General features: G+C 42.9%; 1 protein-coding gene, 1 long non-coding RNA gene and 2 pseudogenes across 3 annotated transcripts; 1 reads left to right on the top strand and 3 right to left on the bottom strand.

Moving 5' to 3' along the window:
- Nucleotides 1–12,879: 12,879 nt before the first annotated feature.
- LOC135968633 (uncharacterized) lies at nt 12,880–15,442 on the top strand. Its single transcript, XR_010583543.2, has 2 exons — nt 12,880–13,172; nt 14,457–15,442. It is a non-coding gene; the product is annotated as an uncharacterized lncRNA (long non-coding RNA).
- Nucleotides 15,443–23,301: 7,859 nt separating this feature from the next.
- LOC102127474 (uncharacterized) lies at nt 23,302–68,230 on the bottom strand. 2 transcript variants are annotated; one of them, XM_074026600.1, is made up of 4 exons: nt 68,083–68,230; nt 49,097–49,223; nt 48,509–48,598; nt 23,302–32,872 (listed from the first exon to the last, which is right to left on the bottom strand). In XM_074026600.1, exons 1-4 carry the CDS (start codon nt 68,083–68,085, stop codon nt 31,596–31,598), a joined length of 1,497 nt encoding a protein of 498 aa, XP_073882701.1. In that variant the 5' UTR covers nt 68,086–68,230; the 3' UTR covers nt 23,302–31,595. The 2 variants fall into 2 exon arrangements, with proteins under 2 accessions (XP_073882701.1, XP_065392286.2); XM_065536214.2 differs by lacking the exons at nt 48,509–48,598; nt 49,097–49,223.
- On the bottom strand, nt 39,717–41,644 carry LOC102127084 (transcriptional repressor p66-alpha pseudogene; annotated as a pseudogene).
- LOC141409227 (transcriptional repressor p66-alpha pseudogene) lies at nt 41,192–41,644 on the bottom strand (annotated as a pseudogene).
- Nucleotides 68,231–72,089: the final 3,859 nt, after the last annotated feature.

The following is a 72,089-nucleotide window of genomic DNA, read 5'->3' as shown; positions in this document are numbered from 1 at the left end:
TATCTCTCTGTGCCAACATAATAGATTTCATAAAGTGGGAAGACAATAGGCAAGAGTCAAGCTATGCTAGGGGCTGTCTAAGATTCCTTTACCTGTGTCTCTACTTCACACACATATCAACTAATACAGCTTCATGTCTAAGTGGTAGGAAAATGGAAGGAGGAGCCCTAGTTTACAGAAGAAGGAGAAAATGTAATCAATGCTGCCTAGCTTCCAGCTTCAGCTTACCCATGTAGGACTGAGTCTCCTCTGAAAAAAACAATGGTTCTCCATAGTACTAGTCTGTTCTCATGCTACTAATAAAGAGATACCCAAGACTGGGTAATTTACAAAGAAAGGAAGTTTAATTGACTCACAGTTCCACATGGCTGGAGTTCCGCAGTCGGTTCAACATCATGGAGGAAGGCAAGGAGAGGCAAAGTCACATCTTACATTGTGGCAGGCAAGAGAGCATGTGCAGGAGAACTGCCCTCTGTAAAACCATCAGATCTCGTGACACATATTCACTATCACGAGAACAGCTTGGGAAAGATGCACCCCCCTGTGCTACGATTACCTCCCACCAGGTCCCTCTCACAACACATGGGAGTTATGGGAGCTACAATTCAAGATGAGATGTGGGTGGGGACACAGCCAAACCATATCATCCATCACCTGAAGGAACTGTGGTCTCAGACAGCTGGGCATTGAGAGTGCACGCTGCCCCCTAGAATTCCACACCTACATCACAGAGAGATAGAACAGTCTCAAAGGATTCTTAAGGGTAATGTGGGGAGTCAAAAGGAGGAGATGAATTCACAGCCTCTGCCTTACCTTCTGGTCTAACAAATACTACTCTTGTCCTGGCCCAAGAGGATTCCATACTCTTTTCTGGGTTGCATGAGGAGTAATTCAGAAAGACAAAAAGTAATTAATGCCCCTCCATTCCCCACAGCTTCTGAGGTTTAAGTTGTGCATTCCTTGGGTTTCAGGTTGTTGTTCTCTCTACCTCCACAGAATCAGTGTGTCCCATTCCAATACCTGTAATTTCACCTGTATTCTTGTCACCTCCTACTTTCTCCTAGACATTTTATGTAGTAGAGCCAGGTGAAACACAGACAAGCATATTTACATAAAACTTAACCAGAACTAAGTTGGAGTTCCATAAGTCCCATCGGGCTAGGATGGCACTCAGGCTGGCCTAAGATTGTGGTTATGGAAAAGAATGTCACATTTTTCCCAGGAATGATCAGTGTGGAATCCCAAATTTGGGAAATGGATCCTTAGAGTCCCCAACTATTTCATCCTTCTCTTGGAGGCAATCAGGAAGAGATAATCCCCTTTTGGAGAAAACCATGTCTAATTAACAGATGGCCTAACCAGCATGTGTGGAAAACGAGGTAAAATCAGACAGTTGCCCCATTTTAGTAGATTTTGTAATAAATGCCACAAAGTCAGAGTTCAAATGGTCTCAAAAGCCTAAAAGGTAACATAGATTAGTTTCAAGGAACACATGGTGTCACTGAGTGTTCCAACTTCCCAGAGGTTGAGAACCATGGCAACTCTGAGCAGGCTGGGAAACGATCCCGGACCCTTGAAGTTCTGTGAGAAATCAAACTTCCGGCATTTTGGAAGTCAGGAAGCCAGCACGCTGGGGGATGCGGTATCACAATTACTTGGTGAGACAGGCTGCCTTGGCTACGTTCACTCCCATCAGGTAGGAGAGGTTAAAGAACAGCCAGGCTCCTCCTCCTCATGGCGGAAGTGCTCTGAAGGTATGGAGGAGCGAGGCCGGGAGCTGAAATTTCTTAATCAATGCCGGCCTGTGATCGCAGGGCTGCAGGACTACAATCCCAGCGTGCACAGGGATCAGGGACTGCGCGCCTCACTGGAGGAAGGGACAGAGCGGGGCGCGCCTCGCTGAGCTTTCTGGGAGATGTAGTCTCATAGCAACTCCCAGCCCTCTGGCTACAAGGCTACAGGACTACAATCCCAGACTGTACCAGGCTCGGGAGCGGTTCGCAGCCCACAGAAAGCGGCAGGGCGGTACGCGCAGGCCTCCTATGCTGGGAGTTGTAGTGTCTTCACCGTTCTTAGCCAGTGGGTAGGTTGCTTCAGAACTACAATCCCAGTATGCATCGGGCCGGTGCGTAGTCCTGGAGGTAGGGGCAGAGCGCCGTGGACTTACTGGTGTCCAAAGTATTGCTGGCAACCAATTCCATGCTGCCCCCTTGCCAGGGAGAGTGACTGCAGCTAGGGTCGTGAAGAGTAGGTCTGGCTGGGCATTGAGGAGGGCATTAGGCTAGGAAGTATACTTTACCTTTGTCCAAATCGGGCGGTTCGGCCTCCCCTCATTGGCCCGGTGCAGCTGGGTTTCCTCTCTCACCTGCACCCAAGTCTCTTTCCAGAGCATTGCATCGTCTCCAGCCCAGGGAGCTGCCTTCTTTCCTAAACTGCTATGGAAACTGTCCTGATGTCTGAGACAATGTCCGTTGTGCCTCAGCCCTCTGCCTTCTCTAGCCAGAGCCCAAGCTCAGCTGCTTTTGAGAGAAATCTGCCAGATGGCCCACCTGCGCAGAAATTCAGAACTTTGTAGGGGGTCACAAGGGCTGCGTCTTCCGGGAAATGCCACGGGCACTGGCGCCTTTTTCGCAAATGTGAAAGTTGAGAAATCAAGAAGGTTAATTACTGGGTTGCCCAGGATCTGCTAAGAGCAAAGGAGGAAACCGCATTTCCCAGGCATGTGTCTTGTGAGCCATTTTTTATCAACCCTCTTAAGTGGACAAGCTGCAAAACACAACCTGAAGCTGATGATGATTTAGGCCATTTACGCTTGAACTAATTGGCCTCATCTCAAGTCAGTGTCTCAGAGACACAGGTGGGACCTGATCCCTTAGGAACAGACAGCATTCCAGATTTGTGGGAGCAACTTTTGTGATGTGGGGCGCCGGGGGGTCATTTGAAACTGGTCAGGTTGCTGGGCGTGGTGGCTCACGCCTGTAATCCCAGCACTCTGGGAGGCCGAGGCAGGCGGATCACGAGGTCAGGAGATCGAGACAATCCTGGCTAACACGGTGAAAACCCATCTCTACCAAAAATACAAGAAATTAGCCGGGCATGGTGGTGGGCGCCTCCCAGGTACTCGCGAGGCTGAGGCAGGAGAATGGCTGAACCAGGTAGGCAGAGCTTGCAGTGAGGCGAGATCGCACCACCGCACTCCAGCCTGGGTGACAGAGCCTCTATCTCAAAAAAAAAAAAAAAAACCTATCAGGTTTCACATCTGTGCTTTGGATGGAAAGCCCATCACTCACAGCAGTCGGGGATGTTCCTTAACTCACTGGGGCTCAGCTTGAATTTTTCTATCTAGATAATGTAAACATCTAGGAGCACTTCTGCTTCCATGTAACCTCTTAATAATTGATGTCCCTAAAATTCTATGTTCTTAGGGACAGTTTCTTTTGCTTCCGTAGGACACCAGCTTTCATGCTGTTATATGTAATATGTAAAAACCTGGATGTTAATCTCCAAGACATTGTTCACATCACACATTCCAGTATGTTTCATTTGTGACTTCTGAATGTAGGACAATATCAAAGAGCTGAAAACTTGTTGATAAAAATTGGACCCTATGACTGTAGTTAGTGAATAATTTACCCCTTAGGGTTAATTACACCTGAGTTCATCAGCACCTGTGTAAAGAAAAGAAAAAAAAAAAAATGTGACCTTGGCTGGTCACTGTGACTCAACGCCTGTAATCCCAGCACTTTGGGAGGCCGAGGTGGGTGGATCACCTGAGGTCAGGAGTTTGAGTGTAGCCTGGCCAACATGGTGAAACCCCATCTCTACTAAAAATTCAAAAATTAGCTGGGGGTGGTGGCGGGAGCTATAATCCCAGCTACTTGGAAGGCTGAGGCAGGAGAATCGCTTGAACCTGAGGGATGGAGGTTGCAGTGAGCCAAGATCATGCCACTTCACTCCACCCTGGGCAACATGCCTTGTACTGTAACGGACAGCCTCTCCCTTCCTGCATAATTAGCCCTATTCAATTTTAAGTAGACAATCAGGTCAGTTAGATTGTGCAGTAGGACTCCAGCTAATGGGGAGAGGACACAGCCACAGGATCTGCTGTGTTAGGGATAAAAACTCCTGCCCTACCTTGCTTGGTGTGCTCTTGCGACCGCACCAGGTGCAAGTGGCACCCTTCTGCAGAAGTAAATTGCCTTGCTGAGAAAGCTTTCTGCCAGAGTGCTTATTCTTCTTTGTGGCACCAAGCATTTATTTCCAACGATCTTGGGGGCTCATCTGGGATTCACTTTCTCCTCTGGGGAGAGGTCCCCAATCATCTCTGATGAGATGTGTCCCACTGCTTTGTTGCCGTGGCCTCAGAGGCAGGGGTACTGGGACTTCCCCTGGAGTGATAAATAAACATGGACTGTCAGCAATGTGGGCAGAAGGATCGTTACACACCACGGTGACCAGGTAACTGTGCACAGACCAAGGTAAGAAACTTCACAGGCGTTATAAAGTATTTCCTTGGTGGTCAGGATATCTTGGAGGTTGAAAGTGCATGAATGAGATTCAAGGACATTGAATGTGGAGTGAGGGAGTCCAATCTGCAGTTCCATGGTCACCTCATATGGCTTATGGCGGCCCTCCTGTAAGGGAGTCCAGGTCGGGAGCTTATACTGAAGCCACCAATGCTGAGATGTACCTAAATTCCCTCTGGGGAAGTGGCCAGAGAGAAGGAAGCAAAATGAGAAGAGTGGAAGAGACCTCCAATAGGTGGGGTTAAGCCTTTCAGGAGAGGGAAGGCAAGAAATCTCTAATATAATGAGTTCAGCCTCACCCCAGACTTCCAAGGTAAGAAAGGCAAGAAATCTCTAGTACAACAGATTGAGCCTGACCAGTACCCAAAATGGGAAATACCCCAAGTAGGATAGGTAGTAAAAAGGATAAAACTAACAGCAATGATATTCCCCTTGATAGTCCCCTAAAGTTTCATGTTAAAGTATTGGAAAGATAATTAAAGGACATAGGGAAGGCCGGGCGCGGTGGCTCAAGCCTGTAATCCCAGCACTTTGGGAGGCCGAGACGGGTGGATCACGAGGTCAGGAGATCGAGACCATCCTGGCTAACACGGTGAAACCCCGTCTCTACTAAAAAAATACAAAAAACTAGCCAGGCGAGGTGGCGGGCGCCTGTAGTCCCAGCTACTCGGGAGGCTGAGGCAGGAGAATGGCGTGAACCCGGGAGGCGGAGCTTGCAGTGAGCTGAGATCCGGCCACTGCACTCCAGCCTGGGCGACAGAGCGAGACTCCGTCTCAAAAAAAAAAAAAAAAAAAAAAAAGGACATAGGGAAAAGAAACAAATGATAAAATGTGGCTGTTTTATTTGGACCCAAGAACCCATCCTCAAACCTTAGTCTTCTGGCCAAAGTTTGGGTCAAATGAGGATGTGATGTGTTGGCTTTTAATTCAATATGTGAATGATAAAAGTCCGGTCACTCAAGAAGAGCTGGACTATACTCTTTATTGGAGACAAGGACCTGTCCTCCTTTGTCCTTTAAAGACAACCAGGGGAAACCCTGATCTAGCACCTCTGAAAGCTAGTTCCAATGCCTAAAGACTCCAATGCATGGGATCCCCTAGACCGTCTTCCTCTGCTCAGTACCCCCCAATCCCTCTCCTCAGGGATCTCCTGGGACTCCCTTTACCCCTGAAACAGAAAGTTCTTCCAAGGAGCAGGTGATATCAGATGGAGGGAAACAAACAGAGGAGTGGGCTGCTTCTGAATCCTCTAAATTTACCAAGAGCTCTTGATGGGATTTGAGAGAAAAAAGACAAAGCCCCTGACCCCCCTATTCTTCCTCAAAGCTGCCCCAGACCCGGCTCCAAATCCCCTCCTCCTTACAAGCCTGATTCTTGGGAATTGTCATCCCATGAGCCTGCTCCTTACCAGTCTAAGTACCATTCCCTAAAAGGACTCCAATGTGAGGTAGAACAATGTAAAAAGGATATTCAGAATTTCCCTTTTCCTCTTGCCTCTAAGGAGTCAGCCCCAACTCTCTTCCCCTTAAGGGAGGTATCCCAAGGAAGGGGGCCATTGGCTTCATGAATGCTCCCTCAACTAGCTCAGAAGTTCAAAATTTAAAACAAGAACTCAAGCCACTGTTAGATGACACTTAAGGAGTGGCAGATCAAATTGGCAAATTGTTAGGACCTCAGTTGTACACTTGGGCTGAGTTAATGTCCATCCTGGACATCCTCTTTTCAGGGGAAGAAAGGAGCATGATCCATAGGGCTGCTATGATAGTCTGGGAACATGAACATCCTCTTGGTCAAAACGTTCCAGCTGTGGACCAAAAATTCCCCACCCAAGACCCCCAGTGGGATAATAACAATGCAGCTCACTGGGAAAATATGCAAGACCTCAGGGAAATGATAATAAATTCGGGAGTCAGTACCCCCCCAAAAAATGCAATCTTTCCCGAGCATTCAACATGCAACAAGGGAAGGATGAAGGGCCTATGGAATTCGTAGATAGACTGAACGAGTAATGAGAACATATGCAGACTTAGATTTAGAAGACCCACTAGGGCGCAAAATGCTAAAGCTTCATTTTGTCACCAATGGTTGGCCAGATATCTCAAAAATATTACAAAAGATAGAGAATTGGAAAGACCATCCTATGAGTGATCTTCTCAGAGAAGCTCAGAGAGTATATGTGAGGAGGGATGAAGAGAAGCAAAACCAGAAGGCAAAAATGATGTTATCCACCTTCCAGCAGGGGGCTCCAAACCCACACACTTCTAAACAAAGCTTCCAGGGGGCCAAAACCTGTGAAAGATCCAAGCCTTCATCTGTCACACCCTATAAAGGGCATAGGGAAGCAAAACCAAAGAATCCTAGAGTAGGAAAAGAGGAAGGACAGGATGAGTGTTTTAAATGTGGTAGAGAAGGTCACTTCAAAAGGGAATGTTCCGACTGGGAGAAGGAAAGAAGTTATTCCACTCATGACTTTTGAGGAAGAATGGGGGGTCATGGGCTATGACTTTTTTTCTCTCGAATCCCACCAAAAGCTCTTGGTAAATTTAGAGGTAGGGCAAAAATATGAGCTCATAACCTTTTTAGTAGATTCAGAAGCAGCCCGCTCCTCTGTTTGTTTCCCTCCATCTGATATCACCTGCTCCTTGGAAGAACTTTTTGTTTCAGGGGTAAAGGGAGAAGGATTTAAAGCCAAAATCCCAGAGGAAGCAGAAGTCAGATATGAAAACCGAACAACTCATATTTTTATTAATCCCTTACCTGAGTCAGGAATTAATCAATTAGGAAGGGACTTAATGCTAAACTAGTTATAGGCTTACATGTTGGCACAGAGGGATTCCTCACCTCATTAAACCTACTTATCACCGTGGATGAAAAATACATTCATCCTGATGTCTGGTCAAGAGAAAGAAATTGGGGAAGACTTCAAGTCCCTTCGATACACATAAAGTTTAAAACCCCTAGGAAAATAGTAAGAAGAAAGCACTATCCCATTCCCCTAGCAGGCAGAATAGGCTTGAAGCCCATAATTGAAGGTCTCATTCAGGACGGGCTCTTTGAGCCCTGTTTGTCCCCTTATAACACCCCAATACTGCCTGTAAAGAAATCAGATGGGTCATATCAACTAGTACCTGACCTCAGAGCTATCAGCCAAATAGTCCAAACTACTCATCCCATTGTCCTAATCGTTGCACCATCCTCAGCAAAATCCCATGTGACCATCAATGGTTTACAGTAATAGACTTAAAAGATACCTTCTGGGCATGCCCCTTGGCTGAAAACAGCCAGGACATAACTGCTTTCGAATGGGAAGATCCTCGTTCTGGATGGAAGCAATAGTACCCATGGACAGTTTTGTCCCAAGAGTTCACAGATTCCCCTAACCTCTTTGGCCAAATTTTAGAACAGGTTCTAGAATGGATTTCTACCCCCAAACACATATGTTTGCTCTATTATGTAAATGATCTTCTTATGACTGGAGAGGCTGTAGAACAAGTGACTGATTTTTCCATCCATGTCCTTAACTGTTTGCAAGGAGGAGGGTTATGAGTTTCAAAGGGAAAGCTTCAATTTGTAGATCCAGAAGTGAAGTACTTGGGATACTTAATAAGTAAAGGCAAATGAAGGATAGGGCCTGAACAAGTTGAAGGAATCGTGTCATTGCCTTTGCCTAAGAAAATTTCTAGGATTAGTTGGGTATTGTTGCTTATGAATTGACTTATACACCCTAAGGATAAAGCCTTTCTACCTAAAGCTTACCCAAGAAAAGCCTAACCTTCTGCAGAATTCTGAAGAAATACACCAGGTTGAAGAACTTAAACATCAACTTGTAACTTGCCCTGTTCTAGCCTTACTTTCCCTAGAGAAAGCATTTCACTTTGTCGTTAATGTGAACGAGGGGGTAGCTCTAGGAGCACTTACCCAGGAACACTGGGGGCATCGGCAACCTGTAGCCTTCCTATCAAAAGTTTTACATCCACTAACCTTTGGATGGCCCGAATGTGTTCAATACATTGCAGCTACCACCATGTTAACTGAAGAAAGTAGGAAGTAACCTTTGGAGGAAACTTAATTGTGAGCACACCCCATCAAGTTACAACTATCTAGAACCAAAAAGCAGGGAGATGGCTCACCGACTCAAGAATTTTTAAGTATCTAGCTATCTTATTAAAAAGAGATGACTTAACATTAACCACTGACAATTCACTTAACCCAGCAGGTTTCCCAACAGGGAACCCAAATCAAAAAGGGCCAGAACATAAGTGTTTAGATCTAATTAATTCTCACACACAAGTCAGGCCTGATTTAAGGCCCCTTTCAAAACGGGACAAGACCTAATCCTAGATGGCTCTTCTCGAGTGATTGAAGGAAAAAGGCATAACGGACATTCAGTAATTGATGGCGAAGCTCTCGCAGAGATAGAGTCGGGAAGATTGCCTAATAATTGGTCCGCTCAAACATGTGAATTGTTTGCACTAAATCAAGCTGTAAAGCACTTGCAAAATCCAGAAGGGACAATTTATGCTGATTCCAAATATGCCTTTGGAGTAGCTCATACCTTTAGGAAAATTTCAGACTGAACAAGGTCTTATTAATAGTAAAGGCCAGGCCGGGCGCGGTGGCTCAAGCCTGTAATCCCAGCACTTTGGGAGGCCGAGACGGGCGGATCACGAGGTCAGGAGATCAAGACCATCCTGGCTAACACGGTGAAACCTCGTCTCTATTAAGAAATACAAAAAACTAGCCGGGCGAGGTGGCGGGCGCCTGTAGTCCCAGCTACTCGGGAGGCTGAGGCAGGAGAATGGCGTGAACCTGGGAGGCAGAGCTTGCAGTGAGCTGAGATCTGGCCACTGCACTCCAGCCTGGGTGACAGAGCGAGACTCCGTCTCAAAAAAAAAAAAGAAAAAAAAAAAAAAATAGTAAAGGCCAAGACCTGGTCCACAAAGGTATAATCATCAAAGTATTAGATAATCTCCAGCTGCCAGAAGAAATCGCTATTGTCCATGTTCCAGGACACCAAAAAAAGACCTCCTTTGAAAGCTCAGGGAATAACCTTGCAGATCAAATAGCCAAACAGGCTGCTGTTTCTTCTCAAATGCCTGTTTTTCTCTTAACCCCTTGCCTTCCTCCCCCAACTGCAGTTCCTATCTTTTCTTCTGCTGAAAAGGAGAAATTAATAAAAATAGGGGCCAAAGAAAATTTATGCATGGTGATGCATGCCTGTAATCCCAGCTACTGGGGAGGCTGAGGTGGGAGAATTGCTTGAGCCTTGGAGGTGGAGGTTGCAGTGAGCCAAGATCATGCCATTGCACTCCAGCCTGGGCAACAGAGCAAGACTCCATCTCAAAAAAAAAAAAAAAAAAGGCCCCTTCTTTAGCCACAAAGACAAAAACAAGGACCCTTGTCCTGATGGAAGTTCTAATGAAGAAGAATAAGCATTGTCAAATGTAGGTGTGTGCCTTTGGACTTGGGCTGCTTTATCTCTGACCATATATACAACATAGAGTAGGGGTCAACCTTGACATGACAGTTCATGACTCCCATGGCCTTAGTGCATTGACATCTTACAGAAATCAACAACAAAGTCCAGTGCTTTCTTCTTTTATGTTAAATGCAGCAGAGTGGATGTCAGAGCATACCTCTATTTGTGTACTATTCTGGATATAGTTTATAAGGCAATTAAGTTTATACATGTATGAAAGTTTCTTTCTATATTACTGTTAGTACCAGTATTTATCAATACTTCCATATTCATTCTACATCTTTATTCTCTATAAATATAAATAAAAATATTGATATATTGGTGTATATATACACACATAGGTAAATATAATTTTTTTTTTTTTTTTTTTTTTTTTTTTGAGATGGAGTTTCAGTCTTGTTGCCCAGGCTGGAGTGCAATGGTGCAGTTTGGGTCAGTGTAACCTCCGCCTCCTGGGTTCAAGCACTTCTCCTGCCTCAGCCTCCCAAGTAACTGGGATCACAGGTCTGTGCAACCATACCTGACTAATTTTCATATTTTCAGTAGAGACAGGGTTTCTCCATATTGGTCAGGCTGGTCTTGAACTCCCCGCCTCAGGTGATCCACCCACCTTGGCCTCCCAAATTGCTGGGATTACAGGCATGAGCCACTGCACCTGGCCAGGTAAATAGATTTTTTTTAAACTTACATACAGGATGAGTATGTCTATGTAAATATGTATACAAGAAATATTCCCCAAAAGACCATTTTCAATCACTTGGCATATACACATTATGCAGGTATGTAATTACTTCCAATCTCTTTTACTCAAGAATGAAACATATTTGTACAATATTGTTTGTATAAACAAAATAACCTTCACCTTCAGTAGCATAGGCCTCAGAAATGAGCTGACAGCAAAGCCACATTATACATGCTGTTCAGGTGTGCATTTCAGCATCCTGCATTCCTTTTCGATGTATGTATGTGCTCTTCACATCCACTAGTTTGGGCCTGCTTTGTTAAATCTGTAGTCACTACTTAGATAATTGGCTGATTGAATGTACCTAGGCTAAGAAAATTGGCTGATTGGAATCACCTTGGGCTAATCTAGTTGGGTAATTCGATTCACCTATGGTGATATAATTGCCTAATTGGTATCACTTGGGCTAATTTAATTGGCTGATTGGAATCACTTGGGCTGAGCTAACTGGCTGACTAGAATCACATGGGCTGAGTTCATTGAATTTCTGTGTCTTGAGGCGAATGAGTAAGGTAATGACCTCTTACATACTTTTCTTTGGGGCCTTTTTTTCAATACATACTCACAAATGGACATTAATTAGACATGTGTATAAGCCTTTGTGTTTGTATATGTTTCTGTATATACATGTCTTATATGTTTCTAAATCTACAGAGTAAAGTGCCTGGCCAGGTGTGGTGGCTCACGCCTGTAATTCCCAACACTTTGGAAGGCAGAGGTGGGTGGATCACGTGAGGTCAGCAGTTCGAGACCAACATATTTGTGCTACACATGCTCACAGGCACGTAGTACACCCTATATCCTTGTACTTTAATCAGGATATCTGTGCTGCACGTGCTTACAGTCATGTCCCAGCTCACAGGCTATGCCCCTTCCTTATTTGGGAATATTAAAGAAATTTATTACTTTTCATAAGGAACTTCCTCTTTTCCTTTGTTCTCCATTGCTTTTACCTATTTAGAAAAGTTTTAAGTTGTTAGCCAATCAGGTTCAGTTTAAATTGTGAGGTCTGGCTCCAGGCAATGGAGACAAGTAGCAGGGACAAGCTGCTTAAGGGATAAAAATTACTTTCCTCCTTTATTCAGCTGTGCTCTTGCCACTATCCCATCTGCAAGGAGCAGCCTTGTGCAGAATGTAAATTTGCCTTGCTTAGAAAGCTTTTGTCTGAATCCTGATTTTTCCTTGTGGTACTGAGGAACAAGCATTCTATTTCTGAATAAACATTTTACTTTTTTTTTTTTTTTTTTTGAGACGGAGTCTCGCTGTGTCGTCCAGGCTGGAGTGCAGTGGCCGGATCTCAGCTCACTGCAAGCTCTGCCTCCCGGGTTTTTACGCCATTCTCCTGCCTCAGCCTCCCGAGTAGCCGGGACTACAGGCGCCCGCCACCTCACCCGGCTAGTTTTTTGTATTTTTTAGTAGAGACGGGCTTTCACCGTGTTAGCCAGGATGGTCTCGATCTCCTGACCTCGTGATCCGCCCGTCTCGGCCTCCCAAAGTGCTGGGATTACAGGCTTGAGCCACCGCGCCCGGCCTTAAACATTTTACTTATAACAAAATGGTGGCCCATATGGAGAGCCATTCTCCTCCGGGGGGTCTCCAGTCCTCTCTCATGAGGAGGCACCCCACTGCCTCCTTGCAGGAGCCTCGGGGGTAAGGAATCAAGATCTACTCAGTGTGACAAATAAACCCGACTCTCAGCAATGCAGGAAGAAACCAGCCAGTGACCTGGAGTAAAGACCTTCATATACCACATGGACCAGGCAACCTCATGCATGAACCAAGGAAGGAAATGCCAGAGGAGCCGGTAAAGTATTTCCTTGGTGGTCAGGACTAAGAAAAGAAAAGCAGCGGGGCGGTGAAGCATTCCTTGGTTAGGACATACCAAGGAAAGAGGAGCCACAGGGGCAGTAAGGCATTCCTTAGTTGGGAGTAAGGGAAGAAAAGCCACTGGGAGTGATGAAGTATTCCTTAGTCGGGATGTCTTAGAGGTTACAAAAAGGTGAAAAATTCCCATTAGGGGGAGACTGAACCTCACACACTCCTCTGGCAGTAGGAAAAATAGTCAGAACTTCCCTTTCCCCTCTTCTCAGCGGAAGAAAGAAGCTAAGCTCCACTCCTACTGGCCGCTCCCTAGGGGCAGGAGAAGGAGAGGGGAGAACAGCAGTGTAGGTGGCTGGCAGAGGCAGGGAAAGACCAGCAGAGAGGAAAGAGAAACTGAGAAAAGTCAGAGAGAAAGAGAGAGCAGCAAGCACAGCTCCACATTGTTGCAGATCGCTGGCACCCAGCAGAGTGGCGGCTGGAACGCTCTCCTCGAACGTGGCCATGCAGCCAGAGCCACTCAGGCCACCGGCCGCCAAGCTCCAAACCTTCCATGCCACTCGGGCGTGTCTTGCCACCCTCGGAGGACGGCAGGCCATGGACACCTGTAAGTTGGAGCTGAGCAGAAGAGTGTGAGGGCGTCAGGGCCAGGAGCCTGTGCCACCCAGCCAGGCAGCCAGTTGCCCGGGAGGGGGGGGTGGGGGGGCGTGTGGATTGCTCTCCCCAGCCTGGCTCTGCATAGAAGAAGAGCGCAGGGACTGGCGCTGGGAAGAGAGCAGAGGAGGAGAAGTTCCATGACTCGTGCAACTTGCTGCGGGCATCTGCTGAGTCTCTTGGCCGGCGGCGCCCCAGGGCCTGGACTGCAGCCACCTGGATCCCACCCAGCCCAAGAGACTACGTGGGGAGAGAAGCAAGAGGGGATGACAGAGAGAGAAAGACAAAGTGCAAATGAGAGAGAGAAACGGAGAGGGAGAAAGAGTGAGAGAGAGACTGGAAGAGACAGAGATCAGAGAAAGACACAGAGGGTGAGACCAGGGAGAGAAATACTGTAAAAGGAAGTCAGAAAGTTGAGGCATGTCAAAGATTGTCTGTGAAAGTCATAAAAAAATTATTTAACAAGAATGTATACAGGAAATATTGTATAATTTAAAAGTAATTAGCCCTCCTGAATATAAAACTATTAAAGGAACAGTTTATATGCAAGGTATGTAAGGAAATTAAAATATACTTTTAGGAAAAGGATAAGAAAGGTGGTAAAGAAAATTCAGAAGGAAAAATGAATAATACTAAAACAATGAGAAATGTTATCCAAATCCCTTATAAAAGAAATCTTGTTCCAACTGCATCAAGGAACCCAGGCCAGCCCAAAGTTAATGCCAACAAATTTCCACCTCCAGCGGCTCCTAGAGAGGCCGCGGCATGAGGCGGCAGGGGGACCTAGCTGTGGACAGACACTTCCTGTGCTGGGGAGGGCGCTGGGCAACCACTGGACAGCGCAAACTAGCCAGAGGCCAGGGGCCAGATGGTGGGGGCTCAGGCAGGAGCAACCTCCAGGGACAACTGGGCCAGTTCCAGAGCCCCTCATTCCCAAGGCGGGGATGCACAGGAATGGTGAGGGCCACAGTGAGTCTGAAACCCTGAGAGGGTGCAAGGACGCCATGTCTCCCGGGTGGCGCTAAGCGAGTGTGGACGGCAAGCCACCCAGGTGCGGAGGCAAGAGACGGAAGGCACAAGCTGTTCCAGTATAATAAAGAAAATACTTAAAATAAGAATAGTTATGTTAGACATAGAATATAGATATGATTATACATGAATATTACTAATCATTAGTTTATAGCATTACTCTTTATTCCAATATTATAATAATCTTTGTTCTACTATTGTAACCTAGGAAGAAGAGTGTGAGCGCTCTGTCATGCCCGGACAGGGCCACTAGAGGGCTCCTTGGTCTAGCGGTAACGCCGGTGCCTGGGAAGGCACCCATTACTTAGCCTACGGGGAGAGGGAGTCTCCCTTCCCCCCGCCCCAGGGAGTTAGAGAAGAGTCTGCGCCACTGCCTCTTGTGGAAAGCCTGACATCAGTCAGGCCCGCCCGCAACCATCCGGAGACCTAACCATCTCCCTGTGATGCTGTGCTTCAGCGGTCATGCTCCTGGTCTGCTTTCATGTTCCGCCCTGCACACCTGGCTCCGCCTTCTAGATAGCAGTAGCAGAATTAGTGAAAGCACTAAAGTCTTTGAAATGCAGGGAAGAAATAATGACGTAAGCTGTTCTCTCTCTCCACCTCGGCTACCATACAGGGAAGGGCCCCCTGTCCGGTGTACACATGACTCGCGTGACCTTACCTATCACTGGAGATGGCTCACACTCCTTACCCTGTCCCCTTGCCTTGTATCCAATAAATAACAGGGCAGTCAGGCATTCGGGGCCACTACTCGTCTCCGCGACTTGGTGGTCGTGGTCCCCCGGGGTCCAGCTGTCTTTTCTTCTATCTTTGTCTTGTGTCTTTATTTACAAGATCTCTTGTCTCCGCACATGAAAAGAAAAACCCACAGGCCCTGTAGGACCCTATAGCAGGATCTTCCACGTTCCCTTTACTCAGAACTAAAAGTCTTTTAGCACAGGCACCACCCCTAGAGTGTCCAGCACACCAACATCAGCCTGGAGACCACGTCCTCATCAAATGATAGAAAAAAGGAAAACTTGAGACAGCCTAGGAAGGCCCCTACCTCATGCTGCTACCCACCGAGACTGCCGTTTGCACAGCAGAAAAAGGATGGACACATCACACCCAAGTCAAAAAAGCATCATCATGTTCAAAATCATGGGCCATTGTTCCAGGTGAAGCCCTACCATATTAAAGCTAAGAAAAACTTAATCTATCTACCTTATCTTCCTTTAATTACCCCCCATCTTTTTTTTTTTCAACTTTTTTTTTATTATTATGCTTTAAGTTCTGGGGTACATGTGCAGAATATGCAGTTCTGTTACAGTTATACACGTGCCATAGTGGTTTGCTGCACCCATCAACCTGTCATCTACATTAGGTATTTCTCCTAATGCTATCCCTTTCCTAGTCCCCCACCCCTCGACAGGCCCCAGTGTGTGATGTTCCCCACCCTGTGTCCGTGTGTTCTCATTGTACAACTCCCATTTATGAGTGAGAACATGTGGTGTTTGGTTTTCTGTTCTTGTGTTGGTTTGCTGAGAATGATGGTTTCCAGCTTCATCCATGTCTCTGCAAAGGACATGAACTCATCCTTTTTTATGGCTGCATGGTATTCCACAGTGTATGTATGCCACATTTTCTTTATCCAGTCTATCATTGATGGACATTTGGGTTGGTTCTAAGTCTTTGATATTGTGAATAGTGCTGCAATAAAAATATGTGTGCATGGGCCGGGTGCGGTGGCTCATGCCTGTAATCCCAGCACTTTGGGAGGCCAAGGCAGGTGGATCACAAAGTCAGGAGATCAAGACCATCTTGGCTAACATGGTTAAACTCCATCTCTACTAAAAATACAAAAATTAGCTGGGCATGGTGGTGGGCACCTGTAGTGCCAGCTACTGGGAGGCTGAGGAAGGAGAATGGCGTGAACCTGGGATGTGGAGTTTGCAGTGAGCTGAGACCATGCCACTGCACTCCAGCCTGGGCATCAGAGCGAGACTCCATATCAAAAAAAAAAAAAAAAAAAAGTGTGCATGTGTCTTTATAGTCAAATGATTTATAATCCTTTGGGTATATATCCAGTAATGGGATTACTGGGTCAAATGGTATTTCTAGTTCTAGATCCTTGAGGAATTGTCACACTGTCTTTCACAATGGTTGAACTAATTTATGCACCCACCAACAGTGTAAAAGCATTCCTATTTCTCCACATCCTCTCCAGCATCTGTTTCCTGATTTTTAATGACTGCCATTCTCACTGGTGTGAGATGGTAACTCATTGTGGTTTTGATTTGCATTTTCTCTAATGACCAGTGATGATGAGCATTTTTTCATGTGTTTGTTGGCCACATAAATGTCTTCTTTTGAGAAGTGTCTGTTCGTATTCTTTGCCCACTTTTTGATGGGGTTGTTCGTTTTTTCCTTGTAAATTTGTTTAGGTTCTTTGTAGATTCTGGATATTAACCCTTTGTCAGAAGAATAAATGCAAAAATTTTCTCCTATTCTGTAGGTTTCCTGTTCACTCTGATGATACTTTCTTTTGCTCTGCAGAAGCTCTTTAGTTTAATTAGATCCCATTTGTCAATTTTGGCTTTTGTTGTGTTGCTTTTGGTGTTTTAGACATGAAGTCTTTGCACATGCCTATGTCCTGAATGGTATTGCCTAGGTTTTCTTCTAGGGTTTTTATGGTCTTAGGTCTTACATTTAAGTCTTTAATCCATCTTGAGTTAATTTTTTTTTTTTTTTTTTTTGAGGTGGAGTCTCGCTCTGTCGCCCAGGCTGGAGTGCAGTGGCCGGATCTCGGCTCACTGCAAGCTCCGCCTCCCGGATTTACGCCATTCTCCTGCCTCAGCCTCCCAAGTAGCTGGGACTACAGGTGCCCGCCACCTCGCCCGGCTAGTTTTTTGTATTTTTTAATAGAGACGGGGTTTCACTGTGTTAGCCAGGATGGTCTCGATCTCCTGACCTCGTGATCCGCCCGTCTTGGCCTCCCAAAGTGCTGGGATTACAGGCTTGAGCCACCGCACCCGGCCGAGTTAATTTTTGTATAAAGTGTAAGGAAGGGGTCCAGTTTCAGTTTTCTGTATATGGCTAGCCAGTTTTCCCAACGCCATTTATTAAATAGGGAGTCCTTTCCACATTGGTTGTTTGTGTCAGGTTTGTCAAAGATCAGATGGTTGTAGTTGTGTGGTGTTATTTCTGAGGCCTCTGTTCTGTTCCATTGGTCTATATATCTGTTTTGGTACCAGTACCATGCTGTTTTGATTACTGTAGACTTTTAGTATAGTTTGAAGTCAGGTAGCATGATGCCTCCAGCTTTGTTCTTTTTGATTAGGATTGTCTTGGCTATGCGGGCTCTGTCCTGGTTCCATAGGAAGTTTAAAGTAGTTTTTCCAGTTCTGTGAAGAAAGTCATTGGTAACTTGATGGTGATAGCATTAAATCTATAAATTACTTTGGGTGGTATGGCCATTTTCATGATATTGATTCTTCCTGTCCATGAGCATGGAATGTTTTTCAATTGTTTGTGTCCTGTCTTATTTTCTTGAGCAGTGGTTTGTAGTTCTTCTTGAAGAGGTCCTTCACATCCCTTGTAAGGTGTATTCCTAGGTATTTTATTCCCTTGGTAGCAGTTGTGAATGGGAGTTCACTCATGATTTGGCTGTCTTTGTTGTTATTGGTATATAGGAATGCTTGTGATTTTTGCACATTGATTTTGTATCTTGAGACTTCGCTGAAGTTGCTTATCAGCTTAAGGAGATTTTGGGCTGAGACGATGGGGTTTTCTAAATATACAGTCATGAAATAGAGACAATTTGACTTCCTCTTTTCCTAATTGAATACCCTTTATTTCTTTCTCTTGCCTGATTGTCCTGGTCAGAACTTCCAATACTATGTTGAATAGGAGTGGTGAGAGAGGGCATCCTTGTCTTGTGCCGGTTTTCAAAGGGAATGCTTCCAGTTTTTGCTTATTCAGTATGATATTGGCTGTGCATTTGTCATAAATAGCTATTATTATTTTGAGATACATTCCATCGATACATAATTTATTGAGAGCTTTTAGCAGGAAAGGGTGTTGAATTTTGTCAAAGGCCTTTTCTGCATCTGTTGAGAATATCATGTGGTTTTTGTCATTGGTTCTGCTTATGTGATGAATTACATTTATTGATTTGTATATGTTGAACCAGCCTTGCATCTGAGGGATCAAGCCGACTTGATCTTGCTGGATAAACTTTTTGATGTGCTGCTGGATTCGCTTTGCCAGTATTTTATTTTATTTTATTTTATTTTTTTTTTTTTGAGACGGAGTCTCGCGCTGTGTCACCCAGGCTGGAGTGCAGTGGCGCGATCTCGGCTCACTGCAAGCTCCGCCTCCCAGGTTCACGCCATTCTCCTGCCTCAGCCTCCGAGTAGCTGGGACTACAGGCGCCCGCCACCACGCCCGGCTAGTTTTTTGTATTTTTAGTAGAGACGGGGTTTCACCATGTTAGCCAGGATGGTCTCGATCTCCTGACCTCGTGATCCACCCGCCTCGGCCTCCCAAAGTGCTGGGATTACAGGCTTGAGCCACCGCGCCCGGCCGCCAGTATTTTATTGAGGATTTTTGCATCGATGTTCATCAGGGATATTGGCCTGAAATTTTGTGGGTTTTTTTGTTGTGTCTCTGCCAGGTTTTGGTATCAGGATGATGCCGGCCTCATAAAATGAGTTAGGGAGGATTCCCTCTTTTTCTATTGTTTGGAATATTTTAATGAGAAATGGTACCAACTCCTCTTTTTACCTCTGGTAAAATTCGACTGTGAATCCGTCTGGTCCTGGACTTTTTTTGGTTGGTAGGCTATTAATTACTGCCTCAATTTCTGAACTTGTTATTGGTCTATTCAGGGATTTGACTTCTTCTTGGTTTAGTCTTGGGAGAGTGTATGTGTCCAGGAATTTATCCATTTCTTCTAGATTTTCTAGTTTATTTGCATAGAGGTGTTTATAGTATTCTCTGATGGTGGTTTGTATTTCTGTGGAATCAGTGGTGATATCCCCTTTATCATTTTTTATTGTGTCTATTTCATTCTTCTCTCTTTTCTTCTGTATTAATCTGGCTAGCAGTCTATCTATTTCATTTATCTTTTCAAAAAAACCAGCTCCTGGATTCACTGATTTTTTGAAGAGTTTTCGTGTCTCTATCTCCTTCAGTTCTGCTCTGATCTTAGTTATTTCTTGTCTTCTGCTAGCTTTTGAATTTGTTTCCTCTTGCTTCTCTAGTTCTTTTAATTTTGATGTTGGGTTGTGATTTTAGATCTTTCCTGCTTTCTCTTGTGGATATTTAGTGCTGTAAATTTTCCTCTACACACTGCTTTAAATGTGCCCCAGAGCTTCTGGTACGTTGCGTCTTTGTTCTCATTGGTTTCAAAGAACATCTTTATTTCTGCCTTCATTTCATTATGTACCCAGTAGTCGTCCAGGGGCAGGTTGTTCAGTTTCCATGTAGTTGTGCGGTTTTGAATGAGCTTCTTAATCTTGAGCTCTAATTTGATTGCACTGTGACCTGAGAGACTGTTATGATTTCCATTCTTTCCCATTTGCTGAGCAGTGTTTTACTTCCAATTATGTGGTCAATTTTAGAATAAGTGTGATGTGGTGGTGAGAAGAATGTATATTCTGTTGATTTAGGGTGGAGAGTTCTGTAGATGTCTTTTAGATCCACTTGATCCAGAGCTGAGTTCAAATCCTGAATATCCTTGTTAATTTTGTGTTTCATTGTTCTGTGTAATATTGACAGTGGGGTGTTAAAGTCTCCCACTGTTATTGTGTAGGAGTCTAAGTCTCTTTGTAGGTCTCTAAGAACTTGCTTTATGAATCTGGGTGCTCCTGTATTGGGTCCATATATATTTAGGATTATTAGCTCTTCTTGATGCCTCAATCCTGTTACCATTATGTAATGCCCTTCTTTGTCTCTTTTAATCTTTGTTGGTTTAAAGTCTGTTTTAACTGGCCGGGCGCGGTGGCTCAAGCCTGTAATCCCAGCACTTTGGGAGGCCGAGATGGGCGGATCACAAGGTCAGGAGATCGAAACCATCCTGGCTAACATGGTGAAACCCCGTCTCTACTAAAAATACAAAAAACTAGCCGGGCGAGGTGGCGGGCGCCTGTAGTCCCAGCTACTCGGGAGGCTGAGGCAGGAGAATGGCGTAAACCCGGGAAGCGGAGCTTGCAGTGAGCTGAGATCCAGCCACTGCACTCCAGCCTGGGTGACAGAGCGAGACTCCGTCTCAAAAAAAAAAAAAAAAAAAAAAAAAAAAAAAAAAAAAAAAAAAAAAAAATAAAGTCTGTTTTATCAGAGATTAGGGTGCACTCCTGCTTTTTTTTTTTTTTTTTTTTTTCACTTTCCATTTGCTTGGTAAGTATTCCTCCATCCCTTTATTTTGAGCCTATGTGTGTTTTTGCATGTGAAAAGAATCTCCTTAATACAGCACACTGATGGGTTTTGACTATCTAATTTGTCAGTCTGTGTCTTTTAATTGGGGTATTTAGCCCATTTACCTTTAAGGTTAATATTGTTATGTGTAAATTTGATCCTGTCATTATGATGCTAGCTGGTTATTTTGCCCATTAGTTGACGCAGTTTCTTCATAGTGTTGATATTCTTTACAATTTGGTATGTTTTTGCAGTGGCTGGTACCAGTTGTTCCTTTCCATGTTTAGTGCTTCCTTCAGGATCTCTTTTAAGGCAGGCCTGGTGGTGACAAAATCTCTCAGAATTTGCTTGTCTGTAAAGTATTTTATTTCTCCTTCTCTTATGAAACTTAGTTTTACTGGATACAAAATTCTGGGTTGAAAATTCTTTAAGAATCTTGAATATTGGACCCCATTCTCTTCTAGCTTGTAAGGTTTCTACAGAGAGATCCACTGTTAGTCTGTTGGGCTTCCCTCTTTCTCTCTGGCTGCCCTTAACAATGTTTCCTTCATTTCAACCTTGGCGAATCTGATGATTATGTGTCTTGGGGTTGCTCTTCTTGAGGAGTATCTTTGTGGTGTTCTCTGTATTTCCTGAATTTCAATGTTGGCCTGTCTTGCTAGGTTTGGGAAGTTCTCCTGGATAGTCTCCTGAAGAGTGTTTTCCAACTTACCTCCATTGTCTCCATTACTTTCAGGTACCAGTCAAACATAGATATGGCCTTTTGACATAGTCCCATATTTCTTGGAGGCCTTATTCATTCCTTTCTATTCTTTTTTCTCTAATCTTTTCTTGCTTTATTTCATTAAGTTTATCTTCAATCCCTGATATCCTTTCTTCTGCTTGATCAATTTGGCTATTGATACTTGTATATACTTCACAAAGTTCTTGTGCTGTGTTTTTCAGCTCCATTAGGTCATTTATGTTCTTCTCTAAATTTGTTATTCTAGTAAGGAATTTGTCTAGCTTTTTTTCAAGGTTCTTAGCTTCCTTGCATTGGGTTAGAATATGCTTCTTCAGGTCAGAGGAGTTTGTTATTACCCACCTTATGAAGCCTACTTCTGTCAATTCATCAAACTCATTCTCCATCCAGTTTTGTTCCCTTGCTGAAAAGGAATTGTGATCCTTTGGAGGAGAAAAGATGCTGTGGTTTTTGGAATTTTTAGCCTTTTTCCGCTGGTTTCTCCCCATCTTTGTGGATTTATCTACCTTTGGTCTTTGATGTTGGTGACCTTCGGATGGGGTCTCTGAGTGGAAGTGCTATTCTTTTCTGTTTGTTAGTTTTCCTTCTAACAGGCCGGTCTGCTGCAGGTCTGCTAGAATTCGCTGGAGGTCAACTCCAGACCTTGTTTGCCCGGGTATCACCAGCGGAGCCTGCAGAAGAGCAAATTTTGCAGCCTGTTCTTTCCTCTGGAAGCTTAGTCCCAGAGGGGCACCTGCAGATGCCAGCCAGAGCTCTCCTGTATGAGGTGTCTGTCGGCCCCTATTGGGAGGTTTCTCCCAGTAAGGATACATGTGGGTCAGAGACCCACTTGAGGAGGCAGTCGGACTCATAGCAGAGCTCGAACTCTGAGCTGGGAGGTCTGCTGTACTCTTCAGATCTGTCAGGCAGGGACGTTGAAGTCGGCTGAAGGTGCTCCATTCCAGGGAGATGGGGTTTTATCTATATAAAGTCCCTTACTGGGGCTGCTCCCTTTTTCTTCAGCGATGCCAGGCCCAGAGAGGAGAAATCTGGCAGTCTGGCCACAGCGGCCTTGCTGAACTGTGGTGGAAGCCGCCCAGTTGGAAGTTTCCAACGGCTTTGTTTACACTGGAGGAAAAAATCGCCTACTCAAGCCTCAGCAATGGTGGACCCCCACTACTACTAGTTTTTTTTTTTTTCTTTTCTTTTCTTTTTTGAGATGGAGTCTCGCTCTGTCACCCAGGCTAGAGTGCAGTGGCGCAATCTGGGCTCACTGCAAGCTGCGCCTCCCGGGTCTCCACCATTCTTTTGCCTCAGCCTCCCAGTCACTGGGACTACAGGCGCCTGCCACCATGCGTGGCTAATTTTTGTGTATTTTTAGTGGAGATGGGGTTTCACCATGTTAGCCAGGATGGTCTTGATCTCCTGACCTTGTGATCCACCCACCTCGGCCTCCCAAAGTGCTGGGATTACAGGCCTGAGCCACCACTCCCAGCCATATTTTATTAATATTTTTGTATAATTTTTATTTCGACCATAATAAAGTGCTGGGATTACAGATGTGAGCCACTGAGCCTGGCCACATAATCCTGTTTCTATGTAAAGTGTAAAAAAAAATTAAACTCATAGAAGCAGAGAGTACAATCATGGAAAAAAAAAATCCCCTCTGGGTTTTTTGTCTGGTTAAGAGACATTCTTCATAATCATTCAGGATTTCTATTTTCTTTCATCTTCTGCATCCTCCTGTTCTTCAGCCAATGGATGAAAAAAGATACAGAGGAGACACATTTGCCTTTTATCCACTTCACTTCTCCTCACTATTAGTCAATGTAAGTACGGCTAAGAATAGCAGTTTTCTGGCAGGACAGCCACTTCACAGCGATAAATAACACACTGAAAAAAAAAACAAGTATAAGCATATGCATCAATAATGCTTGTGGTAAAATAAAGATTTATTTTGTTGATTTGTATTGAGCTCCTATAATATTTGATCAAAAGCTAGCAAATATACAGCAGAAAAGAAGTATTATTTTAAGTAATATTGTGAATGGGTATTTTGTCAATATAAGTAAAAATATGACCTCACACTAATAGTCTCACCTATAGTTGTACAACATCAAATGCTATTTTTTATTTAAAATTGCATTTCCTATAAGTATTCAATTTATATTATCCTCCTTTGCCATTTCAATGCCTTCTCCACTTTGTATCAGTGGAAAACAGGCCAGCAGGTCCCAGGAAAGCACGTGGTGCTATTACTACTTTAAGAGTGATCATGAAGAGCACTTGTTTGGGTGTTTCTCACGTGTCAAACACTCTTATTTGGCTTGAAGTAGTGGTTCTCTGTGTTTTTCTAAGTTTACTGTAATATAAAATTCTTAGCTAAGCATGCTTTATCTTATTCAAATATGTTTTATGAGATTTCATTGACATTTAAGTGTCTGAATTATCTGGAATACTGAAATTTTCCATGAACCCAAATTGAGTACTCTAGATAATCTTTTTCTAAAAGCTTTTCCAAGGCAGAGTAAGATTTATGACATTATCATATGGAAGAAGTGTATTAATGTTTTCAGTAATCACTCTGAACACAGCATTTTCTGTCCCCACTATGCACCCTGAGTCCACTCAGGGGAAATTGGTATGTCTGTGAAGAGGCAGAAGAAAATGCTGAGTGGAGGTGCACCACACTGCACAGCAATGCTTTCCACATGCACCTGTTAGGGTCTTCAATTAATTGGGCTGTTATTTGCATGGCTAGGAACTTTATAAATTTAGTCGTACTATATTTTAGCAACTAATGGCATCTGTTACCCATTAATTTTATGCATTTGCTTTTTTGAAAAACAAATCTTTTGTTAATTTTACTCTAAATTAAGACTAAATTTACAATCTTCAATTTTTCACTGTTAAGACAAATCGGAGAAGAGCAATGTGTTTGTATAGCATGCATGTTTCTGCCTGTCAAAATTTTTCTTTCATTGCCTTGGAAACCCTGGGAAGCCCCCTGGAAAATACTCCCTTTGAATACTTTAGCCAGGATTTTAGATTTCAAAAGGTCAAGTGAGCAAAACCCAAATCTTGTCTTTGTTTCTTTTGTTAATCATCTGGCCATTTCTAAAAGCATGGTAATTATGCCAAGCCATTGAAAAGATGTGGTTTTGATTAATTTTATTTCATTTCAAATGTTTTCTCTGTTAATTTTTTCATGTTAATCTAAAAGAAACTGCCTACATAACTATGTATTCAAGAAATATTCATATTAAGATGTTTATAGTTTATTACAGTATAGTAGAATCCTCTATAATTAGAAGTTAATTATTTATAATTTATTCTTTTTAAGGTTTTTCAAATGTGAAAAAAAATTAGGTATGCCTTTGGAAATCAGTTCAATTCTAGGACATTACCCACTGGTCTTCATGGTATTTCTGTAATGAATAGTGTAAACCTGGGTCACCAGAATGGTGCAGACATGCTGATTGAATTAGAATGAGTTCAGCCTTGTTGGTAGACTATCGGTATCCCAGAGGCTGATCATTCACTACAGCTTGCTAAATGTTGTTCCGTAATACCAGTGAGCACTTTTACCCAGGTTACCATTTTCCTCCCATTAATGTGGCCCTGTTGTGGTCTCCTGTTTCTCTTAAGCTATCCCAGATGAGAGGTGATTATTTCTTGCATAAATGAGATTCCCTTTTTTCCCTCTGCCATAGGATCCGCTTATTCTCCCTACTGGAAGCAATGTGCAGGAGGCAGGAATGATGACAATACACAAACATGTTTCCTGCCATGTGGCCACTATAAGCAGCTTACAGTATGTTCCGCCTAGAAATCACTTAGACTTTCAGGCCAGCAGAGGTATTTTTCTATGTGTCTCTTTCTCTTAAAAGCACCTCTAATTAAGTTTGGCACAATCAGGATAATCTCTATTTTGATAAACACAAAGTCAACTCATGAGTGACCTAATTGTGTGAGTGATTTCCCACCACAGTCACACTTTTTTTTTTTACACTCAATAGGAATGTATTACACAGCAGGTGTGCAACAGACTGGGAATCCAGGGTATTATCACAACAACCTCTGCCTCCCAGGTTCAAGTGATTCTCCTGCCTCAGCCTCCCGAGTAGCTGGGATTACAGGTGCATGCCACCACGCCCAGCTAATTTCTTGTATTTTTAGTAGAGATGGGGTTTCACCATATTAGCCAGGATGGTCTCAATCTCCTGAGCTCATTATCTGCCTCATTACCTTGACCTCCCAAAGTGCTCGGATTACAGGCATGAGCCACTGCGCTTGGCCAAGGCAATAACTAATAGCCTACCAACCAAAAAAGTCCAGGACCAGACAGATTCACAGCTGAATTCTACCAGAGGTACAGAGAGGAGCTGGTACCATTCCTTCAGAAACTATTCCAATCAATAGAAAAACAGGGAATCCTCCCTAACTCATTTTATGAGGCCACCATCATCCTGATACCAAAGCCTGGCAGAGACACTACAAAAAAAAAAAAAAAAGAGAGAGAGAGAGAGAGAGAATTTTAGACCAATATCCCTGATGAACATCAATGCAAAAATCCTCAATTTTTTTTGGATTAAAAAAAAACCGAATCCAGCAGCACGTCAAAAAGCTCATCCACCGTGATCAAGTCGGATTCATCCCTGGGATGTAAGGCTGGTTCAACATATGCAAATCAATAAACGTAATCCATCACATAAACATAAACAGAACCAACAAAAAAAAACCACATGATTATGTCAATAGATGCTGAAAAGACCTTCAACAAAATTCAACAGCCCTTCTTGCTAAAAACTCTAAATAAACTAGGGATTGATGGAATGTATCTGAAAATAATAAGAGCTATTTATGACAATCCCACAGCAATATCATATTGAATGGGCAAAAACTAGAAGCATTCACTTTGAAAACCGGCACAAGACAAGGATGCCCTCTCTCACCACTCCTATTCAACATAGTGTTGGAAGTTCTGGCCAGGGTAATCAGGTAAGAGAAAGAAATAAAGGGTATTCAACCAGGAAAAGAGGAAGTCAAATTGTCCCTGTTTGCAGATGACATGATCGTATACTTAGAAAACCCCATCATCTCAGCCCAAAATCTCCTTAAGCTGATAACCAACTTCAGCAAAGTCTCAGGATACAAAATCAATGTGCAAAAATCACAAGCATTCCTATACACCAATAACAGACAGAGAGCCAAATCTTGAGTGAACTCCCATTCACAATTGGTACAAAGAGAATAAAATACCTAGAAATCCAACTTACAAAGGATGTGAAGGACCCTTCAAGGAGAACTACAAACCACTGCTCAACGAAATAAAAGAGGACACAAATAAATGGAAGAACATTCCATGCTCATGTATAGGAAGAATATCGTGAAAATGGCCATACTGTGCAAGGTAATTTATAGATTCAACGCCATCCCCATGAAGCTACCAATGGCTTTCTTCACAGAATTGGAAAAAACTAATTTAAAGTTCATAGGGAACTAAAAAAGAGCTCATATGGCCAAGACAATCCTAAGCAGAAAGAACAAAGCTAGAGGCATTACACTACCTGACTTCAAACTATACTACAAGGCTACAGTAACCAAAAAAGCAGGGTACTAGTACCAAAACAGATATGTAGACCAATGGAACAGAACAGAGTCCTCAGAAATAACACATCTACAACCATCTGATCTTTGACAAACTTGACAAAAACAAGAAATAGGGAAAGGATTCCCTATTTAATAAATAGTGCTGGGAAAACTGGCTAGCCCTATGTAGAAAGCTAAAATTGGACCCCTTCCTTACACCTTATACAAAAATTAACTCAAGATGGATTAAAGACTTAAGTGTTAGACCTAAAACCATAAAAATCCTAGAAGAAAACCTACGCAATACCATTCAGGACACAGGCATGGGAAAGGACTTCATGACTAAAACACCAAAAGCAATAGCAACAAAAGCCAAAATAGACAAATGACATCTAATTAAAATAAATCATGCTACTATAAAGACACATGCACACTATGTTTATTGTGGCACTATTCACAATAGCAGAGACTTGGAACCAACCCAAATGTCCATCAATGATAGACTGGATTAAGAAAATGTGGCACATATACACCATGGAATACTATGCAACCATAAAAAAGGATGAGTTCATGTCTTCTGCATGGACATGGATGAAGCTGGAAACCATCATTCTCAGCAAACTATCACAAGGACAGAAAACCAAACACTGCATGTTCTCATTCATAGGTGGGAACTGAACACTTGGCACTTGGACACAGGGTGGGGAACATCACACACTGGGGCCTGTCGGGGGGTGGGGGGCTGAGGGAGTGATAGCATTAGGAGAAATACCTAATGTAAATGAGTTGATGCGTGCAGCAAACCAACATAGCACATGTATACTTATGTATCAAACCTACTCTTTGTGCACATGTACCCTAGAATTTAAAGTATAATAATAATAAAATAATCCCAAGTAACAGACTAAAATATAATAATTAACTACTTTCCAGTTTTATTCATTACAAATATTAACTAACATCTTTTTCCTGGCTTAAATTATTTTTTGTACCGTTTTATACATTCACACACACATAGAACAATAAAAACATATCCAATTATTCAATTTTAGTTGTTTTTATTAATATAAACGTTAAAAATGATTTTTTTTTCCATTTGAAAAGGGCTTTTATTGTTGTACTCAAGAGTGCTATTTCTGGAGACAAAGTTGTCTGTGCTTTAATAGGCATTTTCTGGGAAGAATCCAAACCATAAGCCATAAAATTTTACATTAATAAATTCAAGACAAAGTATAGATTTGCTTTCAGCATTTTTGAGATGTTTAGTTTTCTATTAGTCATGCTATTAAAATAATTTTTGTTTGAATAATTGCTTTTCTGATAAGCAATAAGCAAACATGTCATAATTTTCTTCCACCTAAGGTTTATCTTCGGAGTAATTTGTGTATAGTTAACTCTATGTAAATTAACACTAAAAGTCTGTATGTTTGCAGGCAGAGAGACCACATGTTCAAAGAAAACTATATAACAAATATTTACTAATTTTTCAGAACTCAGAAATGTAAGAATTTTTTTATATTTCTTTCTCTTTTTTTGAGATGGAGTCTCTGTCACCCAGGCTAGAGCGCAGTGGCGTGATCTCAGCTCACTGCAACCTTCCCTCCGGGGTTCAAGCGATTCTCCTGCCTCAGCCTCCAAGCGTGCACGACCATGTCCAGTTAATTTTTGTATTTTTAGTAGAGATGGGGTTTCACCATGTTCGCCAGGCTGATGTTCAGCTGTTGACCTCAGGCATTCCACCTGCTTCACTAAATTATGCACTAAAAGTGTATAATTACACTGTTTGTAATACAAATGATAAACGCTAGAGGTGATGGATATCTTATTTACCCTAATGAAATTTCTACATATTGTATGCCTGAATCAAAATATGCCATATAAGGCATAAATATATACACATACTATATACCCACAAATACTAATAATAAATTTCAATAAGAAAAAAATAGGGAGGGTTTAGCGGCTCATGCCTGTAATCCCAGCAGTTTGGGAGGCCAAGGTGGGCAGATCACCTGAGGTCAGGAGTACGTGACCATCGTGGCCAACATGGTGAAACTCATCTCTACTAAAAATACGAAAATTAGCCAGGCATGGTGGCGCACACCTGTAATCCAAGAACTCCCAGGTTCAAGCAATTCTTCCTCAGGCTCCTAAATAACTGGGATTACAGGCATGTGCCACCATGCCCAGCTAATTTTTGTATTTTTAGTAGAGATGGGGTTTCTCCATGTTGGTCAGGCTGGTCTAGATCTCCTGACCTCAAGTGATTCACCTGCCTCAGCCTCCCAAAGTGCTAGGATTACAGGCATGAGCCACTACGCCCAGCCCATAAAACTTTATATTTAAAAAACCATAAACATTATATTAAAACCTGTCTAAACTAATAAATACACCTGGCCATATTTTAATAATTTTAACTATAATTAATAATTTCTTTCTCTCACATAATGTAGAAAAGCATTACTCTGAAACCCCACCTTATTTTTTATCTTTATTTATTAATTAATTCATTATGATTTTTGGAAAAAAAGTTTTCAGATGTTCTGCATACATGTTAACGTAGGTTAGGCCATTCAAAAGACATTCAAAGCATCAACATTAAGTAATAGGCTAGAATCATACAAATGAGAACATGAACCCCCACCTTATACATTACTTAACTACAAAAAGCCTCTCCATATATGTTTTCATCATGCATCTTACATTTTAATGTCCTTTTTTTTTTTTTTTTGAGACGGAGTCTCGATCTGTCGCCCAGGCTGGAGTGCAGTGGCGCGATCTCGGCTCACTGCAAGCTCCGCCTCCCGGGCCGACGCCATTCTCCTGCCTCAGCCTCCCGAGTAGCTGAGACCACAGGCGCCCGCCTCCGCGCCCGGCTAATTTTTTGTATTTTTAGTAGAGACGGGGTTTCACCGTTTTAGCCAGGATGGTCTCGATCTCCTGACCTTGTGATCCACCCGCCTCAGCCTCCCAAAGTGCTGGGATTACAGACGTGAGCCACTGCGCCCGGCCGTCCTTATTCTTTTATAGAAAATATCATACATAATGCCCAACTAATAAAAAACAATATCTCTAATGCAGCATCAATTGATCATATGCTTTCACATGTGAATACAATAGGAATAAAATCACAGAATAAAGCAATGTGAAAGCTTTATTACATCATTATTCACTTTTCAAAAAATTTTTTCAAGGAAACAAGTATACATTCAATGTAATTACAGTGCTTCAAAAATCCACTTTTTTAAAAGTTATGTAGAAATAATTTATCTAACAGCTGCAGCTGTGGATTCGTTTTTATACTCAAAATTCTGATTTAGTGTAATGTCTGAACTGTCAGAACCTTAATTATTGTATGGAAAATTCTCTGATATTTACATAGAATCAATTTTGAATTAGTTTTTCATATTTGCTGCATCTGCAAAAATATATTTTAGTATAAACCCTCTGGTGTTTTCTAAGCTGTAGTTTTGGGGAAAAAAAGTCTTTCCAAATTCATTACATTTGCAGGACTATTCTCAATATAAATTTCCTTGATTCCCTCAAACAAAGCTTGAGCAACTGCTTCAGGGTTTTCCTCTAGTACAAAATGTGGGCAATAAGATCTGTGACACAAGTAAAGGCACTATTACCCCCTTTATATTCATAATGGCTGTCTTCAGAATAAATATTCTTGTTCACTTTAAAGGCTTCTATTTTCTGAAACATTTTTTGACAGTAATTGCACTTAATGCTTTATTAACTATGAACCTTCTTCTGTTGAGTAAGATGTGAGTAGGCATTAACGGTTTTTCCATATCCTTTGTACAATTTTTCTCAAGGATAAGAGCTTTCCTGTGAAATATGGTATAAGCACTAATAAAATATTTTGCCACATTCTTCACACTTACAGTTTTGGATATATGAATTATATTACCTACAATCATGTGTTGACAACCATATAAATGCTTTGTCATGTTTTATACATTTCTAGGGTCTCACACTAGTATAATTTATTTTTACGTATAGGGAATTTGGAGGTGTTGGTAAAAGCACTGTCGCATCTTTCAGGTTTGTAGAGTTCCTCTTCAGCATGAATTATCACCATGTCTCTTAAGAATTAAGAACTTGTAGCCAGGCATGGTGACTCACGCCTGTAACCCCAGCACTTTGGAAGGCCAAGGCAGGTGGATTACCTGAGGTCAGGAGTTCGAGAGCAGCCTGGCCAACATTGTGAAACCCCATCTCTACCAAAAATATAAAAAATTAGCCAGGCGTGGTGTTGGGCACCTGTAATCCCAGCTACTTGTGAGGCTGAGGCAGAAGAATGGCTTAAACCCAGGAGGCAAAAGTTGCAGTGAGCCGAGATCATGCCATTGCACTCCAGCCTCGGTGACAAGAGTGAAACTCCATCTCAAAAAAAAAAAACAAGGAATTGAGAAATTGTTATAGGCTTTGCCACATTCTTCACACTTGTAGGGTTTCTGTTTGGTATGAATTATGTGTAATAAGTTGAGAACTTCCTTAAAAAGCTTTGTCACATTCTTTATATTTGTAGGGTTTATGTTCGATATAAACTTTCATATTTAGTCAGAGTCGAGGACTGGTTAAAGGCTTTCCCACATTCAACACATTCATAGGGTTTCCCTCCAGTATAAATTATCGTATGCTAATTAAAAGTGGAGGAACATTTAAAAGATCTGTCACATTCTTCACTATGTAGGGTTTTCGTTCAATATGAATTTTCTTATGTTTATTAAGGTCTGAGGACCAATTAAAAGCTTTGCCACATTCTTCACATTTGTAAGGTTTCTCTCCAGTATGAATTCTTTTATGTGTAGTTAGAGTGGAGGATGCAGTAAAGGATTTGCCACATTCTTCACATTTGTAGGGTTTCTCTCCAGTATGAGTTCTTTTATGTTTAGAGAGGATTGAGGGCCAAGTAAAAGTTTTCCCACATTCATCGCATTTGTAGGGTTTCTCTCCAGTATGAATTTTCTCATGTGAAAAAAGGGTTGTGGAATGGTTAAAGGCTTTGCCACATTCTCTACATCTGTAGGGTTTCTCTCCAGTATGATGTATCTTATGTGTAGTAAGGTGTGAGGATAGGTGAAAGGCTTTGCCACAATCTTCACATTTGTAGGGTTTCTCTCCTGTATGAATTCTCTTATGTATAGTAAGGTTAGAGCAATGCTTAAAGGATTTGCCACATTCTTCACATTTGTAGGGTTTCCCTCTAGTATGAATTTTCTTGTGTGTAGTAACATGTGAGGGGTGCTTAAAGGCTTTGCCACATTCTTCACATTTGTAAGGTTTCTCTCCAGTATGAACTATCTTATGTGTAGTAAGGTCTGTGGATCGGTTGAAGGCTTTGCCACATTCTTCACATTTGTAGGGTTTCTCTCCACTATGGATTTTCTTATGTGTAGTAAGGTTTGAGGACTGCTTAAAGGCTTTGCCACATTCTTCACATTTGTAGGGTTTCTCTCCGGTGTGAATTCTCTTATGTGTAGTAAGGTTTGCAGATTGGTTAAAAGCTTTGCCACATTCTTCACATCTGTAGGGTTTCTCTCCAGTATGAATTTTCTCATGTGTAGTAAGGGTTGAGGACCGGTTAAAAGCTTTGCCACATATTATACATTTGAAAAGATTTATTCCAGTATGTCTTATCTTATATGTGTTTGAATTTGAAAACTTAGGAAAGACTTTTCCATATTTATCACATTGAAATATTTTTTTCTGGGTAGTTGTCAAACATTGGTTAAGTCCATTATAACCTCTTTTGTGCACCTTATGCTCACCCATGCTTTTACAGCCTTTTTTAAACTGTAAATTGTCATGTCTGCATTTTTCATATCTTCTCAGTATCACTTTTTGGAAAGAATCTTGTATGCTCTTCTCTGGCCAAAAGTCTTGGGCAAAATGAGAACTCATAACTAAAAGAAACAACAAAAACACATTACTTCAATTGCTAGACTCAGATAAATATACTTTACAAATCTAACCTATAAAATTATACAAACTACATAAGCAAGATGACATAGCAAAATACCACCAACTCTAACTTCTTCCTGGACATATAAATGTAATAAAAACATGATGACAAAAATAAAATTGTAAAAAATTTATAAATGAGTTAAGTGTGCGAAGGGCCCCAGGTGAGCAGAATGCAAATAGCCACATAGAAGAAAAAGAAAGCTCTGTTAGTTACACCCAACACAGCTCTTCCTGCTGCCCAGTGTAACATTGTGCTTTTAAAAGTAAATTGCTGGTTGGGCATGGTGACTCACGCCTGTAATCACAGCACTTTGGGAGGCTAAGGTGGGTGGATCATGAGGTCAGGAGTTCAAAACCAGCATGGTCAAGATGGTGAAACCTTGTCTTTACTAAAAATACAAAAAAATTAGCAGGCATGGCAGCAGGCACCTTGAATCCCAGCTACTCGGTAGGCTGTGGGAGAGAATGGCTTCAACCAGGGAGGCAAAGATTGCAGTGAGCCAAGATTGCACCACTGCACTCCAGCCTGGCAATACAGTGAGACTCCACCTCAAAAAAAAAAAAGTAAATTGTTGGCCAGGCAAGATGGCTCATGCCTGTAACCCCAGACATTTGGTAAGGCAAGGCAGGTGGATCACCTGAGGTCAGGAGATTGAGATCAGCCTGACCAACATGGTGAAACCCCATCTCAACTAAAAATACAGAAAATTAGCCAGGCATGGTAACAAGTACCTGTAATCCTAGCACCTGAAGGCTGAAGCAGGAGAATTGCTTCAGCTGTGGAGGCAGAGATTGTAGTGAGCTAAGATTATGCCCCTGCACTCCAGCCAAGGTAAGAGAGTAAGACTCTGTCTCTCACACACACACACAAATGTAAATTGCCAACTCCTGGTTTCTTTTTTTAAAATAAGAAAAATATTGGCACATACATCTTTATTTCTGGTTTCTATGAACTCTTTTAGACACCAGATAATGTCTCCCATAACATAAAATGCTGAAAGAAATACTGATATGCGTTAGAATGACAGTTTAAGTCTGCTGAGTCTAAAGGTAAATGTTACAGAAGCAGAGAAACTTCAGTAACCCAAACAGGGAATGGCTGTAACAAGTGATTACTGATTATTAAGAAGAAATATGAATAAGCCGATTTAACTAAACAATAAACACAACATTTTAGATAAGACACATCCTAAAAACATGTTTGAGAAATTCCCAGAATCTCTAGCGAAGACAATTGATTTCAGACGACACAAGGACAAACCTATATTATAAAGATTGGAACAGTTAGCTTTTTGTTAATATCTGAATCTCAATCAAAGATTACAATGTATACAAAATATTCGGGCAACACGGCCCATCAAAAAAGTTATACAATTTTCAAAAGCGACTATAAAAAGTGTATAAAGTAATTTATAAAATTCAGAATAAATTGAACGGGCCAGGCTTTGAGGCTCATTCCTGTGATTCTAACACACTGGGAAGCCAAGGTGGGAAAATCACATGAGGTCAGGAGTTTGAGACCAGCCTAGCCAACATGATGAAACCCTGTAACTACTAAAAATACAGAAATTAGCTGGGTGTGGTGGCATGTGCCTGTATTCCCAGCTACTTGAGAAACTGACACACAAGAATTACTTGAACCCAAGACAGGAAGGTTGTAGTGAGTGAAGACTGTACCACTGCTGGCCAGGCTGGGCAACAGAGCAAGACTGTATCCAAAAAAAAAAAAAAGGACAGGAACAGTGGCTCAGGCCTGTAATCCCAGCACTTTTGGGAGGCTGGAGTGGGTGAATCATTTGGGGTCAGGAGTTCAAGATCAGCCTGGTCAACAGAGTGAAAGCCTGTCTCTACTAAAAATACAAAAATCAGCCAAGTGCGGCAGCATACACCTGTAATCCCAGCTACTGGGAGGCTGAGGCAGGAGAGTCACTTGAACCTCGAGGGGGAGATTGCAGTGAACCAGGATCATGCCACTGCACTCCAGCCTGAGCAACAGACTGAGACTCTGTCTCAGAAAATAAATAAATAAATTGGATCTGTTAGAGGTTTTATGTAATCCCCTAGATACCACTAAGAAAATATCTGTCTAGATACACAAAAGAAAATAAGAAAAATAATTGAAAGCATATCAATACAAAAATAAAAAAAAAACCACACAAGATAGAAAGAGAAAAACAAAGATAAAAGAATCAAATAAAACAATTAATAAAATAACATTGGCTAGGCGCAGTCGCTCACATCTGTAATCCCAGCACATCCCCGCAAGGCCAAGGTGGGTGATTCACTGGACGTCAGGAGTTCAAGACCAGCCTGGCCAAGATGGCATAACTCCATCTCTACTAAAAATACCAACAATTAGCCAGGCGTGGTGGTGGGTGCCTGTAATCCCAGCTACTCAGGAGGCTGAGACAGGAGAATTACTTGAACCCTGGAGGCAGAGGTTGCAGTGAGCCAAGATTGTGCCATTTCACTCCAGCCTGAGTGACAGAGCGAGACTCTGTCTCAAAATAAATAAATAAATAATATTAGCAAGGTTTTCTCTTTCAGAAAACTATATATATATACACACACACACACACACACACACACACACACACACAAATTATCTTTCCAGTCAAGAAACATACTTTCAATAAGAAGGTTTATTAAAAAATTTTATCAGCCTGACCAACGTGGTGAAACCCCATCTCTACTGAAAATACAAAAATTAGCCAGGAGTGGTGGTGCATGCCTGTAATCCCAGCTACTCAGGAGGCTGAGGCAGGAGAATCACTTGAACAACTGCACTGCAGCCTGAGTGACAGAGCGAAACTTCGTCTAAATAAAAAAAAAAAAAAAAAAAAAATTAAAAATCAAGATCCAACTTACTTTTCTACAAGAGTCACCGAAGATCTAATGACAGACTGAAAGTGGCAAGATGGAAGTAGAAATTTCTTTTTTTTTTTTTTTTTTTTTTTTGAGACGGAGTCTCACGCTGTTGCCTAGGCTGGAGTGCAGTGGCGCGATCTCGGCTCACTGCAAGCTCCGCCTCCTCGGTTCACGCCATTCTCCTGCCTCAGCTTCCTGAGTAGCTAGGACTACAGGCGCCCGCCACCGCGCCCGGCTAATTTTTTGTATTTTTAGTAGAGACGGGGTTTCACTGTGGTCTCGATCTCCTGACCTTGTGATCCGCCCGCCTCGGCCTCCCAAAGTGCTGGGATTACAGGCTTGAGCCACCGCGCCCGGCGGAAGTAGAAATTTCATGTAAATATTAACCAAATGACAGCAGAAGAGGTCAAAATAATATTACACAAGCTACATCTTAAGTCAAAAACTGTCATATTTTATCAAATGTACTTTAAGTCAAAACTTCAAAAAGACAAAGGACATTAAACAATATATAGATCACCTGAGGTCAGGCATTCAAGACCAGCCTGGCCATCACGGTGAAACCCCGTCACTACTAAAAATACAAAAAAATTAGCCGGGTGTGGTAGCAGGTGCCTTTAATCCCAGCTACTCAGAAGGCTGAGACAGGAAAATCGCTTGAACTTGGGAAGCATAGGATGCAGTGAGCTGAGATCACACCATTGCACTTCAGCCTGAGCAACAAGAGTGAAAATCTGTCACAAAAGAAAATAAATACATAAATAAAATTATATATATATAAAAAATAGAATGCCTGAGTGGTTTTTTTTTTGTTTGTTTGTTTTGTTTTGTTTTGTTTTTGAGACGGAGTCTCGCTCTGTCGCCCAGGCTGGAGTGCAGTGGCGCGATCTCGGCTCACTGCAAGCTCTGCCTCCTGGGTTTACGCCATTCTCCTGCCTCAGCCTCCTGAGTAGCTGGGACTACAGGCGCCCGCCACCGCGCCCGGCTAATTTTTTGTATTTTTAGTAGAGACGGGGTTTCACCGTGGTCTCGATCTCCTGACCTTGTGATCCGCCCGCCTCGGCCTCCCAAAGTGCTGGGATTACAGGCGTGAGCCACCGCGCCCGGCCAACCTGAGTGGTTTTTTAAAAAGCATTCCGTATGCTGCCTACAAGAGACTCATTTTAGCCTTGAGTCAAATAGGCTGAAAATAAAAGAATGAAAAAAAATGTATATTCCATGAGAATAGTAACCACAATTGAGTGATGTGGTCATAATTATATTAGACATAATATGCCTTAAGTGACATACACTGATATTATAGTAAAGTGAGTTGATTTAGCAGGAATCTATAACTGTAATATTTATCTATCTATATATATGTGTGTATATAACATCAGGGCTCCAAAATATATAAAGCAACTATTGACAAAAGTGAAGCAAGAGGCCGGGCGTGGTGGCTCAAGCCTGTAATCCCAGCACTTTGGGGGGCGAGACAGATGGATCACGAGGTCAGGAGATTGAGACCAGCCTGGCTAACACGGTGAAACCCCATCTCTACTAAAAAAAAAAAATACAAAAAACTAGCCGGGCGAGGTGGCGGGCGCCTGTAGTCCCAGCTACTTGGGAGGCTGAGGCAGGAGAATGGCCTAGACCCGGGAGGCAGAGCTTGCAGTGAGCTGAGATCTGGCCACTGCACTCCAGCCTGGATGACAGAGCGAGACTCCATCTCAAAAAAAAAAAAAAGTGAAGCAAGACATACATGGCAACACAATAATTGCAGACATCAAGACCCAGTTTGCAATAATAAATATAAAATTCAGATAAAAAATAAGAAAGAGAAAACTTAGATAACATTATATACTATATTAATTATTTTGCACATAGAAGAATACTTGAGTGCATAATTTATAAAGAAAAAAGTTTTATTTGGCTCAAAGTTTGTCAGACTGTATAAGAAGTGTGTGCCAGCATCTGCTTCTGGTGAGGATTTCAGGAAGCTTAAAATCATGGTGGAAGGTAAAGAGTAACTGGACATATTATATGGTAAGAGACAGAGCAAGTGTGAGGTGAAGGACCCAGGTTCATTTTGGGAGGCTGAGGTAAGAGGATCCCTTGGGGCCAAAAGTTTGAGACCAGCCTGGGCAACATAGTGAGATCCTAACACTACAAACAAGCAAACAATTAGCCAGACGTGGTAGTGCATGTCTGTAGTCCTAGCTACTCAGGAAACTGATGTGAAAGGATCACTTGAGCCCAGCAGGCTGAGGCTACAGTGAGCCAAAATTATGCTATTGCATTCCAGCCTGGGTGACGGTAAGATCTTGTCTCAAAACAACAATAACAAAACAACTTAAAAAGACTAAAATTATACACTGTTTTCTTTTTTGGGGGGTGGGTGATTAAATGAGCCTTTATAAGAACGTTGTAGCAGTTGTGTTTGAAGGTGGCTGCCCTACAAAAAAAAAAAATTTAATTTAAATCTCTAATTGCATGAGCAGGAAAACCAGGGCTGAAGCTCAACTGGGGCCAGTGGAACCCAGTCCTCACGGAGACACACGCATGTAAGTGGGCACCGGGACGCCCTTGCACTGTCATGAAGCCAGCCCAGCGTGCAGGAAACACAGAACGGCTTCTGCCTTTCCTCTCATAGAACCAATTTTTAAAGAGTGGGACAGGAAAGAAGCAAAAATGAAACTAAAAGCAGACCAGACCTGATCCTTTTAAAACATTTTTGTAGACTCTAAAGGGAGTTACAAAAAAAAAAAAAAAAAAGTCTGAAAGCAAATCCTGACAGCAACCCCGAGGTTTAAGGACAGGTTCTAAACTAGACCCAAACGGAAAACCTGAAGTCTGTGCGCAGCGGCTGGCCGCACACCTGGACGGTGCCTCCCGACCTCCACACACCTGTGCACGTTCACCTGCTAGGAACAAGGCCAGGGTGGCTTAAGATTGCGTCCATCGAAATGAATAGAAAAAAGGAAAGAATTTAATAAAATAAACCACAACAGAAAAACCCCGCAACAGTCCCCACTCCAGCTTCCTGCTCGGGGCTGCTGCCGACCGGATCCTCTCCTCCTCCCTTCAGGGGCAGCTTCTGGCCTTCACGGGCAGCTTCTGGAATCCCTGCTTCTCTGGCTGGGTCTGTTCCTCAGTTTGTTCTTCTAAGTCTGGGAGGTCCGGGGCGGGGGTCTCCAGAACCAGCAGCAATGGAAGCGTTCAGCTGAAGCGAGGGCTGCCTCTGTCATCCTGCATCTGTCCGTCAGTCACTGGGGCTGACTGGCCATCCCTGCCAGGGGCTATGGCACCATAAGCCGCCCACCCTCCAGGGCACAAGGCCAGCGGGACGGCGCAGCGCACAACAAAGACCCCAGGGTCTGCACGGTTTACTTTTAACTCCATCATTATGAGGTGATTAAAAAAAAAAAAAAAAATCTTTCAACTTACAGATCGCCATGGGAAGGCAGTCAAAGATCGGGAGCCTAAGACGGGGAAAAGCAAAAACAAAACGAAATGCCCCGCTCGGTTCAGAAGCCCCGGGCGCTGGCCTTGCCCATGCGCGTCACAGTGTCCAGGGTGAGCCGCCCGTGTGCCGGCAGGGGCCGAACAAGGGGGCCGGGAGCAGAACCAACCCCCAAGGTCCACTTTTCTGCTGGTGTCGGGCAAACTAAAGGCAAAGAGAGAAAGGAAGAAAGCCCACGGGAAAGGTTCCCCAGCGATGATCCTTGTCCGCCTATGAGGCGGCACCAGCCCCCCAGCCCTGATGAAACTTTGCAGCCAAGAATTGAGGTCTCGCCTCTGCAGCACGGCCGGTGCTTGCTCTTGGGACGGGCACGGTGTCTTCCCGAGCCAGCGGAGGGTGGTGCAGTGGGTCCTTCTAGAGTGGGGGCCAGGTGGGGAAGGAGGGAGCCCGTCTTCCACGGGGCCTGGCTCACACTATTTCCACGTGGCTGACTGGGGGATGGAGCGGGGTGGGATCATGTCCAGGAGGTACTCTCGCTGGCGGTCCACGGCCGAGGAGCTCTTGTGCACCGCCAGGCTTGGGCTGACAAACGCAAGGGTCCCGCCTGTGCTGAGGAGCGTCTTCTTCCAGTTGGAGGTGCTGCTGCCCTTGACAGGTTCATTCGGAATGTCTGCCGGTCCTGCTGACCAGGGCTGTGGCCAAGGCTGAGTTCTGCAGTTTGGGTGACTGACTGAACGTGTGCAGGACACCTCGGGGCGTCATGGCCGAACCCTGGGACAGCAGGCTAAAGACCTGTAGCACAGCCCCGTTACTCTAGTCGCAGGCCTCTCCTGAGCGGAACGCCAACCTACGCCAGAGTTTTATGACCTGCTTCAGTGTGGGATGTGGGGCGGCGCGGCCTCGGCCTTGGCCTGTGCAGCAGAGGCTGCGCCCTGCTGCAGGAGCTGCTGCTCAATCTCCTGCTCCTGCTGCAGCGCCTTCACGAAGGCGGCCTTCAGCCAGCTGGTGTGCTCCACCTTGAGCGCCTTCTTCTGGTTGGTCGTCATGCAGTTCTCACACATGATGGCGCCGCTCTTCTCCTCCCGCCAGCGGCACGTGAAGTCCATCTTGCAGTGTGCACACATGTAGGGCTCCTGGGACAGCACAGTGGCGGCCAACATCCTGCCCGCTTGTGTCTCCAGTAGGTTCTGCACCACCTCCTCCAGGCTGACCAGGTAGATGAACTCACTGTTGGGGGCGCTGGGCAGAAAGTTCATCTCCGGGGCTGGGGGCTCGGGTTGGGGGATCTCGAGTAGCGTCTTCTCCAGCTGTTTGCGCAGCGCCAGCTTGGCGACCGCCTGTCGGCTTGCTGGAGACTCGGCGGAGGTGACCAAGAGGCCACGCTAGTGGGGGTGGAGTTGGCCTGAGCGTAGGAAGCTGTCTTCCCCTTCAGTGATGCTGGGGTGTGCTGTGGGATGTTGACGAGCAGGCTGGTGTTGGGAACACTGGCAACGCGGATGAGGCCCTGCTGGACGATCCTCTGTCCCTGAATCTGCACACTGGGCACCGATGCCTGGGGGGCCAGGAGGGGCGGTGGGCCTGTGCTGGAATGTTGCTTAATGCTATGGATTTGCTGGGCCCCCCTGACAAGCGGGGGTATGATGACCTGCGAGTTCGCCTGCGGCCCCAGCTTCAAGGACGCCTGCTGCCCACCTCGGACCAGGGGCGGGGGTATGACACTGCCAGGCATCCAAGCTGAAGAGATCTGGAGTGATGGCTTGCCAGCAGGAATGTTCTGGGTGCCCCGAACAAGCAGCGGAGGGGTGGTCAGGGCGCTCCAGACACAACCTGCGGGCTTCTGGGCGGTGGCTTCCTTTCGTATTTGACTCGTCCGCAACTTTTTCAACAAAACGAGTTTTGCTTCTTCTAACCTCAACTCTTCTTTCAGCTGCTTGAACATCCTTTCTCGTTATTTCGGGTTGCTTTTCATGAGAGCCTCGGTGCTAGTCTCCTTCAAGGCCACCGTGATCAGCCCGTTCTCTCTCGGGCTGGAGGGCTGCTCGCTGTGGGAGAGTACAATCACATCGGGTAAGGGGGGTCTTCTCTCAGATTTCATGTCACTGTGTGAGGAGGGCATGTCCACGGGTCCATCGCCCACCAGACCTTCGCCTCTGCCCATGGCCACCGTCGTGGCCCCTGTTGCCCTCAGCAATCCTTGGGCTGGACCCGCTCCCGGCTCAGGTGTCACCCTTATGTCTCTGTCAGTGTTTAAATCTGAAGCCAACAATCTTCTCTCCATTTTTATTTTCTTGCTCTCCACATCGTCCTCTGTTGGGTCCAGTTCAAGCGCTCGTTTCTGACTCCGTTTTTGGCATGCTTCTTCGGTCATTCTGAACTGGCTTCGCGGTATGGGGTGCTGGTCCTACCAGTTGGTCATGGCCACAGTGACGTCAAAAGGCTACCTACTTCAGACGACGTGCTGACCAACCGGGCCGTGGGTCGGCCAGGCCCTGGGCAGCGCGCGGGTTAGTGGGGCTGCGGGTCCGGGGTCGCCCGCGGGGCCGGGCAGTGTTGGAGCCGGGGGCGCTGGGCCACGCGTGCTTGTTCCGCCTGTGGGGCCGCCCAGGTCCGCCAAGCTCGCTCATCTGTGCTCGCTCAGCCTGTCTGCTGGCCCGCCAGCAACACCGGCCAGATAATGCGCCCCGGGGCCGCACACATGGAGCCGGGCGCCGGCGTCACCGCCCGGGACATGCGCACCAGGTCAGTGCGCTCGGCCCACAGTCCCCAAAACACCCGGGAGCTCTTACAGGCGATGCCACCCGCCTGCGCCCAGCTGGGCGGGGCCTCACACTGTGCTTTCTAACAAAAACTGAACGAAACTAGGAATTAGAAGAAAAAGTCAGATGGCAAATTCAAAAAGATGTGAATATAAAACACACTCTTAAACATATTCTTGCTCAGGGGTCAAAAAATTTCATTGTTCAAATTTGTCAATACAACCAGTGGTTAAAAGCTACAGTATCAACACTGATAAAATAAAGTTGGATTATTTCCTTGATTGATACAAAAATATTTTTTAAATAAAATACTTAGACAAAATGAACTAACAAATCTTTTAGAAAAAATACTTTAAAAAAAGCCGGGCGCCCTGGCTCACGCCTGTAATCCCAGCACTTTGGGAGGCCGAGGTGGGCGAATCATGAGGTCAGGAAATCGAGACCATCCTGGCTCACACGGTGAAACCCTGTCTCTACTAAAAATAGAAAAAAATTAGCCGGGCGAAGTGGCGGGCGCCTGTAGTCCCAGCTACTCGGGAGGCTGAGGCAGGAGAATGGCGTGAACTCGGGAGGCGGAGCTTGCGGTGAGCCGAGATCGAGCCACTGCACTCCAGCCAGGGGGACAGAGCGAGACTCTGTCTCAAAAAAAAGAAAAGAAAAAACACAAAAAAAAGACATGACATTGGTCTTGGCACCATTTTCTTAGATACAACATTAAATGTATGAGCAACAAATAAAAACAGAAAAGTTTACACTATACTTCAAAATTTCTGAAAGAAAAGATTTCAAGAGTGACAACGTTCCTTAGAAAGTGGCTGAAAATATTTGCATATTACTTGTTAGAGGAGTTAGTATTCAAAATATATAAATCGGGAGGCTGAGGCAGGAGAATGGTGTAAACCCGGGAGGCGGAGCTTGCAGTGAGCCGAGATCGTGCCATTGCACTCCAGCCTGGGCGGCAGAGCGAGACTCCGTCTCAAAAAAAAAAAAAAAAAAAAAAAAAAAAAAAATATATATATATATATATATATATATATATATAAATGACTCTTTAAACAGTAAAGTTGAATAACTTGATTTAGAAATGGACAAACAAAACTTTTCTCAAAAAAATACACAAATGGAAAAATGCACTTGAAATGACACACAAAATTACTAATTTGTAGAGAAATGAAAAAAAGAAACATGATAACATACAAAATCACCTCACATCCATTAGAATGGCCACTATAATTTTTTTTTTTTTTTTTTGAGACGGAGTCTTGCTCTGTCGCCCAGGCTGGGGTGCAGTGGCCAGATCTCAGCTCACTGCAAGCTCCGCCTCCTGGGTTTGTGCCATTCTCCTGCCTCAGCCTCCAGAGTAGCGGGACTACAGGCATCCGCTACCTCGCCCGGCTAGTTTTTTTTATTTTTTTAGTAGAGACAGGGTTTCACCATGTTAGCCAGGATGGTCTTGATCTCCTGACCTCGTGATCTGCACGTCTCAGCCTCCCAAAGTGCTGGGATTACAGGCTTGAGCCACCACGCCCGGCCTAATTTTTTTTAAATACACCAAATCTGTTGATGATGCAATAAAAATGAAACCCACATTGACTGCTGGTGGAAAATAACTTTGCAGCCATTATTTTAAAATGTTATAAATGTTCCTCATTTATAAATCTATATCCAAAATACGTAACACAGGCCAGGCACAGTGGCTCAAGCCTGTAATCATAGCACATTGGGAGACCTAGGTGGGCAGATCAAATGAGGTCAGAAGTTCAAAATCAGCCTGGCCAACATAGTGAAACACTGTGTCTACTAAAAATGCAAAAACTAGATGGGTGATGTCACGTGCACGTAATCCCAGGAACTTGGGAGGCTGAGGTAGGAGAACTGCTTGAACTCAAAAGGCAGAGGTTGCAGTGAGCCGAGATCACATGACTACACTCCAGCCTGGGTGACAGCATGAGACTCCATCTCAAAAAAATAAAAATAAAAATAACAAACAACAAAAGAAACAAAATGTGTAACACAGGACCTGGAAGACACATTCGAAAATCCATGTTTATTGTACCAGGATGCACAAAAGTCAAAAGGCTGAAGCAACCCAGATGTCTCTCGATTTATAAACATACCAAAAAATGTAACATATACATATGATGGAATATTATTCCACTTTAAAAAGAACAATCTTGTCACATTTTAAGATGAACATTGAAAATATGTCACCTGAATTAAACCAGTAACAAAATTATGATTCCACTTATATGAGGTATCTTTATGTTGGTTTTTTTTTTTTTTTTTTTTTTTTGAGATGGAGTTTCACTCTTGTTGACCAGACTGGAGTGCAATGGCACAATCTCGGCTCACCACAACCTCCACCTCCCAGGTTCAAGTGATTCTCCTGTCTCAGCCTCCCAAGGAGCTGGGATTATAGGCATGTGCCATATGCCCGGCTAATATTTTTGTATTTTTGGTAGAGACAGGGTTTCTCCATGTTGATCAGGCTGGTCTCAAACTCCTGATCTCAGGTGATCCGACTGCTTCGGCCTCCCAAAGTGCCAGGATTACAGGCATAAGCCACTGCGCCCAGCTATATGAGGTAGCGTAAGTAGTCAAAAATCATAAAAACAGAAAGTTGAAGGTTTGTCTGTCAAGGGCTGGGGAGAGGGTAAAATGAGCAGCTGTTACTTAATGGAATTAAGTTTTAGTTTTATAAGATGTAAAGTTTCTAGAAGTCTTTTGCATAACAATGTGAATATACTTAACATGCCTGAAATGAACAACATTTTTTTTGAGACAGGATCTTACTCTGCAGTGTAGTGGCACAAATTTGACTCCCTCTCAATCTCCCAAGTACCCGGGACCACGGCTGCATACCACCATGCTTGGCTATTTATTAATTTTTTTTATAGAGAGGGGTCTCCATATGTTCCCCAGGCTGCTCTCAAACTTTTGGGCTCCAAGGATCCTCCTGCCTTGGCATCACAAAATCCTGAGATTACAGATGAGAGCCACAACCACGCCTGGCCCTGAAATGTACACTTCAATAGATTTAAGACAGTAAATTTTATGTTATGTGTTTTCAAAACAATTTTGTAAAGAAAAACTGAAACAAATACAGAATTATAAATCCTGTTGAAAATTACCTTCAAATCACAAAAGTGTTTTTCTCACAAAAGGAAGTATATATTCATCATTAAACACATGGAAAAAATAAAACTATCTCAATGACTGCTCACTTAAAACTACCATCGAAAATCAGCTAAGAAAGAATATAAGAGAAGCCACAACTAAAATTGGTGTCATATTTATAGATAAACACGCATACATATGTAATCTGATTGTAATAAACATGCATAATTTATTTTATTTATTTATTTATTTATTTATTTTGAGACAGAGTCTCGCACTGTTGCCCAGGCTGGAGTGCAATGGTGTGATCTCGGCTCACTGCAACCTCCGCCTCCTGAGTTCAAGTGATTCTCCTGCCTCAGCCTCCCAAGTAGCTGGGATTACAGGCACCCACCACCACACCTGGCTAATTTTTTTGTATTTTTAGTAGAGATGGGGTTTCACTATGTTGGCCAGGCCAGTCTCAAACTCCTGACCTCATGATCCACCTGCCTCAGCCTCTCAAAGTGTTGGGATTACAGGCGTGAGCCACCGGGCCCAGCAATTTATCTCTTAATTAAACCTCAACTTGACTTAAATGTACAAACAGAATTGCAAATTTTCTAAAATTATAATATAAAAGTAAAACCAAGACACAATAAACTGATGTTAAGAAACCTACACTAAGGCCAGGCACAGTGACTCACTCCTGTAATCCCAGCTCCTTGCAAAGCTGAGACATGAGAATTGCTTGAACCTGAAAGGATATTCAGTCTGTCCAAAAATAAAATGGGAATCACAACTACCCAAGCCCCTGTACCAAGCCAACTAAAGGTGGGCCCTAGTGCAGACCCAGCAGTCTTGTGACCAAGCTACAACCCCTTTTCACTAAAAATTCACAGTGTATCTCATCACCCTAAGGGCCCAATAAAAGAAGATCTTTTTTTTTTTTTTTTTTTTTTTGAGACGGAGTCTCGCGCTGTCACCCAGGCTGGAGTGCAGTGGCCGGATCTCAGCTCACTGCAAGCTCCGCCTCCCGGGTTCACGCCATTCTCCTGCCTCCGCCTCCCGAGTAGCTGGGACTACAGGCATCCGCCACCTCGGCCGGCTAGTTTTTTGTATTTTTTAGTAGAGACGGGGTTTCACCGTGTTAACCAGGATGGTCTCGATCTCCTGACCTCGTGATCCGCCCGTCTCGGCCTCCCAAAGTGCTGGGATTACAGGCTTGAGCCACCGTGCCCGGCCCAAAAGAAGATCTTTACCTTCTAAAATCAGTTTATGAAAACTTGAAGAGGTGTTTGCTCCATCAAATTTACATACCAATACAAAACTATATTGTGCCCATTGTCGATGCTTCTTTTTTTTTTTTTTTTTTTTTTTTTAATTGAGATGGAGTTTCGCTCTTGTTGCCCAGGCTGGAATGCAATGGTTCCAGCTCACTGCAACCTCTGCCTCCCAGATTCAAGTGATTCTCCTGTCTTAGCCTCCCAAGGAGGTGGGGTTACAGGTGCATGTCACCACACTCGGCTAATTTTTGTATTTTTAGTAGACACGGGGTTTCATCATATTGGTCAGGCTTGTCTCGAACTCCTGACCTCAGGTGATCCACCTGCCTTGGCCTCTCAACGTGCTTGGATTACAGGTGTGAGCCAGGGAGCCTGGCCAATGCTTCTATTTTAATGTAGCACTGGAAGTATGTAGCAGAAGAATTAGTCAAAGAAATAAAAAAAAAAAAACCATTGAAATTGAAAAAAAAAAAGTAAAAAGTTGCTGTTTGTACATCATACAATCATATATTTAAAAAATCATAAATGGTACATTAAACCCTATCTAATAAATACAGTCAGTAAATTAGCAAAATATAAAATTAACATACAAGTATATGTATGGTTTCGAACACCTTTTTTTTTTTTTTGGAGAAGGAGTCTAGCTCTTTTGTCCAGCCTGAAGTGCAATGGTGTGATCTCAGCTCACTGCAACCTCAGCCTTCTAGGTTCAAGCGATTCTCCTGTCTCAGCCTCATGAGTTGCTGGGATTATAGGCATGCACCACCATGCCCGGTTAATTGTTTTATTTTTAATACAGACAGGGTTTCTCTATGTTGGTCAGGCTGGTCTCAAACTCCCGACCTCAGGTGATCAGCGCACTTCAGTCTCCCAAAGTGCTGGGATTACAGGTGTGATCTAGTACTTTGGGAGACTGCCCCCGGCTATGGTTCAATACACTTAAACTGCGCCCAGCTACAGTTTCATACACTTAAACTATCTGATAAAATAGAGAAAAAAATCTTATTTACTATAGCATTAAATAATACATTTCTGAGAAAAAAATTAACCAAGGATGTAAAAAACCTTTACAATTAAAAAAAATCAATGAAAAAAGGGAAGATCAAAATAAATTTTTAAAAATTTTATGTCTTTGGATTGAAAGAACAAATTATAATAAAGTGCCATATTAGCCAAAGTGATCTAAAGATTCAATACATTTCCTATCAAAATTGCAGTAGTATTTTTTTCACAGTAATGGAAAATTCAATTGTAAAATTTACATGAAACTAAAATAAACTTTGAATAGCCAAAGCAATCTTGAGGAAAAGGAAAAAAGCAGAAGAATATCATACTTATAATTTCAAACTATATTTGAAGACTTTATAGTAATAAAAACAGAATGGACTGTGCAGAAAAATAAACAAAAAAAAATGCAACAGAAACTACTACTCTCACACATTTCAGACCTGATGTAAAAAGAGGACTTAAAAAAAAGTTTTAGTTTCTCAATATTATGCAGATATTTGTGTGTCCCCAAAACAATGGAAAAGCAGCCAGATTGTGAAGTCTCTTTCTTCTTCTTTATTTTATTTTATTTTTTGGTGAGATGGAGTCTTGCTCTGTTGCCCAGGCTGGAGAGGAATGGCATGATCTCAGCTCACTGCAACCTCCACCTCCCAGGTTCAAGTGATTCTCCTGACTCAGCCTCCCAAGTAGCTGGGATTACAGGCACCCGCCACCACGTCCAGCTAATTTTTGTATTTTTAGCAGAGATGGAGTATCACCATGTTGGTCAGGCTAAGCGCAAACTTCTGACCTCATCTGATCCACCTGCCTTAGCCTCCCAATGTTCTGGGAGTACAGGCATAAGCTGCCTGCGCAGTCTCTTACATGCCATGAAGAGGACTTTGGCTCTCACTGTGAACTTGAAGGAAGCTCACCAAAGGAGAAGTAGAATTCTTAGAGAATTTAAAAGCATAAGACAGAAGATGCCCTTTTGTGGGAGCCAAATTAAAATACAGCTGCCCAGGAACTATTTCCTTTGGAACACAGCTTCCCGAATCACATTTTAAAGACTGGCTTTCTCTTTAACATTGGGACGTCTTATCTGTGTCATCTGTTGTATTCATTTTCACTCACACCTACCTGGAGGTTTGGCAATCATCTCATGTCTCTCCATAGGTTTTTTTCCTTGCTCCAGACAGGTAACCAGGTCTGGCTTAAAGACAACAATACCTGTTTTATTAAAAATAAATAACATGAATCTTGCTCATATACTCCAATTACAAGCTAGTAATGTGCTCAGCAGAGATGTCACAAAACATTCTAGTAAATTAATACCAAAATAATATTTATAACAGGAATTTCTAAATATTTAGAAAATACTTTCAATTTATAGGTTTCTTAATTTTACTATCTGGTACTACTGAATCAAAAATTGGTGGTGGCAATTAGATTTTTAGGTGGGGCAACAATATTTTATGCCACTGAATTTCTGGAATTACCACTAATTTGGAGTGAAGAATACAGCTCAACTCAGGAATGTGGAAAGTTTGGATTAAGATTAAACATGTTGAAGAAATCATTTTCTAAATAAACAAATTCAGAAGATTTTCTGGAAAAAGGGGATCTGAAACTCTTATGCAAAGAATAAATGACTAAAAAACATTCTACAAAAAAGAGAAATAAAATCTTTAGGGTATATTATGAATTATGTACTCAAGTTATCCTCACCAAGGAAGACCAGGTTTCTGTAGTTCTCTAACATCACATCCCTATATAAATTCCGCTGTGCAGTGTCCAGGCAATGCCACTCCTCCAGAGAGAATTCTATGGCCACATCTCTAAATTGCAATGGTCCCTGAAAAACACACACACACATATTTACTAAATAGCCATGAGTGGAATTTTTAATTTGACTTAAGGTGAAATTAGAGAGTAAAGAGAACTGGTTCTGACTCATAGGACTGCCTAAAATTATCCAATAAAATATTTTTAAACACAAAAATATTCTCTAATGTATTCTCTAACTCTGAGAAAAAAGAGCAGCACAAGATCCACAACATCAGTTTATATATGATATTTTTCTAGATAATAGAGTATAAAATTAAGGCCATGAACATGTACATTTTTGAGTGCTATATTTTTATCATATGGAATGAGTTGTGAATATTTTTCAGATGCAAAAGACATCTTCAGTTAGAAGGTACCTCTCAAATTTTAATCTACGCAATAAGCTGAAAACTGTTGTGCAGGGGTTTTTTTTTTAAATTCCAGAAGATCTGGCATAAAGTCTGACTTTTTGAATTTCTAAAGAGCTCATCTCTAATGCAAATGTTTTTGGCCCAAGAACAGTATTCTGTCAAACATCCAATAAATGGAAGAGCCTGTGTTTTTCCCAGTTTTTCTGGCCTGTAAACAAAGATAAGAACCTTCATTTTCCAAAGAAAAGTATGTAGCAAAAAAGAGAAAAAATGACAGCTGCCAGATTAAATGTGATGCTTTATGCACATCAGCTGCATAAAAAAAAATAATAATGAAGAGAAAAATAATTAACTCTATTGTAAAAAAATCTATCAGAGAGCCATGTCACCAAGTGAATCATTAACCATTAACTGCACTAGGACAAATTTTTATGATGTACTAATGCACATCACAGCATCACGGCTGAAATATTCCTCCCAAAGAAAGTAAATAAAATTCTGAATTTAGGCCGGGCGCGGTGGCTCAAGCCTGTAATCCCAGCACTTTGGGAGGCCGAGGCGGGTGGATCACGAGGTCAGGAGATCGAGACCATTCTGGCTAACACAGTGAAACCCCGTCTCTACTAAAAAATACAAAAAACTAGCCGGGCGAGGTGGCGGGCGCCTGTAGTCCCAGCTACTCGGGAGGCTGAGGCAGGAGAATGGCGTAAAGCCGGGAGGCGGAGCTTGCAGTGAGCTGAGATCCGGCCACTGCACTCCAGCCTGGGCGACAGAGCAAGACTCCGTCTCAAAAAAGAAAAAAAATTCTGATTTTAACCATAAAGAAACATGTTTTATGCTAACTTCAAAATACAGATAACTCCTATGTTCTATAATTTTTAGTAGAAATTTTAAGTAGGCTTCATTTAGCACCCTAGAGAGCAGGTATCTTAATTTTTTTTCCCAGAACTTTCTGGTTAATAACTGCCATCCCATTTAAATAAGCTTTTCCTTAATCCTGTTCGGCATAGAGCTAATGGAACACATAGATGGAGCCTCAACATTACGTTTTCCATCTTTACTAGGGACCACAGTTTCCCCCAATAGAAATCTTGAGTATCCACATCTTTCCATGTTCAACAGCCACAAAGGGAGCACTTTTAATATTGCAGATCATAAATTATTGCTGAGAATCCTGCATGGCATATAAGAAGCTATGATGTAGCAAATGTAGAGGAGGCTCTAAGCTATAGAAAAGAAATATTTTACAGAGACCCTTGACTATCATAAGAATTTTAAGAAGTATTTAAACCAAACTCATTAGAAAAAAAAAAACAAAAGTAGAGAAATAAATGTTTGTAAATACTAAATGCATAGCATTCGAGGAGGCAGAGTGAATACAGGTCTTGATCTGAGACAGAAAAGCCACTTTTTTTCTTTCTCCTGCTTCTCTGGAATTCCTTCTCAGATGAGATTCTCGGGACAAATTATACCTGTATCTTGAGAGTATGTCCTTAAAAGTGTCAGCACCACCTGTTTACCTGGTAGCATGACATCAAATGGCAGGAAAAAAAAAAAAAAAGACAGAAAAAGTCCACCCATTTCTGTCCTTTAAAACAGAAGAGATTCAGGAACAATGAGCTGCTTCATGAAGATAAAAATATAAGTTTCTCCTTTCCTGTCCTCAGGTGCCCTTCCCTGCCAGAGGCACCAGCAATTTCTGCTACAGTAATGGAAATATGCACCACACTGACCGCTCCCTACTAAACCCAAACAGAACAGGCCCTGTGACCACCCTTTAGTGCAAAGGTGGAACTTAACTCTCATGAATGAGAGCATTGCCTCTAAAGTTTTAATGAGCTTATAAATCACTTGGTAATTTTGACCCCACTTTGTGGAATGTGATTCTGCAAGTTTGAAAAGGGTCCATGAATGGGTGTTTTAAACAAGTTTCCTGTCAATGCTGACGTTGCTTCCCCTTGGCTCATTATTAGCATTAGTTAGAGAAGCAGGCACAGCACAGGGTCCCTTACACTCAGCATTCTTGTCACAACCAAATACTTCTGGTAGAAATAAAGACAACCCGTCTCCATCCTAAAGTTTTATATTCTTTGCTGGCTCTTTAAAGTTTACAGAAGAAACAGAAAGCAGCAATGTCTGAATAAATCTGTATTTAAAAAAGAACATGTACACATGTACTAATGCAATGTTTATTAAGCAGGTACTATGTGCTCGAGAGTATGATACAGAGCACTGTACTGGGCATAACAAATTATGTGATTTAATTCTCATAACACCCTGGGAGCTGGTACTAAGGGTTTAATAATTTCCAAGATTTAGATAAAGGGCCCAGCATTTTTATTTCTTCTTCTGTTTCTCTGTCACCAACTTTTTAAAAAAATTGTATGGAATAAATGCTAAATATAGGCCGGGCGCGGTGGCTCAAGCCTGTAATCCTAGCACTTTAGGAGGCCGAGATGGGCAGATCACGAGGTCAGGAGATCGAGACCACCCTGGCTAACACGGTGAAACCCCGTCTCTACTAAAAAATACAAAAAACTAGCTGGGCGCGGTGGCGGGCGCCTGTAGTCACAACTACTCGTGAGGCAGGAGAATGGCGTGAACCCGGGAGGCGGAGCTTGCAGTGAGCTGAGATCCGGCCACTGCACTCCAGCCTGGGCGACAGAGCGAGACTCTGTCTCAAAAAAAAAAAAAGCTAAATATAGACAGATTTCAAGCTATAGAAAGAAAGAGTTTAATGTAGTTTAGAGAAAATTTTATTCTGTTTATATTTACTTCTTTTTTTGTCACTTGTGGAGCAACTACTGGATCTTCAGAAATAGAAAACAAGTTGCTAAATAGAATGTCTCTGTGAGTACTGGATTCATAGAAAATTTAAAAATTAACACCCTCTAATACATACTTCGTTTTTCTGATTTATCTGCTTTTGAGTTTCAGTAAATTCTAAGCACCAGCTCTAGAAAGGCAGCAGGATTCAACAGCCAAAACTCTGATCTCTTCTAATCATTTCTGCGAGGCAAGACTCCAGCGTAGAGTCAGACCTAAATAAGGCCTCTAAAAAGGGTGAACCTTAACAGGTCTGGGATCGGGTAAGAACCCTATGTGGAATTCAGTTCTCTATGCCACTAGGGTACTTCTAGTTTTGTTTTTTCTAACCTTATCTAAAAGAAACTTGAATCCCAGAGTTTCTGTAATTTTTATTTTTTCTAGCCACCGCCCTGTCAACTTTATACTATATACTACTATGGAATTTAAACAAATTCCCGAAGTTTTCTAGGGTAATTTTTATTTTCTTTTTTTGGAGACAGAGTCTTGCTCTGTCGCCCAGGCTGGAGTACCCTGGCATGATCTCAGCTCACTGCAACCTCCGCCTCCCGGGTTCAAGCTGTTCTTTTGACTCATCCTCCCGAGTAGCTGAAACTACAGGTGCGTGCCACCATGCCTAGCTAATTTTTGTATTTTTAGTAGAGACAGGGTTTCACTGTAATGGCCAGGCTGGTTTGGAATGCCTGACCTTGTGATCCGCCTGCTTCAGCCTCCCAAAGTGCTAAAATTACAGGTGTGAGGCACTTCATCAGGCCTTTCTAGGGTAATTTTATTCGAAAATAAATATGTGGCTGGGCACGGTGGCTCACACCTGTAATCACAGCACTTTGGGAGGCCAAGGCGGGCAGACCCCCTCAGGTTAGGAGTTAAAGACTAGCCTGGCCATCATGTTGAAACCCTGTCTCTACTAAAAATACAAAAAACTAGCCGGGTGTGGTGGTGGGCGCCTGTTAATCCCAGACACTCTAGAGGCTGAGGCAGGAATATCGCTTGAACCCGGGAGGCAGAACTTTCAGTTAGCTGAGCTCGCACCATTCCACTCCATCCTGGGCAACAGAGCAAGACTCCATCTCAAAAAACAAAAATTAATTATAATAACAATTCTTCTGTTCATGAATATCCTTACAGGTGTAAACATCAGAAGTCACAGCAATATAAAAAAAGTGGCCTAAATGAAGCCCAAGATTTTGGACATATCTATTTATTGTACCAACCATATGATGCATAATGCCATTATTTATCCAGTGGCTAAGCTACACTAAAAGTTTCTGGATTGTAGGAACCATGACTGCTTCATTCCTTTTTTTACGGTTATATGAAATGTAAGAAAGTACGTTATCTATTTAGGTCTCCAGATCTCATCCTTGTTTACCATTCAAGCACCGGAAACTGGAGAAACTCTCATCTGGGTACCAACCAAAGACACCTCTTGTATGAGGGGATGAACAAACACAGGATGACTCATTTATCTTACACTGAGACAGAAGCACAATTAACCACACTTCTCAGCCTGACACAATTCTGCTCTGGACATCCTCAAATACCTCAAAGACACCTAGATCATTGTGAGAGAACTCCCAGTGACCCTGGATTGATGGCCCAATGATAAGCCAGGCTGGAGAGACTCAGACTGACTCTAAATAAAAAATAGAACTGCACTGGTGGAGCTCCAGAACCTGGATCACCCATTCTGATTTGCTAGCTCTTGGGTAAGAGAAAGAACAAAAATACTCTGCTCCAGTATCACATTTTACAGGTAAATGTAGTTGCAGTCATGGCTCTGGATACTTTGTGGCCTTGATCTCTCACTCCTAAGATGCTTATTTACACTTAAAGATTCTGCCATCATTTCCTCCTGGGGCCTCTCACATAACTGTAGCAGGTCAATGAACAAGATGTGAAAAATCTCACAGAGCCACACTCCCAAATGGAGGCTGTAAGCTGTCTAGGTTGACATCTCACAATGCAGAAAATGTCTTTTGTTTGTTTTCTGTATATTCTCAATCAAAAGTCCGGCCCTTTTTTTGTAAATCCCAGGGAGAGGCCAGACCTTATCTGCAGATTCTGGGTAGGATCCACCTGGCTCTGCATCTTCTGGTATTACAGCAAGTGGAGTACAATCAAAGGAGAGATCTCCTCATAGAGGCTGCTCTAGCACATTCTAAATGATAAGTCTCCATCAAAGAAAAAAAAGCTGATACAACATGAATATAAGTAGACAGTTTATTTGCATCGAGCTTAAGGATTATAACCTGGGAGCAAAGATTCAAGTTGCCTGGAATCTACACTTTGATTAGTAGCAGTTACAAGAGGATTGGTAAAGACAAGAAAACAGGGACACAGTGGGGTGATACAAAGTTGTCAGAAATTTTTATTTATTTACAGAAATAACACTGATTATATATATTTACCTATATGTCATTATGGTTTAAGCTATGGGATATAGTGTCCAACGTGGCACTGTTAGCTTAATTTATAGCTACTTGTGACAATAGTGAACAGTTTCAAGAGATGAATACATAGTTCAAAGGGGGAGAAAGACATAACCGCACTTTCTTTTTAACATCTGAGTTTGATAACCAAAAGAACTTGCATTTGTCAGATAAAAGTTTTTATTTCCCAAATCTCGAAAACTTGGATTCAAAATGTGGAGCTGCAGATGTAGGACCTGAATGGCTGCAGTAGCAGCAGGTGTTACCTGCACATCTGTAAGCATTTTAGCAAGAAGAGAAAGGGGAAAGTGGGCATTCTCATGTCTACATGTCTACTCAATGCACACATGTTACTCTGATTTGGTCTGTGAGCTCCATGGTCTCTGAATCAGTTTCAGGTCTGAAGATACAAGAGTCATTCTGAGAGAGAGAAAACAATTGATCACAGCCCAGTAGAGTTCATAGAAATGTAGTCTAGCCTCTCTTGAAGTGACTGTAGAGGACTATAGATGCCAAATAGGAAGAGACACAATTTTTTCTGCCTATTTGGGGGACAGCATGCACTTTGCTGCACAACTGTGAGTTGACTGGAAGCCTGAGAGGGAAAGTCCCCTCTAGAGTAAATTCTGGTTGGCACTTTATGTGTTTGTATCATGTCTGGTAATTCTAGACAGTGTTTGCAAACAATAATTAAAAGAAAAATTTTATCTAGCCCCAGAAAATCTTCACAATAAGACAAAAGAAAGAAAACATTTTTATTACACATTTAAATGTGAATGTGACATGCATCATTGTCAATCTGCTTAAGAGGCTGCAAAGACAGAAAGATGATCACCACAATTAGTCCACAAGTAGAATTTCCAGCACCATGTCATACATAGTGCTGGAAATTCACCTGGAGATTGAAGAGGTCATCTGTGTATGCTAATTGCTTATATTCAATGACAAATAAACTTTTCCCATCTTCACAACAGGATGTATTTAGCAGCTTGAAGCCAGGTGCCTGCTGAAGGCAGGATTTCACTCTGCTAGCATTCTATCTTTTTGGCTATTTACATTTTAGAGTAGTGGCTCAGTGCTCCCTGGCACTGGGCTACGACACTCCTGCTTGCATTCTCCTGGTTGCTAGTGTCCTCTCTTGACCTCTACCAGCTGCCACTGAGACACAGATCAGAGCACAGTTCACAGTTTATGTGAACCCCATTTGCCAAACCAGAACTCTAGTGTCACATCACAGAGTGAGGCCTGAGCTGCAGGAGGAGAGCCTGCAGGCCGCGTGGGTAGAATTGCACCTTCACAATCATGAGAATGTGAGCAGTGTTTCAGCCACAGTTTCTACTTGTAATGGTGACATGAAGAAAATACTGCTGAATTTCCAGCATGAGCCCAGATAGAAATAGCTCCAAAAGTTCTCACTGTGACAGCCCACCTCATTCAGACACCATGGGATGCTAATAGGGCTTCTGAAACAGACACCCAAAGTATTGGAGAGAAAAACAGATCTCCATCTGAGCAAGATTATTTTGAGAGAAAAATGTTAAAAAGATCTTTAAAAAAAAAAGCTCAGGTTAAGATTGATCAAATGAGCCAGAAAATGTTCCCCTAAAAGCAATTTCTCTATAAACACCCAAAGTGCACAGGTACTCCCAGCATGAGAAACATAAGCATTATGAAGAAAGGGGGCAGAGTTTCAGAAGAATTTTATTAAGTTTTTTTCCATCTCTGCTGCTCTCTCATCTCCTAGCCATTGAATGGGGGTTCTACATTGAAATACATCTGACAACTTCAAACAACACTTAAAGATAAAGAAATAGAATCTGACTGTGTTCATATAGTGGAATATATTGCAACTTGCAACATAGCTAACTGAAGAGCTATTATGGTTTTTGGTGGCCATATCACCTGTCTTTATTTTTCCTGTAATAGCAGCATTCCAATTTAGTGAAATAAAAGATAAGAAAATTGTGTTTACTCATAATTATTCCTGTAAAGTAATAAACATATCAGACTGTTATCTACTCTTAACAATTTGGTAGTAAATTTTCTGTGGATATTAGATATAAATATCTAAGTATGAATAATTTTAATGAACTAGACATAATATATGTAGCTTTTTTGTTTTGTTTTGTTTTTGGAGACACAGTCTCATTCCGTTACCCAGGCTGGAGTGAAATGGTGCGATCCCAGCTCACTGCAACCTCCACCTCCCAGGAATGAGTGATTCTCCTGCCTCGGCCTGCCGAGTAGCTGGGATTACAGGCGCATGCCACCATACCCAGCTAATTTTTTTATTTTTAGTAGAGATGGGGTTACACCATGTTGGCCAGGCTGGTGTCGAACTCCTGACCTCAGGTAATTAACCTGCCTCAGCCTCTCATCTCAAAGTGTTGGAATTACAGGCGTGAGCCATTGCACCTGTCAAGTTATGTAGCATTTTTAAAAACTGCAACTATACTTCAGTTAAAACACTTTATATTTCAAAAGTATAAATAACAATATTAAAATAACCATTTAAGTGAACCATTCAAAGTAAGCATTGTGGCTTTATATTCATACTATTGTAGAAAATACTGTTTTTGGGTCACGCCAGCAATACCAGCACTTTGGGAGGCTGAGGTGGGTGGATCACCTGAGGTCAGGAGTTTGAGACCAGTCTGACCAACATGGCGAAATCCTGCCTCTACTAAAAATACAGAAAAGTAGCTGGGCATAGTGGTGCACGCCTGTAACCCCAGTCACTCAGGAGGCTGAGGCAAGAGAATTACTTGAACCCAGAAGGCAGTGATTGCAGTGAGCCGAGATTACACCACTGCACTCCAGCCTGGGCAACAGAGTGAGACTCTGTTTTTAAAAAAAAAAAAAAAAAAAAAAATGGCCAGGCATAGTGGCTCACGTCTGTATACAAAATGAGCTGGGCCTGGTGGCGCATCCCTGTAATCCCAGCCACTTGGGAGGCTGAGACAGGAAAATTGCTTGGACCTGGGAGGCAGTTTGCCTGAGCCAAGATCACACCATTGCACTCCATCCTGGACAACAAGAGTAAAACTCCGCCTCAAAAAACAAACAAACAAACAAAAAAAGTGTAATGTATATTGCCTACAAACCCTATACATAACTATGCTAATTGTTCTGAAGTAATAAATAGAAAGCAAGATACAACTACAGACTCCACTGTTTAGTTTATGCACTGAACTGTTCTTGCTTGTGCAGTATAAGTACTTCAGCCTGCAAATATCAGATAATTACCTTGGATAATCAGGTTTCTGTCAAAGAAACTTAGTATCTTTTAGTCTTTATCATTCTGTATTGCTAAATTTAATCCTATCTTTGTGCTAAGCTTCTGTGTTCTCTTAAAATGGACTTTTATCTAAATAAATCTGTGTCTAATTTAAAGGACTAAAAATGAAAAACATAAACTTCAGAAACAAAAACAAAGCAATAATTCTGAAGTACTACATAAAGATAATCTGGACCTGAAAAAATGACTAAAGGTTTATTTAAATGTTAATATGATTTACATATATTTCAAAAAAGCAGAGAAAAATCTATATATAACCTAAATTCCTTAAGAAAAGAAAGAATATCAAAATATTTTTGAAGCTCTTTATTATTTATTATACTTTAATTTCTGGGGTACATGTGCATAACGTACAGGTTTATTACATGGGTATATATGCGCCATGGAGATTTGCTGCACCCATCAACCCATCATTTACACTAGGTATTTCTCCTAATGCTGTCCCTTCCCTAGCCCCCCAACCCCCTTTTTGGAACTTTTTTTTTTTTTTTTTTTTTTTTTGAGACGGAGTCTCGCTCTGTCGCCCAGGCTGGAGTGCAGTGGCCGGATCTCAGCTCACTGCAAGCTCCGCCTCCCGGGTTCACGCCATTCTCCTGCCTCAGCCTCCCGAGTAGCTGGGACTACAGGCGCCTGCCACCTCGCCCGGCTAGTTTTTTTTTTGTATTTTGTAGTAGAGACGGGGTTTCACCGTGTTAGCCAGGATGGTCTCGATCTCCTGACCTCGTGATCCGCCCGTCTCGGCCTCCCAAAGTGCTGGGATTACAGGCTTGAGCCACCGCGCCCGGCCCTTTTTGGAACTTTTTAAAGAGTTTTTGAACTCTTGGACATCAGAATTTTGCACACTGTATGTACTTGAAAAAATGTTTATGGGGGAAAAAGCAGAAGAGAGAAAGATGTTCTAAAAAATCCATGAGTGCACAAGACCAGTGCAACAGACTAGAGAGCCCAGAAATAATGCCACCCTCCTACCATCATCAGATTTTTGCCAAAGCTAACAAGAGAAATGTGGGAGGATTTCTCCATTTAATAAATGGTGCTGGAATAACTCTCTAGCACTATGTAGAAGACTGAAACTGGACCCCTTCATTACACCATATACAAAAATCAACTCAAGATAAATTAAAGACTTAAATGAAAAACTTGAAATTGTAAGAAACCTTGCAAGATAACCTAGGAAATACCAGTCTAGACATAGAAACTGGCAAAAACTTCATAATGAAGCTACCGAAAGCAATTGTACCGAAAGCAAAAATTGACAAACGGGACCTATTTAAACTAAAGAGCTTCTTCACAGCAAAGGAAACTATCAACAGAGTAAACAGACAACCTACAGAATAAAAAAAAAAAATCTGCAAACTTTGCCTCTGACAGAGATCTAATATCCAGAATTTATTAAGAACTTAGACAAGTTTACAAGAAAAAAAAAAAAACTCATTAAAAAGTAGGCCAAAAAAAACATGAACAGATGCTTTTCAAAAGAACATATACATGTGGCTAGCAAGCATATGGGAAAAAAATGCTCATCACTAATGATTAGAGAAATTAAAAGAGAAACCACAATGAGATACCACCTCACACCAGTCAGAATGGCTATTTTTAAAAAGTCAAAAAATAACAGATGCTGGCAAGGTTGCAGAGAAAAGGGAATGCTTATACTCTACTTCGTAACTGGGTATATACCCAAAGAAATATAAATTACTGTAGTATAAAGATACATTCATATGTATGTTCATTGCAGCACTATTCACAATAGCAAAGACATGGACAGGCCCTATCAATGGGAGACTGGATAAAGAAAATATGCTTTGGTCAGATGTGGTGGCTCATGCCTGTAATCCCAGCACTTTGGGAGGATGAGACAGGTGGCTTGCCTGATCTTAGAAGTTTAAGACCAACCTGGGCAACATGGCAAAATCCCCTCTCCACAGAAAATACAAAGAGAAAAATTGGCCAGGCGTGGTAATGCAGGCGTGTAGATCCAGCTACTTGAAAGGATGAGGTAGGAAAGAATTGCTTGAGCCTGGGAGGTTCAGGCTAAATAGGGCCATATCACATGACAGCACTCTAGCCTGGGCAATCAGTGACACCCTGTCTCCAAAAATTAAAATAAAATAAAATAAAATAAAATATTTAGTAAAAACAAAATACGGTACATAAACATCATGGAATAGTCTGTGGCCATTAAAAAATAAATGATCATGTCCTTTGCAATAACATCAATAAAGCTGCAGACCATTATTTCAGAAAACTAATGCAGAAACAGAAAACCAAATGCATATTATTTACAAGTAAGAGCTAAATAATATGAATACACAAACACAAAAAAGGGAACAACAGACACTAAGGCCTAGTTGAGGGTGGACAGTGGGAGGACCAAGAGGATCAGAGAACATACCTCTTTGATGCTATGCTTAGTATCTGAGTGACAAAATAATCTGCACACCAAACCCCCATGACATAATTTTTGCTGTATAACAAACCCACATGTGTATCCTGAACCAAAAATAAAAGCTAAAAGAAAAAGAAAATCTCTGGGGGGGAGACAGTGCAATGTAGGTGAAAGGACTGATCTTTGCTACAGATAGTGACCCAGGTGGGGCTGTACTCTGATTTATTTCTGTGTGCATACAGACAGATGAGATTATGAATAGGTGGTCCAAATCCTAGGTTGGTGGAGAAAAACGGTTGCTGCTGCAGATTCAGTGTCTGGGGGTGGGGAAATACCAGGAGAATTGTAGACACTGTGGGTTCTTGGCAAGAAACACCAGGATCAAAAATGCCGTGGGGAAGTTCCTGAGGGTGGTGCCTAGTCCTGGGAGGAGTGTGGACACGTCAATGTCTAGTGTGTGTGTTTGTGAGTGGGTGGGAATCCTGTGGTGGCAGCTGCAGGAAAAGTGGGTCTGTCATCAGAGCTCCTTTCCTCTAAGTTTGCAGTCTTCTGTCACCCTGGGAGAAGAATTAGAATCACAGGACAATGGGCAGTGTGATAGCCTGTGTACAGAGGCTCCCTTTCCCAGACACCCAGAGTTTTATTCCAGGCCAGGCCTCAGTGATACATTTTTTCTGGCACCAAATCTGTAGTTTGCTGAACATCAAACAATTCTCCAACAACAACAATTGTCTAACATTTGAATTCTGACACCACCCAGAGTCAGCACAGACCCTGATTCAGGGCTGGGTCCCACAACATTGTCCTCACTGCAGATGCCAGTCACAAACCCCATGGGCCCATTTATGCTTCTGAGCTACTATTTAAAAACTGGGAACTCCCATAACCTCCCTGAAGTTCAGTAATTTGGTAGAGCTACTCACAGAACTCAGCAAAACACTGTGGTTATGTTTACTGGCTTCATCTATAAGATACAGACCAGGAAAAGCCAAATGGAAGAAATGCATAGAACAAAGAAAAGAGATGGGGAAAGATAAAACACATAGATAATACTGAAAAACATTTATGATTAATAAAATTCTCCAAGTTTTGTGTACTCCAGGAACAGTTTATGGAAAGAAACACCCTTCTCATTATGACTTAGATGGTGCTGTCTTTTCTTTCCTATCACACAGCCAGACACACACTCTGCACATTTTCTCCTTTTTCCCATTAAAAAAAAAATCAGCTGAATTTGTCTTCAGTGGTTAAAATAAAATCTTTTTCTTTTTTTTTTTCATTTTAGCCAGAGTCTCGCTCTGTTGCCCAGGCTGGAGTGCAGTGGTACAATCTCGGCTTACTGCAACCTCCACCTCCTGGGTTCAAGCAATTCTCCTGCCTCAATCTCCTAAGTAGCTAGGATTACAGGTGCCCACCACCATGCCAGGCTAATTTTTGTTATTTTGGGGGTTTTTTTGAGACGGAGTTTTGCTCTTGTTGCCGAGGCTGAAGTGCAATGACACGAACTTGGCTCACTGCAACCTCTGCCTCCCAGGTTCAAACAATTCTCCTGCCTCACCGTCCCATAGCTGGGATTACAGGCATGCCCTACCACGCCTGGCTAATTTTTTGGATTTTAAGTAGAGACAGAGTTTCTCCATGTTGGTGAGGCTAGTCTTGAACTCCCAACCTCAGGTGATTCGCCCACCTCATCCTCCCAATACTTTTTGTATTTTCAGTGCAGACAGACTTTGACCATGTTGGCCAAGCTGGTCTCGAGCTCCTGACCTCGGGTGATCTGCCTGCTTCGGCCTCTCAAAATGTTGGGATTACAGGCGTGAGCCACCGCACCCAGCTTAAAATAAAATATTTCTTAATCAAACTTTACTTAAGTTTATCTCCCTCCCTTAGGCTCCTGACCCTCAGTCTGAGTCAACATACAAAAGCATTTTATGTCCCTCCTAAGAACATGCTGATTTCAGGGTAAGGCCTTCTCTTTTCTATAATTTGACTTTTTCACCCTCTCATTCCCCTCCCACCTCCTTTCTAATCTTATTTGCTTCTCCCTAGGAAAGAAAGCCCTTTTCTGCATACCATATGGTTTTTGCAAGCCATAAAGATCTTATAATTAGGCCAGTCGCAGTCTAATTATAACCTAGGAGTCACCAGGTTCAAGCTTTAATTTCCATGTCAGAGTTATTCACTTGGAAAAATGGCTTGCAAAAATTAAGTGTTTGAAAAACCCAGTGAAATTACTCATTCACAGTGTTTACATAAAGGAAGGAAATTTTAAGGTGCTTTTTTTTTTTTTTTTTTTTTTTTTGAGATGGAGTCTTGCTCTATCTCCCAGGCTGCAGTGCTATGGCATGATCTCAGCTCACTGCAACCTCCACCTCCCCAGTTCAAGCGATTCTCCTGCCTCAGCCTCCCAAATAGCTGGGACTGCTGGCATGTGCCACCAAACGGGCTAATTTTTGTATTTTTAGTAGAGATGGGGTTTCACCATGTTGGGCAGGCTGGTCTCAAACTCCTGACCTCAACTGATCCAGCCGCTTCAGCTCCCCAAAGTGCTGGGATTATAGGCGTGAGCCATTGCACCTAAGGTGCTTGCATTTTATACTTTCATAAGAAAAGCAAATATATCTACTTCTTTATTTCCATTAAAAAAAATGTAATTAAAAATTAGTCATATGGGAACACTTGTAGAAGGTACCACATTTCGGCCGGGCGTGGTGGCTTACGCCTGTAATCCCAGCACTTTGGGAGGCTGACTCAGGCAGATCACCTGAGGTCAGGAGCTTGAGACCAGTCTGGGCAACATGGTGAAACCCCGTCTCTACTAAAAATACAAAAAGTAGCCAGGTGTGGGGGCATGCACCTGTAATACCAGCTATTTGGGAGGCAGAGGCAGGACAATGGCTTGAACCCAGGAGGCAGAGGTTGCAGTGAGCCAAGATTGCACCATTGCCCTCCATCGTGGGTGACAGAGCAAGAGTCCATTAAAAAAAAAAAAAAAAAGGTACCACATTTCATCACATATAATTTAGCATTAAACTCAGAAATCAAGACAACAGGATATAGAACAGAGATATTCACTGTCACAAATTTACCCTGCAAAAGGAGAAACTGATAATTTGATGAATCTATGTAACTCATCAATTATCTACCAGATTTTCCTGTGGAAATATATTGTCTACAGCCAAAATGGAAGAGAGATTTTCCCTATTTCTTTCCTTGGTAGCTAGCATTCTTAAAGCTAAGGCTTGGAATTCTGTTTGAAGTCACTCAGCCATAAAAAATACACCTGAGGGCCGGGCGCGGTGGCTCAAGCCTGTAATCCCAGCACTTTGGGAGGCCGAGACGGGCGGATCACGCGGTCAGGAGATCGAGACCATCCTGGCTAACACGGTGAAACCCCGTCTCTACTAAAAATACAAAAAACTAGCCGGGCGAGGTGGCGGGCGCCTGTAGTCCCAGCTACTGGGGAGGCTGAGGCAGGAGAATGGCGTGAACCCGGGAGGCGGAGCTTGCAGTGAGCTGAGATCCGGCCACTGCACTCCAGCCTGGGCGACAGAGCAAGACTCCGTCTCAAAAAAAAAAAAAAAAAAAATACACCTGAGAAAATTCCTAAACTCACTCTGAGAAATAAAAAGGTAAATGAGAATTATTAACAAATGGAATATGTGATTAGATATTTATTTTTTGAAACTCATCTCTTTTATGTTCTTTATAAATATTTTCTTACTTTCCAAGCCCTAATAATAAAATGCAAATTACACTTAAAAACTGATGTCAGCTGGGTGCAGTGGCTCACACCTGTAATCCCAGCATTTTGGGAGGCCAAGGCCAGCAGATCACTTAAGACCAGAAGTTGGAGACCAGTCTAGTCCATCTCTACTAACAATACAAAAACTAGCCTGGTGCAGTGGTGCGCACCTGTAGTCCTAGCTACTCGGGAGGCTGAGGCATGAGAATCACCTGAACCCAGGAGGTGGAGGCTGTAGTGAGCTGGGATCAAGCCACTGCATTCCAGCCTGTGCAACACAGTGAGACTGTCTCAAAAAAAATAAATAAATAAATAAAATAAAATAAAATAAAATAAAAATAGTGACATCAAAATAAGGTTTAGCTGTGGCTCTCTCAATACTTGCAGGTCGGCCGGGCGCGGTGGCTCAAGCCTGTAATCCCAGCACTTTGGGAGGCCGAGACGGGCGGACCATCCTGGCTAACACGGTGAAACTCCGTCTCTACTAAAAAATACAAAAAACTAGCAGGGCGAAGTGGCGGGTACCTGTAGTCCCAGCTACTCCGGAGGCTGAGGCAGGAGAATGGCGTGAACCCGAGAGGAGGAGCTTGCGGTGAGCTGAGATCCGGCCACTGCACTCCAGCCTGGGTGACAGAGCAAGACTCCGTCTCAAAAAAAAAAAAAAAAAAAAAAAAAAAAAAAAAAAATACTTGCAGGTCACACGGCCACAGAGGCTGGGTCTCTATAAGCAAAGGACACAAAACACAGAAGATAAACCTGGAGCTCCCGCTGCAGCGAGAAACAAAGGCCCCCAGACAGCATTCTGTTCGCTCCAGCTGCGTACCTCATTGGACGGATTGAAATCTTTTCAAGGTACAGATCCAATCACCCACCCCATCCTGCTCCGTTACATGCTGAATAACCACCCTCCCAGGAGACACTGCGCTATGCCCCAGTGAGTGCACCAGGTGCATTTTACTTTGTAAGTTTTTACACCATCTCACTGCGGTCAATTTTTTTGTCTTTTGGAGTGTTTTTTCACGAACTCTTCACTATTTTTTTTTTCACTATTTTTCTGTCCCCGCCAAGAGAATCCAGGGAGATACCTTTCAGCCCCAAAGCTGCCACCTGCTCCCTTGAGAGGTTACACTCCATACTTAAGGTGGTCCTATGGGAGAAAATGACCAAAGAGCTAATAGTCACTAGACACTCTAGCAGACATAGCCATGGTGGGTATCTTGGTTTATCCCCAGAAAGTACTAAAACAGCCTAAGTGGAGCGGCACGATCTCGGCTCACTGCAACCTCCTCCACCTCACGGGTTCAAGCGATTCTCCTACTCTAGCCTCTTGAGTAGCTGGGACTACAGGCGCGTGCCACCACGCCCAGTTAAGTATTTGTATTTTTACTAGAGACGAGATTACACTGTGTTATCCAAGGTGGTCTCCATCTTCTAACCTCGTGATCCGCCCACCTCCGCCTCCCAAAGTGCTGGGATTACAGGCGTGAGCCACTGCGCCCGGCTTCAAAAGGGAAATCTTGACCCAAAAACATTCTGGTAAGTTCTCTGGAAAAATAAAAGAAAAAGAGGCACAGATATTTTTTACAATACAGTGTCAGGGGATTAGTCTGTGCCTTCTTCACATTGGAAATATTTACTAACAGAAAATCTTTTCAATATTGTTAGGCAATGCTTTTTAAAAAAATGATTAATTGAGGAACATGGGGTACACTTGAGGCCCTGCTTGGGACACATGTGAAAAATGCCAGGGACAATCAGTCCCCTGTGGGGTGTGAAAATAACTAAGTGGCAAGCAATTAGACTGAGGAGGCTCTAGTCCCCAGATTCCTACTTCTAAAACAAAAATCTAAACTCACGTGCATTTTTTGGTAAATTACTACATTAGGGGAAAAAACTTCAGGCTTAAACAACTATAAACTGCCAATTAAGCTCTGATTACATAACCAGGAAATTTCCACCTTGATTGTACAAATTAAGGAACTATGTAACTATACCTAACCAATTATTGAATTTGTTTTCTTCATCATGCATTTTGTTTTATTTTATTTTTTGTCTGAGACAGAGTCTCTGTTGCCCAGGCTGGAGTGCAGTGGCGCCATCTAGGCTCACTGCAACCTCCGCCTCCCAGGTTCAAGCCATTCTCCTGCTTCAGCCTTGCCAGTAGCTGGGATTACAGGCGCGTTGTCACCACGACCGGCTGATTTTTGTATATTTAGTAGAGACAGGGTTTCACCATGTTGGTCAGGCTGGTCTTGAACTCCTGACCTCGTGATCCTCCCGCCTCAGCCTCCCAAAGTGCTGGGTAGGCCAGCCACTGCACCCGGCCATCAGGCATTTTATAAATGTCTTTTCTTCAAGTCCCTCCATGGACCACAAACTACAAACTACAGCTGGGTGCTCTACAATTCTTGAATCACTCTTTGACTACATTATTTCATAGTTTTGCAGTGACTCTCACACTTTTTTTTTTTTCAGACATAATTGCTCTGTCGCCCAGGCTGGAGTGCAGTGGCGTGATGTGAGCTCACTGCAACCTCCGCCTCCCGGGTTCAAGCGATTCCATCATCTCTGCCTTTCGAGTAGCTGGGACGACAGACATTCGCCATCACACCCAGCTAATTTTTGTACTTTTAGTAGAGATGGGGTTTCCCCATTTTGGCCACGCTGGTCTTCAACTCCTGACCTCACGTGATCCATCCGCCTCGACCTCCTGAAGTGCTGTGATTACAGGCGTGAGCTACCACGCCCGGCCCCATCAATTTTTAATAGGAGAAAAGAGAAACTGTGAACCCTGACAGATATAATAGACTCCTCTCCAAAGGCCTTTCTTGTTCCTTGTTCTTAGGACCAACTTTTTTGTACCTCCTTGTACCTAGACACCCGCTCTGTAAGCAACCCAAACCGCCAGTTCCAATCTGCGACCCGCACCCCTTCCTTATTTGGAAAGTAGCCTATCGGGTCAGCCTAGATTGTGAGGTCAGACCCCGGCCACCGGGGGAAAGACACAAAGACAATAACGGCGTTAGGGTTAAAAACCCCTTTCTAACTAGGAGGCCGAGGCAGGCGGATCAACTGAGTTCGGGAGTTCAAAACCAGCCTGACCAACATGGTGAAACCCCATCTCTACTAAAAATACAAAATCAGCCGGGCGTGGTGACGCATGCCTGTAACCCCAGCAACTCGGGAGGCTGAGGCAGGAGATTCACTTGAACCCGGGAGACAGAGGTTGCAGTGAGCCGAGATTGCGCCCCATTGCACTTCAGCCTGGGCAACAAGAGCAAATCTCCGTTTCAAAAAAGAAAACCAAAAAACAAAAAAACCTTCCTTTCTTCGGTGTGCTCTTGCGATCAAGATAGACGCGAGCAGCACCCTTCTTCAGAAGTAAATATGCCTTCTTGTGACATTTTCTAAGTGCTGGGTGGTTTTTTGTTTTGTTTTGTTTTGCGGCACCGAGCGCTTGTTTCTAACAACCCCACAGACCAAAACTCTTCCCATTCATGAACCCGCACCCCGAGTCAGGATTCTCCCCTGACAACCCTCCCGTGGTGCTTGCACGATCTGGGAGAGACGCGGTGCTGCGGGTGCAGAGCTGCTGAAAGAGGGCTCCAGGCCAGGACGCAGTCACTGTGCAGGGAAGAGACAGGGCCCCGGCTGTTACCGCAGCCGCCATCTTATGGCTGAAGGAGACTGAGGCCGAGCTGGGCAGGGAGAACTCGGGCGGGAGATTGTGGAGCTGACTGTGAGGAGGCAGAGTCCCGCCAGAGCCACTTCCCACGGGTTTCAAACAGCCCCTCCCCTCTCTCCGGAGGTTGGACCCGGCACTCACCATTTCTAGGCTTCCAGGGGGTCCCGGGGATTAGCTGTGGCTCTCTCAATACTTGCAGGTTACACGGCCACAGAGGCTGGGTCCTATAAGTACAGGACACACATCCCAAGATAAACCTGGAGCTCCCGCTGCAGCGAGAAACAAAGGCCCCCATAAACCATTCTGTTCGTTCCAGCTGCGTTCCTGATTGGACGGTTTCCAGCCCAGCGTCCCTGATTGGATAATGCTTAAGGCCCCGCCCCCTCAGTCGCTGAGTGACAGAAGATGTGATCACATACTGGGCTGAGTGAAGAAAGAGTGGCAGCCTAGGCTGCAGCCTTTTCTTTCTTTCGTTCTTTCTTTCCCCCCCTGAGACGGAGTTTAGCTCTTATTGCCCAGGCTAGAGTGCAATGGCACGATGTTGGCTCACCGCAACCTCCACCTCCCGGGTTCAAGCAATTCTTCCTCAGCCTCCCATGTAGCTGGGATTACAGGCATGTGCCACCACCTCTGTCTAATGTTTTGTACTTTTGGTAGAGACGGGGTTTCTCCATGTTGGTCGGGCTGGTCTTGAGCTCCCGATCTCGGGTGATCCGCCAGCCTCGGCCTCCCAAAGGGCTGGGATTACAGGCGTGAGCCACCGAGCCCGGCCTAGCTGCAGCCTTTTCAAACAGGGCTTCCTCCCTGAGCTGAGCATCCTATACCAGAGCATGGGAAAATTCTATCTCGTATTCTCTCTCTTTTTGAAAAAGGTGAATAGAAGTACTTTGCTGTCATATTAATAATACATGAAATGTTTGTTCAAGAGAAAATCAACTTTTACTTTGGTAACAGTGTATTATCAATACTAAAGCTAATTTTAATAAGACCTTGTAAAGCCGGGTGCGGTGACTGAGGCCTGTAAACCCAGTACTTTGGGAGGCTGAGGCGGGCAGATCACTGGGTCAGGAGATCGAGACCATCCTGGCTAACACCGTCAAACCCTGTCTCTACTAAAAATACAAAAAATTAGCCGGGCGTGGTGGCATGCACCTGTGGTCCCAGCTACTCAGGAGGCTGAGGCAGGAGAATCGCTTGAACCCGGGAGGCAGAGGTTGCCGTGAGCCGAGATGGCACCACTGCACTCAAGCCTGGGAGACGAAGTGAGACTGCAGTCTCCAAAAATGAATAAATAAAACCTTGTAAATAAACAAAATTTGTCATTTCTGACCTCTCGAGATTTACATTTTTAATTTGTAATCCCCTGTAATTTTTAAACTATTTATATTTTATTTATATCTATATTCTTCTTAATTTTTCAATTTGAAACAACCTTTAAGTAATTTCAAACTGTTATAGGAGATAGAAAGAAATCATTTAGGAACAGGTGTGTTGGCTTACGCCTGTAATCCCAGCACTTTGGGAGGCCAAAGTGGGCAGACTACTTGAGGTCGGGAGTTAAAGACCAGCCTGGCCAGCACGGTGAAACCCCATCTCTACTAAAAATACAAAAAATTAGCCGGACGTGCTGGTGCACACCTGTAGTCCCAGCTACTCCGGAGGCTGAGGCAGGAGAATCGCTTGAACCCAGGAGGGGGAGGCTGTATGGTAGTGCATGTCTGTAGTTCTAGCTACTCAGGAAACTGACGTGAAAGGATCACTTGAGCCCAGGAGGCCAAGGCTACAGTGAGCCAAATTATGCTACTGCACTCTCCAGCCTGGGTGATGGTAAGATCTTGTCTCAAAACAACAACAAATCATTTTAAAAGACTAAAATTATACGCTGTGTGTTTTCTAACAAAAACTGAATAAAACTAGGAATTAAAAGCAAAAGTCAAACTGGCAAATTCAAAAATATGTGAATATAAAATACACTCTTCATCATATTCTTGCTCAGGGGTAAAAAATTTCATTGTTCAAAGATGTGAATACAACCAACAGTTAAAAGCTACAGTATCAACACCGATAAAATAAAGTTGCATTATTTCCTTGAATGATACAAAACATATTTTAAATAAAATACAAAGACATAAAAAAACTAACACATTGTTTAGGAAAAATACAAGAAAAAGGCATGACATCGGTCTTGGCATTATTTTCTTAGATATGACATTAAATGCATGAGCAACAAATAAAAGTTTAACTACACGAGACTTCAAAATTTCTGCACATCAAAAAAAATTCAAGAGTGACAACATCCCTTAGAAAATAGGTGAAAACATTTGTATATTATATGTTAAAGGAGTTAATATTCAAAATATATAAACAACTCTTTAAACAGTAAAGTTGAATCAACTCAATTTAGAAATGGATAAAGTTTTCATCAAAAAAACACAAATGGGAAAATGCATTTGAAAGGACACACAAAATTACTAATTTGTGGAGAAAGAAAAAAAACACAATGACAAACCAAATAACCTAATGCCCATTATAATGGCCACTACAAATTTTTTTAAAAACATTATAGGCCGGGCGCGGTGGCTCAAGCCTGTAATCCCAGCACTTTGGGAGGCCGAGACGGGCGGATCACGAGGTCAGGAGATCGAGACCATCCTGGCGAACACGGTGAAACCCCGTCTCTACTAAAAAAATACAAAAAACTAGCCGGGCGAGGTGGCGGGCGCCTGTAGTCCCAGCTACACAGGAGGCTGAGGCAGGAGAATGGCGTAAACCCGGGAGGCGGAGCTTGCAGTGAGCTGAGATCCAGCCACTACACTCCAGCCCCGGCGACAGAGCGAGACTCTGTCTCAAAAAAAAAATAAAAATAAAAATAAAAAAATAAAAACATTATAGGCTCATGCCTATAATCCCAGCACTTTGTGAGTCCAAGGCAGGCAGATCACGAGGTCAGGAGTTCAAGACCAGCCTGGCCAACATGGTGAAACCCCACGTCTACTAAAAAATTAGCTGGGCATGGTGGCATGTGCCTGTAATCCCAGCTACTTGGGAGGCTGAGGCAGGAGGATTTCTTGAACTGGGATGCAGGAGGTGGAGGTTGCAGTGAGCCAACATCACATTACTGCACTCCAGCCTGGGTTACAGAGCAAGACTCCATCTCAAAAAAAGACAGAGAAATGAAGGATTTTAACAGTCATAACTTGTATTTCAAAATTAAAATTCTTCTAGAAATAAGGAAGGAAAGGAAGAAAGAAATATACAAACAAATGAAAGACAGCCTGGCCAACATGTGAAACCCTGCCTCTACTAAAAATACAACAATTAGCCTGGTGCGGTGGTACACACCTGTAATCTCAGCTACTTGGGAGGCTGAGGCATGAGAATTTCTTGAACCTGGGAGGCAAAGGTTGCAGTGAGCCAAGATAGTGCCACTATACTCCAGCTTGGGTGACAGAATGAGACTCCATCTCAAACAAAACAAAATAAAAACAAAACAAAACAAAAAAACACAAATAGAAGGAAGGAAGTGGATTACTCACAATAGCTAAAGTATGGAATCAACCTCAGTGTCCATCAATAGGTGAATGGAGAAAGAAGATGTGGTATATGTACACAATGAACTGCTTTTCAGCCCCTAAAAATAAGAAAGTCTTGTTATTTGCAAGAACATTAATGAACCTGAAAGATATTATGCTAAGTAAAATAACCCAGCACAGAAAAAAATTTAAAAAAATCATCCTTTTTTGTTTTGTTTTGTTTTTTTGAGATGGGGTTTCGCTCTTGTTGACCAGGCTGGAGTGCAGTGGCATCATCTCGGCTCACTGCAACCTCCGCTCCAGAGTTCAAGTGATTCTCCTGCCTCAGCCTTCCCAGTACCTGGGATTATGGGCACGTGCCACCACACCCCGCTAATTTTTATATTTTTAGTGGAGACAAGTTTTAGCCATGTTGGCCAGGCTGGTCTCAAACTCCTTACCTCAAGTGATACACCCACCTCGGTCTCTCAAAGTGCTGGGATTACAAGCGTGAGCCACCATATTTGGCCCACATAATCTGATTTCTATGTAAAGTGTAAAAAAAATTTAAACTCATAGAAGCAGAGAGTACAATAATGGAAAAAAAGAATCCCCTATGAGGTTTTTTTGTCTGAT

The sequence above is a fragment of the Macaca fascicularis genome, chromosome 19 (assembly GCF_037993035.2).
Source record: "Macaca fascicularis isolate 582-1 chromosome 19, T2T-MFA8v1.1".
Lineage (NCBI taxonomy): Eukaryota > Metazoa > Chordata > Mammalia > Primates > Cercopithecidae > Macaca > Macaca fascicularis.
This window is presented reverse-complemented; position numbering and strand designations above follow the sequence as displayed.

Bases quoted from the DNA above. Each gene is read 5' to 3' on its own strand.
- LOC102127474 (XM_074026600.1), bottom strand. The intron at 48,599-49,096 runs GTGAGGATAACT...TTAATAAAACAG, and splicing joins CAGAAACCTGGTCTTCCTTG to GTATTGTTGTCTTTAAGCCA. The intron at 32,873-48,508 runs GTAGGTGTGAGT...TGTTTCTTTTAG, and splicing joins GATGATTGCCAAACCTCCAG to TTATGAGTTCTCATTTTGCC.